The following is a 72,089-nucleotide window of genomic DNA, read 5'->3' on the forward strand; positions in this document are numbered from 1 at the left end:
AGAACAAGATAAAGATTTCTAGTTGATTGGATTTAACTTTACAATCTAGAAATTTAATCTTGGATTAAACAGATGAAAAATGTAATATTTCAAGGCGGCTGCTTTTCTTGTTCTTTGTTCTTCTGTTTGAATGATAAAATGATATGCTGCTTCTCTGCTTCTATTTAAATCAACAAAACCAATAGAATTGACTTGGCATGACAATCCTATAGCTGGCAAGACTTTCGGTAGGACAATTGAATGAACTAGCAAGACAATCTGAATGAACTAGCATGACAATCAGAATGAACTAGCATGACAATCAGAATGAACTAGCAAGACAATCATCCTCCTAGAGTAACTTTCGGTATGACAATGGAAAATGGCCTAGCATGACAATCGGTATGACAATCCTGATTGTCATGCTAGTTCATTTTCAATTGTCTTGCTGATTTAATGCTTGAATTTAATCCAATTAAACTTCTGAAAATTCCTAAAATTAATTCAGAATTAATTAATCAATTAATTCAATTAATAAATAAATAAATTATTCTTTGCAGATATAATTTATTTTCTTAATTAAATTAGATGAATTAATTAATTAATAGAGAATTAATTCTAGTCTTGAGCAGCAACCATTCTTCTGCAAATCTTCTGAAAATCACTGAAAATTATGAATCAATTCCATCACTTCAACGTTGACACTCGATGTACTGTCTGGTTCATGAGTGACTAACTTCCGTGACGTTTCTTCATGTCTTGACTTTGACACTTTGATTTTCTTCAGATTAAATCCTTGTAATTTATTGATACCCTGACGAGATCTCTGTCACTTGATTAAATCCACGATCTTGATTTATATCACTGAGGCATGATCAACTTCTTGAACTTCTTCCAGTGAATTAACTCCTCAAGTCTGTAGATGAACCTTGTCTCTGAATCCTTTGACAGATATTACTTTGCGAGATCTCTCTGACGGTAGATCCACTATTTACTTATTACATTCTTATTTGAGTTGAGTTGAATCCTCGAATATACAAATAGGCTATGACATATGACTTACAATCTCCCCCTATTTGTTTGTTAGACAATAACACACAAATACCTAGAGGATAACTCAACTAACAAATAAGAAAAAGATATAAACATACATGCAAAGTAAATAGCAGAAAAGTTCTGGATGAGATTTAACATTTTCCAGATTCCAAGTAGATGTTCCTCTAGACTGAACATATCTTCAAGTAGTTCCATCTTCATTTGTACAACCACATTTCCTGTTGAGAAGCCCATATCTCTTGCTTCTCCCCCTATGAGAATCAACTGATTAAAGAAGATCACCTTCGTTTTACCACCTCTCCCGTACAATAGGATCCGCAGATAAAAACCAATGGTACTCCCCTAACTGCTTCTTCCCTTACTAGGAAATCACCTTGTGTTTACCACCTCTCCCGTACAATAGGATCCGTAGTTACAAACAACAATGGTGTGGTGTAGTGTACAAGTAGGATCTTTTTCTTACTCCCTGCTATTTCTCCCCCTTAGTTGAGGAATCCTCCAAACTATTACTTAAGCTTCTATCTCCCCCTTAAAGAAGGAATGTATGTCGTCGTCTGAAGGAGTTCTCATATTTCACTTGGTTGGAAAAGAAATAACAAGTAGTTTCTCTTTCTTCCTCACTGTGAGTGTGTGATTCTGTTTAGTGTACCTCACATGTGTTTCACTCTTCTCTCCACTCGTGTTTACACTCATTCTCACAAGTGTATCACTCTTCTCTCATAGCTCCATTATCCAGCTGTACCTGCAAGGAAAATCACCTTAGCCATCCTTAAGGAGGTCACAGGTGGTGCAATGGGAGTTCACAAATCCCCATCCTTGGTAAACTCATCAGATAAATCTGAGTCATAATTTACAAGTTGCTAGTTTCCCTTTTAGGGTTCCAGATTTGAATTCTGGGAAGGTAAACAATGATCCAACGAATTTAGCATAAAGATCAAAGTTCCCTTCTAACGTCTGTGAAGACATTTCCTTGTGACTTATCAGGTAATATCTGAATCATTGTCAACAAGTTGCCGATCTGCACCTATGTCAGATCCACTATCCGCAGATACATCCAGGGGATTTAAGCCTGGGGAGGTAGACACTGACCACTGACATATGGCTTTTGGATCAGTATCCTCTCCTAACACCTGTAAAGGCAATTGGTCCACTAACGAACCTTGAACAATCGAATCTGACCTTAAAATGGTCGAAACTCTTGTTTCCGTCAACTCATCCTTTGTGTGTGTAACCTCTCCTTGTGCATCAAGAATTGATTATTTTTGAAGTGGTGACACTACATCGGATACCTTGGCCGACAGGCAAAATTCAATAGACTCACCCTGTTGAGAGAATGAATCTAGTAACTGTTTTTGTGCCTTTTCAGCCATTACATCTTTTTGAGAAGATGTATGGGGGCTAGCAGTTGTCTCGGTTTAAATACTACTCATCTATGTAGGAGACAGAGCTACTGGGTTGACTACAGAACCTTCCTTATGTGGTGCACTAGGCACTATCTCCCTCACGCTCATTCATACTACTTTTAGTGGTAAAAGAGTGTTGGTTGGTTCTGTTTTTATGTTTGTCTTTACAGTCTGGGATAGATGTTGTGGGTTTTCAACCTCATGACTGTCAATGAAAGAAAGTCATTGGAGACTGAACCTGTAACACAGAATATATGGTAATAGAGAGAAAATGATTTACAATAGTGATTTCAAAAGATTTTACATGACATAAGAAATCACTAATGTAGAAAGAAGTTTGATTTTGTTTTTCAATATGAATGAGTTTTTGATAAAACATTGATCACTTAGGGTAAAGTCTAAGTAATTCTCATTCATGTTAAAAGCTTACAAATATCTGCAACATAATGTTAACAAGATATCATTGACCGATACTTGTCAAGTACTTTAGATACTAATTGTTATGTTGCATAATCAATATACCACTGCACATATAAAACAATATGATTGTGCTTAGTGATAAGATAGTTATAAATATGACGACTCTACTTATTCATATAAAATTGTAACTGCAGTTAGAGTGCCATACCATGTCCTTGACGATTGCTTGAGCAGTATACTAGTTCATACCAACCTGAAGTGAGATTGTGAAGAAGAGATTGCATAGTCCAATAGATCTGCAGCTACAAAGTCCATGAACTGTGGTGCACTGACTTCCTCTTTTAACTCACCAATCAGAAGTACACTTGTACACATCTTACTAGAGTACAATTCCAAGTGTAATGTGCAGCAGGTGCCTGATATGTCGTAATATTCTCAAGTCTCGTCACTGGTGCTATATGTTAAATACTGCTTCCTGATAATAACCTAGCACAATATACAAAATTACAATGATAACATTCCCAGCTTGCAAACAGCCATATCCCTCAGATAAACCTTTGCTGTTATCTCCAAAGGTAACCAGGGGGCCAGCTTTCTCAATCCACATTTGATAGCAGGGCTCTATCTCCGGTCATATGTCTTGATGATCCACTGTCAAGAATCCACACTACCGGTTACACCTGTATACTGCCCTGCACTTCAAATGGATTGGACCTTCTTCGGAACCCAAACTTGGTTGGGCCCGGCATACTTGTAGAACTGTCCTTTGTCAGACAAAACAACATTTTTAATTTTAATGGTCTCAACATTCTCAATGACTGAACATTTGACCTTGTAAACAGCCTTAACAAATTTCTGTTTAAGCTTAGGCACAAATGTCTCCTTTCTAGCCGTAGAAGGACTAGCAGTCTTAGACCTATCATGCTTCTTGTTATTCACATGCTGACGAGGAGTAGTCTTATCATTAGACACATGCTTACCATTAAAATAAGCATACATCATATTAAAAGCACAAGACATACAATTAGCAACACTACATGCTTTATGAGAGTGATTAACAGCAGGCAATTTATGCATGGTAGACATGGCATTATTGTTATCCAACTCATGTGTGTCTGAGTTAGTCTCAGTTGCTTTCACAACTTTGACTGGAACTTTCGACACACTTGACTTGGAAACAATCTTCTCATTAGCATGATCTTCAGCACGTATTTCTTCTTGAATAACAGAAGAGGTCGCATCAAATGGTTCAGCAATTGATGCTTTATAGAGGGGTTCATCAACACCCTTAAGCACATGTGGTACTTCCCTCCCTTTAGCACAGACATGAGGAGGGGAGTTTATGCCTAATTCTCCAATAGCAGCATTGTAATCATAACCTATTCCAGATGTTTGATTAACAGCTTGCTTACTGTAGAACTCTTTAGCCTTCGAACAAGAATTGAAGTAGGCTCTAACCTTAGTCTCAAGACCGGTGATCTTGTCTTTGAGAATAGTTTCGAGTTTTCTATAACAGTCAACTCTATTCTCTAGAAAAGATACCTGTTCTTTTAATTTGTCTTGATTAATGTGCACAAGTCTTAATTCATTGACCTCTTTCTCAAGGTCTGTGATCTGTAAACTTAACAGTTCATTATCACGACGTGCACAATCTAAGTTACCTCTTAGATGATAAACCATTTCAGCATCAGAAAGTTTTACCTCTATTCTTGACGATGAAGCTTTTCCATCAATAGCCATAAGAGCAAGATTTCCTTCATCTTCATCTTCACTGTCAGTATCATCCCAGCTTCTTCCCTTTGCCAGATAAGCCCTTTCAGAGTTCTTTCTTACTTGCTTTGGCTTCCTACATTCTGTGGCAAAGTGTCCCAACTCATTGCAGTTATAGCATCTAATGGTGCTTCGATCAACCATCCCTGTTTTATACCCACCACTGCTGGTGTTAGAGGATGAAGATCCACCTTTCTGGAATTTGTTGTAGTTGGACTTGTACTTAAGCTTGGGATTCCTCCTGAATCTGACATGGGAGAATCTCTTGACAATTTGGGCCATTGATTCATCTTCCAATTGCTCCAGCTCTTCCAAGGAATAAAAATCATCACTTGATTGATTTGTAGTAGGAGGATCATATTCTGCTACTAACTCATTTTCCTCACCCTTGGAAAACTGTACCATTCTTTCTAACTGTTGAGATTGTTGTTGTTGTTGACCTTCAGCTACAAGTGCAGTAGATGTGCTGACCATTCTATCCTTCCCGTAGACTTCCTTCTGTTGAATCTGCTCCAACTCATAGGTTTTTAACACTCCATAGAGCCTGTCCAAAGAAATCTCACTCAGATCTCTAGCTTCTCTAATGGCAGTGATTCTATGTTCAAGATGAGCTGGCAGTGTTAAAAGGAACTTTTTGTTGACCTCCCTGATTGAATAATACTTTCCATTGATGTTCAGGTTGTTGATCAACGCATTGTACCTCTCAAACACTTCAGTAATTCCTTCTCCTGGATTTGATTTGAAATGTTCATATTCAGAGGTTAGGATTTCCAACTTGTTCTCCCTAACTTCCTCTGTGCCTTCATTAATCACCTCAATAGTTTCCCACATGTGTTTGGAATTTTTACAGTTCATCACATGTCTGTTCATCAAGGGATCAAGGGAATCAATTAATATTAATTGAAGGCTGGCATCCAAGGAGGCTTCTTCCTTCTCAGCAGGAGTAAAATCTTCAGGCTCTTTTGGATAGGTTCTAGCTTCAGTAGTCACCACACCATCTATTATTACCTCCGGTTCAATAACCATCGGAGTTTTTATACCCTTCTTTAACAAGTTTGAATATTTGGGATTTGCAACTTGTAAAAATAATAGCATCTTCTTCTTCCACATGATATAATTCTCTTTATCAAATTGTGGAATTTTAACGGTTCCAACTTTATGTGAAGTCATTATGAATTTTTGAATAAATAAAAATTCAAGGAGTTGAAAAATCACAAAAGTCTAGGATCTTGATTTGTTCGTTAATCAGAAGGCTCTGATACCAATTGTTGGGTCCCAATGTGTTTGTAGAAGGGGGGTTGAATACAAACAGTACCAAATAATCGAATTAAATGCGGAATAAAAAATGTGAAACAAAATTCAAGTTAAATAAAAATATTATTAAACTTGAAAGGTGTTACAACAACTGTATCGATTACAAGGAATTAATCTCAAATTAATTATCACAAATTTAGAATAAATTCGACATGAACTTTTTCTATTTTTGCAATAATTAGAATCAAATGCTAAACGCGATTTGAGATTAAGTTCTAGGGATTTTGATCCGCTAGATTGTTACACAAGAACAAGATAAAGATTTCTAGTTGATTGGATTTAACTTTACAATCTAGAAATTTAATCTTGGATTAAACAGATGAAAAATGTAATATTTCAAGGCGGCTGCTTTTCTTGTTCTTTGTTCTTCTGTTTGAATGATAAAATGATATGCTGCTTCTCTGCTTCTATTTAAATCAACAAAACCAATAGAATTGACTTGGCATGACAATCCTATAGCTGGCAAGACTTTCGGTAGGACAATTGAATGAACTAGCAAGACAATCTGAATGAACTAGCATGACAATCAGAATGAACTAGCATGACAATCAGAATGAACTAGCAAGACAATCATCCTCCTAGAGTAACTTTCGGTATGACAATGGAAAATGGCCTAGCATGACAATCGGTATGACAATCCTGATTGTCATGCTAGTTCATTTTCAATTGTCTTGCTGATTTAATGCTTGAATTTAATCCAATTAAACTTCTGAAAATTCCTAAAATTAATTCAGAATTAATTAATCAATTAATTCAATTAATAAATAAATAAATTATTCTTTGCAGATATAATTTATTTTCTTAATTAAATTAGATGAATTAATTAATTAATAGAGAATTAATTCTAGTCTTGAGCAGCAACCATTCTTCTGCAAATCTTCTGAAAATCACTGAAAATTATGAATCAATTCCATCACTTCAACGTTGACACTCGATGTACTGTCTGGTTCATGAGTGACTAACTTCCGTGACGTTTCTTCATGTCTTGACTTTGACACTTTGATTTTCTTCAGATTAAATCCTTGTAATTTATTGATACCCTGACGAGATCTCTGTCACTTGATTAAATCCACGATCTTGATTTATATCACTGAGGCATGATCAACTTCTTGAACTTCTTCCAGTGAATTAACTCCTCAAGTCTGTAGATGAACCTTGTCTCTGAATCCTTTGACAGATATTACTTTGCGAGATCTCTCTGACGGTAGATCCACTATTTACTTATTACATTCTTATTTGAGTTGAGTTGAATCCTCGAATATACAAATAGGCTATGACATATGACTTACATGATCCTCTCTTATAATCCTTTAATTTAAATCCTTTTTATTCTGTTACCTTATACTCAATTCTTTCCGTATCTAGTGGATTTCCGGGAAAAATCAAAGTGTTCGGAATTGGATTCTGACGATCTTTACATACACTTATATGTCATATAGAGTGCCAATAAAATCTCAGAATATCCATAAAAGAACCCCTACCTAGTGTGGCGTGAAAAGTTTTCTCATTCAGCAAAATCTGCAAAATCACTATTCATAAGGGTTTCAAAAATTTCCAAAAATTGGGGTTATTACACCGCCTATAGTTCTGACATCTGCAATTCGTTACAGGGACCAAGGAGAAATAGGACTCTTGAGGAAGAGGAGGTGATTCTACTGATGGGAAATGGAGCAAGAGTTACTGCTGAAGATGTAGAATCCTTTCATTTACTTATGTCTACGGGCAAGACTATTGTTTTAAATAATTGTTATTTTGTTCCCTCGATTGTGAGGAATATTATTCCCATGTTAGACTTGGCTGGATTTTCATTTATTATTGAGAATAATGAATGTTCTATTCTTAGAGATAATATTCTTTATGGACGTGGTACTTTAAATAATGGTCTGTATAAATGTGACATAATTTACTTCAGATTGAACAAACTAATAAAAGAAAAGGGATGATGAAAATCTCACTTCATAGTGGCACTGCAGTCTCCATTTAGTAGACATGGAGAGAGGACTGCAAATTTGCTAGGAATGGTACACACAGATGTATGTGGACCAATGTCTAAGCAAGCCATGGGTGGATTTTCAAACTTCATTACTTTCATAGATGATAGATCTAGATTCGGATATGTGTTTGATGAAACACAAGTCTGAAGCCTTTGAAAAGTTCAAAGAGTATAAGTATGACGTGGAGAAACAAACCAAACAGAGTATTATAATTCTTTGATTAGATCGAGGTGGTGAATACTTTAAGGGAGTGTTTCTAGATTATCTCAAAGTAAATGGTATAGTCTCCCAGTGGACGCCTCCAGATTGGTATCTGAAAGGAGAAATCGAACTTTGTTAGACATAGTTCGGTCCATGATGAGCTATGCAAATCTTCCAGTATTCCTATGGGGTTATGCATTGGTAACCTCAGCATATTTACTGAATAAGGTGCTTTCCAAATCTGTTCCTCAAACTCCGTATGAGATATGGAAAGAAAGGAAACCGAGTCTTAAACACGTTAAGATTTGGGGATGTCCAGCTTATGTCAAGAAAGTTGACCCAGATAAGCTGGAATATCGATCCGTAAAATGTAGTTTTGTGGGATATCCTAAAGAGACTTTAGGGTATTACTTTTACACCGATCATCGGGTGTTTGTCTCCAGACATGCTACCTTCTTGGAAAAGGAGTTTATCCTTGAAGGAAACAGTGGGAGCAAAATTGAACTTGATGAAGTTCAAGAAGCACAAACTACTACGGTTCAAGTGGAAACACCTGTTCTGACTGAACAACCTTTTGTGGAACAGCCCATTCATAGATCAGGAAGAGTGTCTCGCCAACCTGAGAGGTAATCCTTGTCATTGAGAATGACAATGAGTTGTCGATCATTGATGATGACGACCCTGTAACCTATAATGAGGCTATGAGTAGTGTTGACTCAGAGAAATGGCATAGTGCCATAAAATCCGGAATGGAATCTATGTATAAGGTATACAAAAGATAGATTATAGCAAATGGCCAGGTGGAGACCTTTAAGGCCAAGCTTTTGGCAAAAGGATTCAAACAAAGGCAATTGATTGACTTTGATGAAACTTTTTACCTATAGCCCTGTTAAAATCAGTTCGGATTTTGCTTGCGATTGCTGCTTACTACGACTATGAGATCTGGAAAATAGCCAGATGGTTTTCTTTCCAAGAGAAATGAAAACCTAGTGTGTAAGCTGCTGCGAACCATATGTGGTTTAAAGCAAGCTTCTCGAAAGATGGAACATTCGTTTTGATGAGACAATCAAAGAGTTTGATTTTATCAAAAACGAAGATGAACCATGCGTCTACAAAAGGGTTAGTGGGAGCGCGGTAACATTTCTTGTATTGTATTAAATTAGAGTTGACACACATAAAAACATAACAGACCCACTCACAAAGCTACTTTATGAAAGCCACTTTGATCGTCATAAAGACAAGATGGGTATAAGATACCAGAGTGATTGGCTTTAGTACAAGTGGGAGATTGAAATGAATATGTCCTAAGTCCAATCATGTATGAGGATTTAGGAATAACTTTTATGTAATCTGTTTTGATTTCATTGATATTAATAAAAGACTTGTTTTGTTTTTATTACGGGCTTTATCTATTTAAGTGTTTAAATAAGATATACCATAGTTTAGAGTAAAGCTTTTTATGGATTATGATGAGATCATAATAGTGAGACCTAAAAAGATGATAACTCTAAACTTAAATAGTTCCTGGTCATAGGATTACTAACTGGTAATTAATAATCCGCAAAGATCGGTACATACTATGCTTGCTTCATTATGAAGGATGTCTGTTCTCATAGACATTTGTGTGGTGACACTATAGCTAGTATGTAGGTACTTATTATAGAATAAGTTCACTGAACATGACTCGCACAGCTGAACAACTAATGGAGTTCACTCACGTGTCAGCAGTTGTTCTCATAGTGATAGTTGTACAAGTATCCTTAGACTTGAGGTCATCATAGTCATCTTGTGTACACTGAACTATGCTTTGGTTTAGTTCTTAGTCTCCAGGGACAATTATTAGGGCTCTACTGGGTATAGGAATTTGTACACGAAGATAGTGTATGATCAATATAGGATCTACCCCTTCCAGTGAAGGAAGCGAATGTTCAAGGCTGATCCACTTATGCTAGTTCAGGAATCTCTGGCCAGAGTGAATGAAATTAGAAAGGAGTTTCGAATTTGCATAGAACTACGCATAGTAAATGGTAAGCAAGTGATTGAATTAGATAGGCTTGACACGAGATCCATGCCTTGTATTTAATCGGGACATTGTAGGGTAGAAGGAGTTTATTGTACAGTAACTATTCACTGTATAGGTTCTTGGTATTCTAAGCAGTGAATTAATATTATCTGGATAGTCGCGATATGCTGAGAAGTATCCCTTACGATGTAGAATAAATATGATTAATTAATTAATCATATTTAATAAATTAGAGAATTTATATAAATAATGATAAAATAGTTTTATTATTATTTATTTCTACTACCGGCTTAATATTGAACCTACAGGGTCACACCATAAAAAGAGAATGATTTAATGGTGGAGGAATTAATTAATAATGGTTGATAATTATTTATTTATAAAATAAATAATTAATTGGCAAATTTAATAATTGATTAAATGAGATTTAATTGATTATAAATTAATTAAGAAAAGTTCTTAATATTATTAATTAAAGGATTTAATTTTTGGAAATTAAATCAAGAGAGAGAATTATTTCTAAAGTGTTTAGAAAAAGGATTAATAATTAAAAGGTATTTTAATTATTAATGAGAATAATAAATGGGATAATAATAATATTATTTATGGGAAAATTTCAGCTGAAAATTTTGCCTATAAATACACTATTATAGACCCTATTTTCATTCTAACCCCAAAAACCCAAAAAGTTTGGAAAACCCAATTCTCTCCACCTCCTTCCTCCTCCTTAACATCGTTTTCTTGGTGGATACCGGTGGAGTGCTTCACACTTGAGGAGCAACTACTAAGGATCTCCGATCTTTGTCTCCGAATTATTTTAAAGGTTAGATTCGATCCCCTCGTTTTTACCAGGATTTATATGCTTTTATTTGGATTTTATGTGTGTAAAAGTATTTTGCCATGCCCCGCTGCGATTAAAAATCCATCATCTTGTGCCTCCTCACTTCCTTAACCACTCATTCGCCAAGATAACCCTCTTTAATCAGAGCTTTAATTTCATCTTTTAACTGTCGTTATTCATGAGTGTTATGCCTGGACGACTCATGGAATTCACAATACTTCTTTTTTTCCTATCTTTTCCAAGATGGCAAAGCCTATGGATCCTTAAAAATCCCTCATTCTTTTTTACCTCAAACATGTGCCCAATCGAAGTGGCCAAATGGGTATATTCGTGGGTTCTGCTGTCATAACTTGAGGGAGGACTCCATTCCCTTCGTACGGTTGCGACGTTCACGCGATTTGGGATTTGACTATCTCTTCGATATCTAGGGCTCGGGGATCTATCTCCCTTTCTTGATTTACCTCTCCGGCTCACTTGTGAGGTAAGGCGAACTTTTGCCAAAGATTGTTCCACAGCTTTAAGTGATTCCGCTTGGGCTAAGACATATGCCATAGTAGTCGAATCCTTCCCTTGCAAGTGCTTCCAGAAATCTGATCCAACTCTCAATCCTCCTATTAAGAAAATTTTTAAAGCTTCGTCCGAAGCTCCTCTCACACTAGTAGGTTCGGCGTTGAACCTTTTGAAGTAAGATGTCAAATTCTCATTCTCCATTTATTTGACGTTGGCCAAATTTGTAACTGATGGAACATATCTCACAGATGCTTGGAATTTCGTCAAGAATAAATATTTCATTTGATCCCAGGAAGTGATCACTCCAGGCCCAAATTTTTGGAACCATTGCTGAGCGCTTTCTCTAAAAGTCGCAGGCAAGAGTCTATATCTTTCCAAGTCTGGAACTTAATATACATCCATCTCAATGTTAAAATGTCCCAGAAACTCAACAGGATTTGAACTTTCATGGAATCGCAAGTCACTTGTCGTGTTACGATATCCAGCCGGTAGATGAGCCTCTCTTACTGCCACAGAGATTGGCGAAGGAATCTCAGCTGTCACCGTTACCCTTCCTCCTTCCAAGTGACTAAGTAGCCTCTTCAGGTCATCCACATTAAAAGTCCCCATTCTAGGGATGGTTTGCACCTTAGGTTGCGGATCCTGAGGTGGAGGTGGATGTGGTACTACTGGATTCTCACCCGGAGGCGCTGGTTGCTGATTAATATTCTGGCCATCTATCTTCCCTCCTCCCAGTAGTACCGATATCTCTTGATTTTGCCCCTTATTTCCTTCAGAAGTTTCTCCTTGTCCTCGACCACGACCTTGAGGAATCTCACAGTCGTATGTATGAATATCCATTTGACCAATATCTCTCATGGGATTATCTCTTTTAGCTCGCTCATACATATGAACATCCCTATAATCACGATAGTTGGTGCGGCGGTTGCCATCCAAGTATCTACAACAGCCTCTACCCCTTCCTCTCTATTAATACCTTCTCCAATGGTCACTTCCATAATTCTGACCCATACCTACCCATCGATCCAAGGAGAGGAGCTCTCTCATGGTCGCGGTGCCGCTCTCGATTCCCAGTAGGATTCAGGGGCACATGTGTTAAACCACGGGGCGTCACATCTCCTCGGTTGGCATCTTTTTTCCATTATAAAAGTAGCATCCTTATATCAACATCTCCCAAACATATACCCAAACGATCTTTCAGGGTGGCGAAACCTTGTTGTTCATTGGTCGGCAAAGATTCTGCATGGCGTCGTTCCTTCAAAGTTTGTCCAGACCGATGTGGGTGAGTAACCACCCTACTAACAACCCGCGGCACCTCTCGCCCATCAATATCTTCGTCAAAAAGCTCAGAGATCGAGGTTGTATCATTCGAGTAATTTAGCCGCCGTGGGGTAATTGACACATGCTCTCCTCTGGCTTGATCGCGGCCAATAGAAGCATCCCTTTCCATCATGGGGGCCTTTCTAGATACATGAGTAGAATGGTTATGGAGGAGGCCTTTCCTTGTCTTACGTCTTTCCACCGTGCTTAGCCTTGAGTTAAACCCATTCAAGGCATCACCCATATGATACAACTGTTCCAACAGATCAGCGTTGCTAATCAGGACCGAAGGTAACCCCCAAAATTCAGGGTAGGGCGATTTATCGGTGTTGGAACGTTGGGCTAATGGCGGTCATAGCCATGCTCAGAGCCTTCTTCAGTACTTTCTCCATCATAAAAACTTCCATCATGATATTGAGACATCTTTCCTTCTAGATGCATATCTTGATTAGCCCCTCCTTCTAGCGTCAATTTATTGACGGAGGAATTTGGTAGCAATAAAATTCGAGGTTTGTAGCCGAAAACAAGATATGTGACGGTGGTTCTTCTTTGGGAAATATGAAAAGTGTTTGGTGGTAGTGATTATTGGTGGTTGAGATTACTTAGGGTTAGTGGTGGCTCATTTGCGCTCTCAACTTCTGACCCCTTTCAATTTCCCTACGTATCCCTATTTATAGGGAATCAAGACAATGTAGTTCTTGGGGAACAAGAAACCTAATGGGCTTAAATTTCTCATCCCGAGGCCCAGTAGGAAACCTACTGGAAACCGTCTTCTACTATCTTTAAGAATGTTCGCCGATGAGACCTAACCACGAAGGCCCAAGGCTCGTCCACAGCTTCGAGACATCGCGGATAAGGCATCTCTCTGGCCAAGGATAACCCTCTGCTACCAGCTGTTTCTCTAATCTGTGGATGTAGATATAGCCGTGGTTCACCCTAAATATTAAACGCATCTTTGTCCCTCGGATAAGGAGCCCCTACCAGATTAAAGAATAAGTGATCCCAAGCTTTTGGGTGCAAAGTGCAGGATACCCCGAAATCTCCCAACGACGACACCTGTTGACTGTAGAGATAATTCTCCCAAAGCACATACCAAAATTTACCCCACATCCCCAATAAGGACACTCATTGACTACAGGAGGAGGCCTTCCGTCCAAGCATACCCCTGGAGGTCTTTGACCATGAACACCGCCTTTCTGTGGTTGCATTACAGAAAGGAGTTCTTAAAGAGAGTAGCTACAGTAAATTTGTTAGTAATAATAGTATTCTTCCTCCTTGAAGCATCGAAAGAACTCGTCCAAGTAATATGTTAAAGTTTACTCCAAAGCTATTTCCTTTAATGAGGGCGCGCCATAACACTTCCATGTGTTAAGGCCATCTCAAGAAATCTTCATAGAGGGCGCGCCCTATCCGTCCATAGCATAGTGGGCATGCCCTTAAGGTTTAAATCTCCTGTTTATACAATTTCTGAGGTCGCGCCTTAAGGTTTTAAGGCATCTTCGATCCGTTCATCACGAAGGGCGCGCCCTTGATTCTCGGGGAATATGGGCCCGCCCTATCTTTTCATGATCTTAGCATCAATGCCCTAATATCATTCAGTTGACCCATTTTTAACCCGAATATTCTCTATACCAAATTTTGGGCATAACACAAATATTGTAAATTAAAGTCGTGCAATTCAGTACAACTCAACAACACTAACTTCAACACTAAATTCAGTACAAGCTGACTCCACTCAGGAAGTACAACATTAGGATATTGTTTCAAAGGTTCAAAATACCAGTAAGCTATAATTGATTAACTTAATTCGGCCTCCTAGCACTCTCTGCCCTTTAAATCTGCATATTGGTTACTGGGCACCAATGTCATGTCTACATATGCAAATGGTCCTATTAGTCCAATCAATGAAACAAAATAAGTTGTAAGCATTCAAACGATTATAAATATAGAGACAAACATGCTAGGAATGCAACTTATTAACTCCAGTGTTCGTCAAGTCTCTTTCAACTATATAAATCTCAAGGATATATATCTGTGTGCGCAACCGCGTCATGTATATATATAATGTGCATACCTTAAAATCATATTTATTCTCTCAGGTCGGCAAATAAAGCCCTAAATCTACAAAAACAATTGGTCTTCTTCACACATATGTACAAAGGGGAAATCAGAATATTATCCGAGTCATAATACTCCATATCAGAGTCCTCACCTGGATCCCACCAACACTCAGATATGTAACTTTTCCCCCTATTCCGGCAGTTGACCTCCCAAGTGACTTTTACCTTAACTTTGCCTTTTCGCCCCTGCTTTTTTTCTTCGGATGTTCCGATTCTTTCAGCTTCAAAAGCCAAAGTGTCAAAAAATATTTTATTTATAATATACTCATCTCTAAACAAACAGACACAAATATAAAGTTCAGTTAAAGGGGAACAACTACAGAGGTTGTGCACAGAGGAATAGAAATCAGTTTCGGAGATTGTACTTCAACTTCTTGAGTACAAGTCAGGCCTGCGAAAAGGCAAGTAGAAATATGTGGGTTCTTTATGTGGTTTGTGGAAGCGGTAATGACTCCATAGACTTTAGAAACATACATATCAATGTCAAACAAGGAAACTTCAATACCAGCTTGCGCAGCACTAGAGTACAAGCCATATAAAATAACGACCTCTCATTGCCCATCTTTAAAAACTATTATAACCAATTTTCTGCCAACCCAGTCTTCGTCCAGATGAATAGACTTCGGTAAAGGGAAGAATGTCAGGGTTGATCCCCCAATTCACTTCCGATGTGAGAATACATTAACTGGTTTTTGTATGGATAATTCAGAATACAAGATACTAATGTAATCTAAAAGTGTATGCTGATGAATCCTTCTTATCGTGTATATAACCTGGATTGTTAATGTTCTACTCCCATAGTTATCGGCATGTTCCACCAAAGGAGGAATGTGGATGTTGTGGCTGACGAACCATATCTTCATCTATCTTGGGCTGATCCATCTTTGATGTAACAGGACATACACGCTTCGGCCCATAAATGCTTTCAGTCTTTATCGGTCCAAGCTGACTTAATGGGGCTTAAAAGATGGGCTTCCAACATGTCCCTGGGCTTCGGTAAAGGGGACGCATGGTCAAAGCCAAATCCTTTCAGCCCAACGACCGTTTCTCGGATGAACTCATGTCTTTAGGATTCCCAAGGACCTTTGGATAGAGTAGGTGCCGCTTTAATAGTCGCAACCGCCTTAATGATGACACCTGCCATGCCTCGAGATCGTAACTGTCATTCTACCATTGAATCTCAAATGTCTATAATCTCAACCGTTGGTTTCAAATCCAACATTTCTTAGACCAAGCAACTTAAACGTCGCACCCCTGGAACAGTATAAATACTCTTCCTCATTTCCCATTTCATTTTTTTATCTTTCTCCCAAATCAACTCCAAATTTTTAGAGCAAAGAAAACTCTCAGCAACACGGGCAATTCCAAGTCCAAGTCTCCTCAATCGCCACATTCAGCTTTGCACACTTTGAATACAAGTAAGTGAAGCTTTTATTTCGGAGTTTTGTCTTGTGATTTCCCTTGCAAACATATTGATTTTTATGGGCCTTCCCCGCTGGTTTTTGACTTCGGGGGCTTAGCTTTTGATTGACGTTTTTGAGTATTTTAGACTAGAGTTTGGGGGCGATTATGACGTTGTCCATGGCCTCCTTATCCATTTTTCTCTTTTTTTTGTTTTGGAGAATTTATGGGATTTAAAGATGGCATGCGAATATGTTCGCGGTCTTGAACGGTCTTCGGACTATTGAATCCTTTGAACATTCTTCGGGAGCTGATCCATTAACTTCAGTTGATTTTTTCTTTCCTCTTGTTCGGACCGATTCGGCCTGTTGTACTCGGTCCTTTCCTTTTCTTCTTCCCACTTCTTGTATGTTTGGTCCATGTACACAACTAACATTTTCTCATTTTCGGGTGCAGGAATATGAATTGGTCAGACCAAGGTGTCGGGCCTTCTAATATGGCACACATCCCTTCAGGCCCCGCCTATTTAATAACATATTCCAGCTGCAAACAACCCCACACAACTTAAGAAAACCGTCATAGAGACTTTTTACACTAAGTACCATATTCCTAGAGGAGCCTACCACCTTTACATGTCGAAGGAATCAGATATGATATATAACACCCCTTTAGTACCAGCTGCTTCAGGCGATAGTGCTATAGGAATTTTCGAGGCTGCTTTTCGATGCAGCTTTCGGGTCCCTCTGTTGAAGCTCCTTAAGCATCTTTTCAGGGATATGAAAATAGATTTTGGCCTGATGGACCCTGATGGGTTCATCCATATAAATAACTTCCATTTCTGATGCCTTTCGGCAAAGGTTAAACCTTCGACAACCCTATTCTGGTTTTATTATGACTTTTATAGGAACGGGAAGAGTGACAAGTTCTTCACCATTAGTCGAAGAGCTGGTTGTGGCAATTGGTGTGCCACCAATTCTAGAAACAAAAAGAGCCACACGCACTGGTGCTACATCTAGGGCCTTTTATTGGTTGAGTTCGGCGTATGGCGCGATGTCAAGCCTTCGTCTATAATTTTTCCGGTCTTGGGAGCCGAAGAGTCTGCGGATTATCACCAACTCATTAGTGCTAAACTTCCAAAATTAGCTTTGACCCATAGTAGGGACCCTGACTGGTTGTTGGCCCTATGGGGTAATGGTTAAACTTTTTACTTGCTTGATTTTTCTTTTCTTGTAATACTGCTTGTAAATATTCAGATTTACTGATATTCGGTCTGTTTACTGATGCTACCTTATTTTTTATTGACACAGTTGTCCACCCTTCAAGAGGTTCTGAAAAGGAAATGACGAAAGGCCGAGGAGAAGCTATCCCTCTAGCGAGCTGCTGAAGGGGATTCCCGCCCTGATGGCACCGATGCTCGTGCCCCTATTCCCTCTCCTGCTCATTCGCCCACTCCTTCCTTGGAGCTTACACGGCAAAAACAGGCCCGACCCGTCAAATTCGGACGCTGACCCTAGAAAGAGGCTTCGTTCTCAGGGTGGGGATGTCATAGAGACGTACACTCCAAAATGGGGTGTACTTTCTTTCGACTCCATAGCGAGCAGGGCTCCTGTGACCGCAAGAGAGGTTGGGCCGTATCTTTCCAGAGGGCTAATGCTCACAAAAGATCAAGCTGTTTATCCTACCGTCGATCCTTCCGATGCCTGCACCGAGCTCATGGTTCGTCTTTCCCTGGTAATTTTTTGCCTTTACTTTTTTACTACAGTCTCTTTTCTCTATATCATCTATGTCTTAATTTTCTTTATGTACCCTTTCCAGGTTGTTCCTTGGGCCGCTGCTGTGGCCGACAAGGTCTAGGATCGCAAGCCATGATGAAAGGGGTAGTGCAGATGGAGGTCAGAGAGACCTAGCCTGAAAATGAGCTAGGCCGCGTGTAGAAGGCATTGGAGGTGTCGGAGGGGCAAGCTTCGGCTTTATCGATCGATAAAAAGAACAGGGAGAAAGAGCTCTCCAAGCTGAAGCAAAAGGTCGCTCGGAGGGACATCCAACTGAAGGCCTCGAGGAAAATGCTCTGTAAGGAGAAGAAGAAGCTGGAAGTCACCGAGGAGTGGTGCTTCCAAATGGGCTTTGACGAGGCGGCAGTTTGGGCTCATGACAGGGTTGGGATTACAAGCTCCTACTTGATGAAGGTATGGACGACCCTGTCGGCAAGCCCGTTGAAGACGCGACCCTTGTCATTTCCTCCGGTCCTAACGAAGACCTCACAGACTAACTTCTCTTTTCTAATTCTTGTTTTTAAATTTGTGTAAACTTAATGCCTTCGAGCTTGAATTCTTGTGCATTCGGGCTTACATTTCAGTTTCTTTTGGGCTTATTTTATTATGTTTTGTTCACCAAGCATTTTTTAATTTATGTTTTATTTACTTGTTCGGCCTCTACTCTGGGCATTAGTAAATTTTTGGGAAAGTTTACTTCTTCGGTCTACTTTGGGCCTTAGTAATTTTTTTGAAAAGTTTACTTCTTCGGCCGAAATTTGGGCCTTTGTAATTTTTTTTGAAAGTTTACTTCTTCAGCCTCAATTTGGGCCTTGGTAATTTTTTTGAAAAGTTTACATCTTCGGCAGCAATTTGGGCCTTGGAATTTTTTTTGGAAAGTTTACCTCTTCGGCCACTACTCTAGGCCTTAGTAATTTTTTGGAAAAGTTTACTTCTTCGACCTCAATTCGGGTCTTAGTAAATTATTTGGAAAGTTTACTTCGTCGACCTCTACTCTGGGCCTTAGTAATTTTTTTGAAAAGTTCACTTCTTTGGCCGCAATTTGAGCCTTAGTAATTTTTTTGGAAAGCTTACTTATTCCGCCTCAATTTGGGCCTTTGTAATTTTTTTGAAAAGTTTACTTCTTCGGCCACAATTTGGGCCTTAGTAAATTTTTTGGAAAGTTTACTTTTCCGGCCACAACTTGGGCCTTAGTAAATTTTTCTAAAAGTTTACTTCTTCGGCCTCAATTTGGGTCTTGGTAATTTTTTTGGATAGTTTACTTCTTCGGTTGACCCTTGCACCGGAAATCAAGAATGATGTTCTTGAAGAGGATAATTCCAAGAATTTGTGGGAGAAGTTAACGAAGATTTATCACTCAAAGTCTTTGGCAAACAAGTAATTTCTCAAGAAAGATTTGTTCGAGCTCAAGATGGAAGAAGGCGGAGATTTAAGAGATCAAGTGAATCATTTTAATGGTTTAATCAACTAGCTGAATAATTTGGATGAAAAATTAAAGGACGAGGACAAAGCTGTTCTTCTATTGGTGTCTCTACCGAAGTAGTATAATAATGTGATGACTTGTTTATTGATTGGGAAAACGAAGTTAGATTTCGATGAGACTATTGTTGTTCTTCAAGAGGCCGAAAGATTGATGAAACAAGAGTCGAGTGACATATCTGATGAAAGTGCATTCATGGTACATGCGCGTGACACGGAAATGAAGTATGTTAAGAAACATAACTCTAATTTCATGTGTTTTTATTGTGAGGAATCGGGTCATATACAATCTATGTGTCCAAATACAGGAGAAAACTTTAAAGAGTTGAAGAAAAATAGAGGAGGGGATAGTGTTTCACTTGTAGAAGCTAATGAATATATTTTTTTTTGTTCAAGAAGAGAAGAGATCAAAAAAAGAATGTGTGCTTGACCCGGGATGTTCTCATTACATATGTGCTACAAGGGAGTGATTCTCATCTTACAAGAAGTGTGAGGAAAAGATGGTAACTTTACCATACGGTAAAAGGGTAAACTCAATAGATAGTATTAGCATGAAACCGTATTGGGTTGAAGGGGATGATTGGTGGGGTTAAACTTAATAGATAGTATGAGCTTGGTAAAAGAAAACATAATTATATTGGGTAATAATTGTATGGGTAGACCATTATTATCATAATAGGATTAGGTTATTAGTCTTGGTGGTCAAGTTTCTGATGACTATATATACATAATCATGTTATTATTTTGATATTGTTATGCCCAAATATGGACATGGGCTCTAAATAGACCCATTACCAGAATTATTAATAATATTGGGCTTAATAAACAATCTCAAGAATATGGAAGAGCTCTCCTAATTTGTATATGGATCGGGACCATGTACCGTATATTGACCAAGACTTCGCATAATGATACGTGGGAATATATAAAGGAGGATAGTCATGTTCACCTCTTACTAGGAGATGGCATATGTCCACCTCTAAATAGGAGGTGACGCCTGCCCATCTCTTACTAGGAGGTGAGTCATATCTGCCTCTCCAACAGGAAGGGGGAATTTCCACCTCTTACTAAGAGGTGAATCATGCCCTCCTCTTTCAAGAAAGTGAGTCTTGCCCTCCTCTTACTAGGAGGTGAGTCTTATCTGCCTCTCCAGCAGTAAGGGGGTCATGTGCACCTCTCAAAAAGGCTGGAGTCCTGTCCACCTCTCAATCAGGAAGGGAGTCAGGTCCAGCTCTCAACAAGATAGGGATAAAGTCCACCTCTCAACAGGAGGGGAGTCCTCTCCTCATACTACTAAGAGGGGAGTCTTCTCCTCATACTACTAAGAGGGGAGTCCTATTCTCATACTACTAAAAGGGGAGTCCTCTCCTCGTATCTCTAAGAAGGGAGTCCTCTCTTCATATCATGCATGACTCCATATTACTAGGAGGGGTGGCCTATCACCATATCATTATGAGGGGTAGCATGTCCCCATATTAACAGGAGGAGAGTTCTCACCTCATATTTTTAAGAGACTTGAAGAGAAAAGTATGAGTCCACGATTACATGTGAACTGCACAAGGAATATTATTACAACACTTTATGACTACATAACCCTATTGGGGCATATCATGGAAATCTAGCGGGACTATATTACGCTTGGAAGGACCTTTTCGAGGTCAACACTACTTATATATTTTTGGGTCCACATCATATGACCAGACTCTAATGGGTCGCATGTGAGGCCTCTAGGTGTTCTCGTGCCTCACCAACGAGTTATCTTCGCCCAATTCCATGACAGTCTATTACAGCCTAATTGGGCTTGGGCCATGGAATAATATGGGCTTTTTATGAACTATTCAATGGTCAACAAACCTAGGCTTTGATGGACCGGACCAAACCCAAGTCCATCTGGGTAACTTTTCCTTCAAGAACTACGTGTAGCTTGAACCCCTATAAAAGGGTACGTAGGCCTCTTGTTTACGGATGATCAATAGCTTGAAAGAAGAGAGTATAAACACTATTTCTCTGGCATTCTAAGAATCATCTAACAAGATCAGATATAACATCCATCAATTTTCATCCCGTGTTCTTTGCGTTCTTCATGAAAATAGCCTCAAATCAACATAATTTGCTACGTGATTCCGGCAACCTCCGAATTCGTGTTGTTATGAATTTCTCCCAACAATATTTGGCGCTAGAAGGAGGGGCATTTGACATCTACGGGAGAAAGATGTCTCAATTTTATAAAACGGAGCTAACAGCTATCCTAGAGGCGAAGATAAGGGCAACCGGGAGATCACTAGCCTGAGAAGAAGGGGCGCGCGACCCTGAACCTCTTAGGCAAGAGGTCCCCTAGTACTTGAGCATTATCCACTATAATTCAACCTCATCTGAAGTAAGTTGCTCAGTAAGGGGTGGTCATTTATCTAATTAGGTTGTCGACCTTGGGACAACCATCAATATGATATTTCATCAGGGACGGCCGTCTCTCGCATGTCCCTTCTTGAGATGCCTTTCCATTAGATGCCTCTACGTGAGAAGCCCCCTTATGGGATGCCTCTGTGTGGGTGCCTTAATGGGCCTCTCTGCATGAGATGCCTTTATATGAGATGCCCCCTCGTGGGATGCCTCCGCGTGAGCACCTTAGTGGGTCACTTTGCATGGGATGCCTTTACGGAGATGTCTCTACGTGAGATGCCCCCTTATGGGATGCCTCTATGTGAGTGCCTTAACGGGCCTCTCTGCATGAGATTCCCCCTCATGGGATGCCTCTGCGTGAGCACCTTAGCATGTCGCTCTGCATAGGATGCCTTTACGGAGATGCCTCTGTATGAGATGCCCCCTTGTGGGATGACTCTGCGTAAGCGCCTTAGCGGGCCTCTCTGTATGAAATGCCTCTATGTGAGATGCCCCCTCGTGGGATGCCTCTGCGTGAGTGCCTTAGCTGGCCTCTCTGCATGAGATACCTCTTTAAGATATGCCCCCTTATGGGATGCCTCTGCGTGAGCACCTTCGCGGGTCGCTCTGCATGAGATGCTTCTACGAAGATGCCTCTATGTGAGATGCCTCCTCGTGGGATGCCTCTGCGTGAGTTCCTTATCGGGTCAGTCTGCATGAGATGCCTCTACGTGAGATGCCCCCTCGTCGGATGCCTTTTCCTGTGATGCACTTAACATGACGTATCTTCTTCTTTATGGAGTGATGGTCTCTCTTAGCGAGGCCCCCTACTTGGATGACCAACAAGGTCTTTATCGTTTGTTTGTCTCACTCTAGAAGGCCCCTTATTTGTGCTACAAACCCGATCTTCTTCATGGTTTGGTAGCCTTTTAGTGGGCCCCCCTGCTTTGGCAACTATCACGATTTTTATTGGGTGATAACTTTTCTTAGCGAGGCCTATCTACATTTTGTGCTTTTTTCTCTAAATTTTTAACATTTCTTAATTAGGCAGTTTTTACTTGTGTTCTAACATCTGAACTAATTGTAGAACTAGGCCAGCATGCTCATGTAAGGCTGAAAAGTATAGAGTACAGCGGTGCGAGACCCCAAAAGGCCTATCCTACGATCATGATTTTGTTCATAAGTCTATTGAATGCTAACTCAGGTGATAACAGATGAAAAGAGGCCGCCCTAAATAAAAAGGAGAACTAACGCCCCATCCACATACAGTAGAAATTATCTCTACTCTGGACCAAGGGAGTTGTTACTTTTTATATGCTATAAAGTTTAAGAGCGCTTATATATTTTTATAACTGGGTAGCAGTGATGAGTTATGCACTTCAGCTCGCTCTTGCAGAATTCAGGCTCTCCTCATCTTTCTCAATAATTCGAGCTCTCCTCACCAGCAGAAATAAGGCTCACCTCTCTAAAGAAATTCATGGTCTTCTCACCCTAAAGGATTTAGTCTCACCTCTTTAAAGGATTCAAGCTCACCTACTTAAGGGATTCAGGCTCACCTATTCAAGGGATTCGAGCTCACCACTCTAACATGTGTACTAACATTACTTTCCTGGAAGAAGCCCCGACCCTCATCAATGGAAGAATTTAGAAGAAGATTCGGGGAACCCACCACACTTAAACTATTATGAAGACTTGAATTGACTGTTGACGAACTCTTATTGCCCAGGGAAGCGTTGATGCGACATGAGTGTGAAGAGGCTTCCCAAAAATCAAGGCACACCTAGGTCCCCCCCCCCTCTCAAGTAAATTGTGGAGTTAGGGCACTTTGATATGGCATATTAGCCTGAAGGCACTTTGAAGGGTCAAACATTGACCAACTTCATGCTTGAATTCCCGCCTCATTCCAAATATGACTCTAGGGAACTCATAGCGATACTAAGAGGAGTTGAACCCCCCGAGAATGTGCCAAATGTACCCCTGGTGGGCCCTATATATTGATGAGGCTCTTATTAACATCCTCAAGCTAGCTCTGGAGATGAAGGTGGTTGATCTCAATGTCTACAATGACTTTATGTTAGTTACTCCTCATAATTGTTGTGAAAGGCTCATCAAGTTCTTCAATGAAGGTAGGGTGACCCCATCCGAAGGGATCAGAATCAAAAGGCAGATGCATTGACAAAGTTGAGCTCTCAAAGAGAGGCCATACTACTTGAAAAAATATTTTTCATGAAATTTCAAGTGAAGGTTAGCGTGTCTGATGAATTCACCATGGAGATAGCGACCCCCGGGCCTACATCGCTGACCCTCTCCAGGACTATGTCAAAATGGAGCATTTACCTCAAAATAGGATGGAAACATGAACTATCAGATAACAAACGACCTTCTATCTTATTTATGACAAGATTCTACAAGGGAGGCTTCAACACACCGCTACTGAGGTGTGTGGATAGACTAGAAGGAACTTACTTAAAAAAAATTACACGAAGACATTAGTGGAAATCACCCCGGGGTAGCGTTAATGAGGCCTCATGTCCCCGGGATAGCATTGAAGAGATCAATTGAGCCGTGATAATGTTGGACATATGGTGATAACTCAAATAGCACAAAAAGAGCACTACAATATTTTGATTCCTCGTCGCATCTCTAATGATATAACAAGGAATCGGGGGTAGTGGTACTACCAAAACACCTCCTCCAGCATGATATTAAAAATTATAGGGTAAGGCCAACATCTAGTGACACGAGGCCGCAAATTTGGAATCTTGCAATATGAGGCTTCTTGACCCCGCTGACGATCGATGATGGGCCAGTCCGTAAGTCCATACATTATGAATCGATCTCAATGCATGTGCTAAAGACAATCTGTCAGCAAGGAGAATTATTTGAAGAATCAATCAGTTATCTTAAAGCACTTGGAATTTTTTTAAAAAAATTTATGATCTGCACGAGGCAACTCGAGTCTCTCGAGGCTGACACTTATGATGTAGCGCCTTCTTGCATGATCCATGAAGGTAGGGACAACGTCCGCTATGTGAGGTTGATAAGAGCTATACAATAATTTTATAAGGTTCCTAATTGCAACATATATTTTACAAGAAGGTGAGGATATAAATCTCTATTTTCTAATAGCCGATCTTCAACGATGCGAGGCCAACCAACCATCGTATATGAAGTAAGTTTAGAGCCAATATCTTGCGGTACGAGACCGGTATGAAAGAGATAAAAAAATTGTGCTCCTAAAAATCACAAGACCTCTCCAAATCATTCAACTTTTTGGTTTCCTTGCGGAGATCCCTCCTCAAGTCCTTGATGTAAACCTCATTCTCTAGTCTGGAGTTAGAAGTAATCAATATAAAATATTTTTGCGACGTGGAGCTTATGTAAAAAAGATCTCACCCAAAGTTGAGCTCTATGATCACAACGTTATTATCCACAATATCAGTAGACCAAGAATTCACGTGAATCATGCATAACAGCCTTAAATTGGCCTATGTCTGAGCTACTACATTAGAAGAAGGTGACAGAAGGCTAGAGTCCTTGCTCTACTTTGGTAATCAGTTTGAGCAATCATTTGGCGGCGATCCCCCAACAAAGGTTCACTTCTTTGGCTCCTAGCGGTCACTCGGAAAGGCTTCTTGTTTAGATGCATATTCAACGTAGTAACTAGACCTTTCCTATACGTCACTTCAAGGAGGAATAATACTTTCTTGATTCCACATTGCATTCATATTGACAACATAAAATCGGGGGGGGGGTGTAGTTGTTATGTCCAAATATGGACATGGGCTCTAAATAGACCCATTACAAGAATTATTAATAATATTGGGCTTAATAAACAATCTCAAGAATATGGAAGAGCTCTCCTAATTTGTATATGGATCGGGACCATATACCGCATGTTGACCAAGACTTCGCATGATGACACGTGGGAATATATAAAGGAGGATAGTCATGTTCACCTCTTACTAGGAGATGGCACATGTCCACCTCTAACTAGGAGGTGACACCTGCCCATCTCTTACTAGGAGGTGAGTCATGTCTGCCTCTCCAGCAGAAGGGGGCATGTCCACCTCTTACTAGGAGGTGAGTCCTTCCCTCCTCTTACAAGAAAGTGAGTCATGCCCTCCTCTTATTAGGAGGTGAGTATTATCCGCCTCTCCAGCAGTAAGGGGGTCATGTGCACCTCTCAACAAGGCTGGATACATGTCCACCTCTCAATCAGGAAGGGAGTCATGTCCACCTCTCAACAAAATAGGGATCAAGTCCACCTCTCAACAGGAGGGGAGTCCTCTCCTCATACTACTAAGAGGGGAGTCCTATCCTCATACTACTAAGAGGGGAGTTCTCTCCTCATACTACTAAAAGGGGAGTCCTCTTCTTATACTACTAAAAAGGGAGTCCTCTCCTCATATCACTAAGAAGGGAGTCCTCTACTCATATCATGCATGACTTCATATTACTAGGAGGGGTGGCCTACCATCATATCACTATGAGAGGTAGCATGTCCCCATATTAACAGGAGGGGAGTCATCACCTCATATTTTTAAGAGACTTGAAGAGACAAGTGAGAGTCCACGATCACATGTCAACTGCACAAGGAATATTATTACAACACGTTATGACTACATGACCCTATTTGGGCACATCATGGAAATCTAGCGGGACTATATTACACTCGGAAGGACCTCTTCGAGGTCAGCACTACTTACATATTTCTGGGTCCACATCACATGACCAGACTCTAAAGGGTCGCATGTGAGGCCTCTAGGTGTTCTCGTGTCTCACCAACGAGATAGCTTTGCCTAATGCTATGACAGCCTATTACAACCTAATTGGGCTTGGGCCATGGAATAATATGGGCTTTTTACGAACTATCCAACGGTCAACGAACCTGGGCTTTGATGGACCGGACCAAACCCAAGTCCATCTGGGTAACTTATCCTCCAAGAACTACGTATAGCTTGGAGCTCTATAAAAGGGTACGTAGCCCTCTTGTTTACGGATGATCAACAGTTTGAAAGAAGAGAGAATAAACACTATTTCTCGGACATTCTAAGAATCATCGTACAAGATCAGCTATAACATCCATCAATTTTCATCCTGTGTTCTTTGCGTTCTTCATGAAAATAGCCTCAAATCAACATAATTTGCTTCGTGATTCCAGCAACCTCTGAATTCGTGTTGTTATGAATTTCTCCCAACAAAAGATATATGTATGGCTTAAGTATCGTGTGAGTGAATACCGTTTGGTGAGATTGATTGTATTATTGATAATTTTTTGGATTAATAATACAAATTTGGATGTGGGTTTTCAGTGTCATATACCGTGTGTCTGTGTTTTGCATTGTTTATTTGGTTCTCTATTTGTTTGAATACATGTAACACTGACAAGAATAAGGAAAATGCTTGATGTACATAATTGTGTACAAAATTTTATACATAATGACATGTGGTGAGTTTTAATTGGAATAGGACTATGTATTCACATCAACAAGTCCACTTAAAATATCTCACATCAATTGTCATTTCATTATGTACAAATTTTTTGTACACAATTATGTACACCTAACGTTACTCCAAGAATAATAGTTCGCAGAGGAGAGAGCTCAACAAGATACGTTCTCTTAATAACAAAAATAGAAACTAATCTGTGATGAGCTGGCCAACTTGGCTGCCTTTGTGTACAGAGTAGGATAACTAGTATCTGTAACACATCTTCTGGTAAGCAGAGTACATGACTAAATGATTAATGTAGGTTTTGCCCTTCCCGTCTAGTCCACAAATTTGCGAGTCCGATCCTGCAGCCTATTCATAAGACTCGTTATAGGCCACACTGGCAAAGATCCTGTCAACTACGACCTTGCATGTTTGAATGAAGCGACTCTGACTTGCTGATATCTTGTAACTATCTTAAAATTAAAAATCGAGCGTCGCCGATAGAGGGAGGATCCTACATATATCTTTCCACTGTCTTCTAAATTTAAACTAACATTTGTTCTCCAAAAGTTACCTGAATGCTACTACGTTTACTATTTACAGGATTATTTCTGCATAATTACCTTACAAAATTGGAGTTCATAAAGAGGTAGAAGGCGCGAAATTCTAAGGGATATGTATAACTGTGCTGAAGGGAAAATCTGGATCTAATCCTTTTGAAGGACCTGTCGGTGTAGTAGGATTAGCTAAATTTGAGTCTTTTTCAGTTGAGGGAACTGTCGGTTTAGCAGGCGAACCAAAATCTGAACCTATTTCAGTTGAAGGAACCTTCGGTGTGGCAGGAGAATCAAAATTTGAACCGATTGCAGTTAAAGGAACCGTCGGTGCAGCAGGAGAATCAAAACTTGAACCGATTTCAGTTGAAGGATCCGTCGGGGCAGCAGGAGAATCCATATTTGAACTGATTTTAGTTGAAGGATCCGTCGGTGGAGCTGGAGAATCAAAATTTGAGCCCATATCAGTTGAACGAACTGGGGGTGCATCTGCAGCAGGAGAAGCAGAATTATCTTTTTTGGGAGATGTTGATGATCCCTGATCAAGAGACACAGGTGCAGGTGGAGAAGTATCGGTTGGAGTTTGAGGAGGAGGACTTGATGTGAAGTTAGCATTAGCATTGTAAGAATCTCGAATGTTCATGTAAGATGAATCTGCATTTTCTCCATCTAAAAGTGGGGTAGATGCAGTTTGCTGAGGGGGTTCAAACATAAGGCCAGATGCATAAGGAACTTTGGAAGATGACACCCAAGAATCTCCCTCAATGAATTTTGTAGCAGTAAAATGTTGTATCCGATCAGGAGAGAGCTCTGCAATTCCCGGCCATTTCACACGTTTATCTTTGTTTGAACCCGGTCCTCTATTGTTAAATTCGGTATAGAAGAGTGTGTCTAAAGCAAATGTACCATTCCAGGGGAGAAATCCTTCTGGTCGAATTACATCACCTATAAAAGATTCCATGATGACTGTTCTGGAATATTCTTTCCATGGTCTTCCGAGGTAAGACGCGAATTTGTTCTTCACAGGTTGGAGTGAGGAGTCTTCCCTAATGGTGCAGTTTTGAAAGACAATTCCTGTTGGCTGACGTACATTTTTCCTGCCTTGTGCTGTGACAATGCATTGTTGATTATCCATAGGCTTTCGGACTAGAAATGTACAGTTCTGGAAAATAGCAGCTGCGTCACCGAAAACAAAGTCTACTGTGCCTGAAATAACACAATCTCTGTAAAATTGGCGATAAGTGTGTGTGTAAAGAGTATCTTGGTACCCATCCATTTGGCAATTGTAGAATATTGACCTATCAGCTCCAACCCTGAGTGCCACTGCCTGGTGTTTTTGGGGACCTGCAGTGTTCTCAAAGCCAATGTCCTTGGCAATGAAATAATCTCCGCTAACCGCTGCAACAATCATTTGCATGTAGTATATAATTAGGCTAGAGGGCATAAAATTAACCTCCTAATACTGTATCAGGTTATAAGCTGTAGGAGAGTTGTTAACAAGTAAATATAACATGCTTACCTACAGTTGCGGTGTGGTAGGTTGTTGTTCCATCGATGAAGTTTAAACTTCCACTTATCCTTGTCTTGCTTGGACCGTCACCTACAACCATCACATGCGTCATGCTTGAATTGAATTGAACTTGTTCCTTATACACACCTTCCTTGATGTATAGTACAAACGTTTTGTCACTATGTTTAGGAATGTCCCATAAAGCTTCATTTATTGTCCTATATTTTCCTGATCCATCTTGTGCGACCACAAGGTCTGCCTTGACATTTCCCTGATTATCTTCAAGAAGCCTCCTTTTGTTAGAATCTAACCATTCTGGAAATCTTGCCATTGACTTTAGACGACGATTATGAATGGTAGTTGTCAATCCTATTGATGATTCGAATCGTGTGGCAATGTGAGTCATCATGGCAAGGGCATTGGTAGTTAACTCCATGCCAGTTTTCAAAGCCAATCTCATATGCTGGCCAACCAATCCATGTGTATGTACAAATCCATCTAAACAAGTTTCTTGGTATGTCATTGCACCGCTTACCCAAAATAAGAGATCATTAAGAATTCTAGCCAAGGTTCCAATTTCATGATTGATGAACTTGTCGATAGATCTTTGGAGGTCACTTATCGCCATGTCCGTCAGCTCGCTGCATCCTGACAGAGCACCTTTTATAAGAGGTTCTCTATGAAGTAATCCAAGGGATAATGCTCTCTTAGATGCAATTCTTATGTGTGTCATTGCTACCTCAAAACCCGTACGCAACAACTCTCTGGGATCATGATCTTTTCTTAAGATCTTAAACGGAAGGTTAGCAGCACAAGCATCTTTAAAATCAACTGTATGACAAATATCTAGAAGTTTTTTTTGAGATAATGTAATGTGTTTGTCATTTCTACCGACTTTCTTTTGGTTGCCAGTAATGCCCATGGTCACCACCAGCACTATAGCCACCAACACTACAGAAGAGAGGCCTATTATAGCATATCTTTTGTGTGTTTTCTCCATGTTTTTATATCTTTTTAAGGATTTCAATGAATCTGATAACCTATTTTTCACTTTTTTCCTGATATTTTGTTCTTTCTGGTTTAATGTGAAGAAAGAAAAGCTTTGAAGTGTGCCTGAAATGAAGGTTGACCGTACTCTCCTACTTCAATTTGTTGTTTTATAAAGCCTCCACACTATGTGGCTCTAGAAAAAAGATTGTGCGCGAAGATAGCACCTCTGTAAACTCACCATGCACAATCATACATATATCTATACTTTATAGTATACTAGCCTATAACCGTGCGATCCACGGTTTGTTTTTAACATTCGATAGTTTTTAATAATATATTTTATAATATAATTTTTAATAGTTGAAAAATAAATCGAAGAATATAATAAATTATAACAATAAATGTTTTATAATAATTTGAAACTTGACTGAAAATAAATAATATAATATAATATATTGTTTAAGTAAATAATATAAAAGTTTAAATATAATAAACTGTTGACGGGGTTCGAACCCTGAATCTATGAGAGCAGTTTAAATATTAATATAATAATATTTTATTATTGTATCCAATGGTTCTCATTTTTCTGACTTTAGATCTGACGGTTGTAATTTGTCGTACCAGACAACTGTACCGAGTAACTACCAAACAACTGTACCGACCAACTACCAAATAGAGGGTGTTCTGCTTATAATAGTATAGTATAGATATAATAATCGGGATGAGTTATAATTTGGTTGAACATAATTTTGATTATATTAAAAAATAAATAAATAGTGTTATATATTCGCTAAACTATTAAATTATTGAACTACTACACATATAGTGTACTTATCTGTAACGACCGAGAAATTATGCTTGTATAATATCTTAATAAAGATGATTTATGTGTTTTATTATGCTATTAAGTGTGTTGAGCCATAAAACCCTAGCTGTTATGCAGGGACGGAACCAGAAATTCAAAACGGGGTGGGTTTGACGAGTCTTTAGCGAAGTTTTCCTATCATCCATGTCAGCAAATTCATAGATCATCGATTTTATGTTAATTTTTTTTAACAAATTATCTTTCTATATATGTTATCATAAAATTCAAAATAATTTTAGTCAGGGTTTATGTTCATGTTTATAGCTGAGTGTTCTTTTGGTGTCCAATATTTACTTGGGAAATGGGCTTTAATACATAATAGGGCTGTCAAAAGTTAGCAAATATATAAGTACTGTATTTTTAAATCATCCTGGGATGAAGCCCAGGCTAGCCCTTTCATACTTCCGTCCCTGCAGTTATGTGCTACGTGTATTCTGTTTCGGTCAAAATGTGTTCTGGATAATTACCGAGTGTTTTACTATTAGTTAAATATTTTTATATCAAAAGTTGTACGTCCCAAACAGTATTTTAATAGCTGATATTTCATACAAAATCATTGGCCCTATTTTTCCAAGTATGGCATATACCATATCGATATTCTAAACATTTAGACTTTTACAAATTTTCTCGTTTCGCGAAAAACAACTTTTCCGGGCTCCTTCGGGTATTAAAAACCCCACAAAAAACATATTTTTATTTTTATAGGATCATGAAATTATCAAATATCATTTTTCTTGGCATTTTTGTATTATTCACAATTTTTGGAAATTTTTGGCATATATTATGTATTTATTGGATATTTAAAAATTCAAAAATTAATACCCAAAAATTATTAAAATTGGGGCCAAATAATTTTATTAGATGTATAATTAGGGCCTTAATTTTATTTAGGGGTATTATTTGTACTAATATAAATACCTGATTTATCATTAATTAATTATTAAATAATCAGAAAAAAATCAGAAAATTCAAGAAAACCCCCAATTCTCTGAAATTAGGTTTTGGAGTTCTTGGAATCAAACATCAATTTGATCGTGATTCTGTACACCAAATTGATCATGTAAGTACTCGTTGTGAAGCTTGTTGAATCTAGTTTTCATTTCTGTTATCAATATTATCTGTAGATTAGTCGATTTTGAATTTGTGATTTCGGTTCGATTTCGGGTTCTTTAATTCGTTGATTGTTAGATGATTTGGTTGTTATGAGCGTTTAGATCGTTAAATTTCCAATCGAATGGCACCGGGTTCAATCGATTTCGTCTCTGTTTTGAGCTCGCCGGAGAACCGCCGCCGCTGTGTTTGTCGTGATTCTGGCTTTAAAATCGATGGAGGAAGGAGGCGACGTTGTTGTTGTGTTGTTGTGGACTGGAAAGGATGAAGAACGGGACCAAAACCACATGATTTGACCATGTTTTGCTCGCCGGCGAACGCCCACCGTTGCCGAATTCTGGTGGTGACGGTGGTGTTCTTCGTAACCCGGGTTCGACCCGGTTCCATCCCGGAAATTGACCCGGGTTTGATCCAAGAAACCCCTAATTTGTTTTCTGGAATGTGTTTTTGATTTTTTGTAATTTAATTTTATTTTATAAAATCAGAAAATCAAATTTTTGTTAATTAGAAAATCAAATTAATAATTTAATTAAAATTCTGAATTATTTTGTAAATAATTTTCAAAATTATTTTCTTAATTTAGAAATTCAAAAATTTATTTATTTATTTATTTATTTATTTATTATTTGAGTATTAATTATTTAGACTGATTAGTTGTTTGATAATCGACCGGTTTAAGTGAATAACTCATAGTAAATTCAAGTTGCATTCCATTTATTTGTTTACTTATTTCCAAATTACGTACTATTTATTTGTATTGATTAATTATCCATAATTAATCAATTTAACTGAATAATTTGTAATAAATCCTATTTAATTCCAAAAATTAGGGAAAAAATATTTTTAAATATGATAATTCCCAGATAATTATTTAAAATATAATTAGGGTTTAATTAATTGTGAATTGTTGTGAATATGTTGTGAACTTGATGATTTCATTAACAAAACACCTTAGTAGATTTTACTAAGTGAAAAATGTAGCACTCGACGGATAAGGATTGCAATCCCGACGGATGACTCAATATAATCCTGACGGATGATGATTTATTATCCATCGAGTGAGTAGCTTTTGTAACAATAAGTCTGTAGCACATTTCTGCATACACATTGTTTAGATTCTGTAGTAGTACTCAAGTCATGTTGACTTTAACTAAATATGCAGAATAGGTCGATTAATTGTACATATATGATGTCTTGTAATTCTGCATAAATGAAATGAAGTCAAGTGCTAAAAAGCTACCCGACGGATAAACAATAATGCCACTCGACGGATGATCAACAAGGCAACCCGACGGATGATCATGAACCCGACGGATAAAGAATTCAAACATCTATTGACAGTGACAACACAGTCACATGCGTCGAGTGTATGCAAATGGAATGTGGAAGCCTATTTAACTGAGTTTTAGAGAACAAAGAAGCATTGCCATTTTAATGCTATTATGAAGATATTCAAAGATGCTGGAAAAGAGTAATGAAGTAGTATAGTATTAGACTTGATAGTTTTTGTTTTATTATCCTATCTTATTACTTTGTAATCTTGGTGTTATATAAACCAAGAAGTAGCAAATAGAACAACTAACTAAGAAACCAAGAGAGAAACATTTGTAAGCTGTATTCCTAGCATTTCTCTGCATTCTTAGTTGTTAAAATTTGTAAGCAGCTGTGAGCTAATTGCTACACAGAGTTCTCTTGATATAATATATATCTCTGGTGGATACATTCAAATCCACCAGAAAGTTTTTAAAGACTTATGTTTTTAATTACTTGTGTATTGATTCATTCCAAGTTATTATTACGCAGTTTGCCAATCAATTCAAACATTTATATATTATTAAGATAGAACATTTTATATCTTTGTGAAAAATTTCAAGAATTCCATTCAACCCCTCCTTCTATAATACTTGTTGCATTGTTAGGGACTAACATGAATAATTATTATAATTGTTTAATAATTGATTAATTCTTGTTTATTACGTAATAATTAAATTGTTTATCCGATTTAATCAAAACGAAGACCCTTAGACTCGGAAAAATGACCTGATTCCATTAAAAATAGTTATAAATCATAATTTCTTTCGAGAGCGAGTCGGCTTATGATACTTATTCGTTTACAGACCCTATTATTGATAAATACTAGTCCAATAAATCACAGAAAATTAGGAAATGAGCCAGAAGTTGATTATTAATGCGGATATAGATCCGATTTCGATTCTAAAATAATTATAAGCCTAAATTAATTATGTGCCTTTTGTGCTATGTGATTTACGTGATTACTTGAACTCTATTTGTTGAATAATTATATATACGAGTCGGATAAAATCGTATGGGTAGACGATAAAGGTTGTATGGTATCAGTCTGAGATACGCGTACGATTTAAGGTAACTAAACAAGTATCTTTTCTTGATAGATTCGGCACCAGCAAGACGAATCAAGCTGGAGATAGAGAGTTGTGAACTACTCGAAGCGAAGCATATACCAGACAAGTTTTTCCCCTATTCTAAGTTCAGAATAGTGAATTGTTTTCAACTTTCCATGACAACTATACCTTGATAACTCTTGTTCACAAACACTGATACACAATTGTTATTCCTTTATTCCTTTTTCATTTCGATTCCTGATTTCTCCTAATTCATTGAATCCTCTATTCATATTCCAATAATCACATACACACATATACATATACTCTGATATATTCCGATGTTGGGATATATCGAAAGCATACCGATTGTTCCGGATGCGAAGCTATGGATTGGATGGTTACGATGCGGGCCGGGTATGAACCGAACCCTTGATTATTAGGCCATAATGCCTGGGTACCCTATATGTTAGTGGGTCTATGCAGTTGGGTATAGATCCGCGCTATATCCTGACTGATTAGCATGTTATAGTACATATGTTGGTTTTTGTGTCTAGTCTAATTCATTTGGTACTCGCCGATAGTGGCTTTCACTATTCATTACAGAAACAGATGAATGTTCAAACCAACAGATTACCGGTTCATTTAACTTTCTCTCTTTACATAATATATATATATATAAATGTTGCAGGCTTGTTGAGCAATTTTGGCTCACCCATATTATTCTTGTTCACCTTGTTTTTCAGTTAAGTTGAAAATGAAACTCATCCGAACCCGAGTAGTCAAGAAGCGGGACCCTCTGGCACTAAGAGTGTTTATTCCAATTTCAGAAGAGAGTTTTGAGATGCCAGAGCAGGTGTAACAGGATAAGTTGTAGTTGTGGTTTGAATAAAAGAAGTTTAGTTTAAAATTTATATAGATAATTGGTTTGTAATATATAAGGTTTGTAAGACAGGTTATTTGAGATATTGTAATAAAGTTGGTAAGTTGTTCTTGTTTTCACACCTTAACCTTAAAAGATCCTGAGTAGTAGTAATAAGGGGTAAATATATGTTTATATTATTATTGTACAAGTTCGGTAAGATAGTTAGTGATAGTAATACCCCAGATCTATACCCCGAATTTGGAGGGTGTTACATTATCTTACTAAATTACAATCACAACTTATCCTATTATTAAAACAAGAAATAAATAGCGTTATATATCCGTTAAACTACTAAATTATTAAATTACTAGATATAATATATTTATCATACTAAACTATCATGTTATCCTATTATTTTTTTATAAATTTATTATTAATATATAATTTATATAAATATTTTAAAATTATAATATGACAGGATAAATAAAAATTTAAAGTATTAACGAGAACCCGTGCATCGCATGGAATTTAAGGTAGTATATGTACTATACTATAATAACCGGAATGAGGTATAATTTGGTTCAACGGCTATCCTCCAATTTTGGTTATTAAAAAAATAAATAAATAGTGTTATATATTCATTAAACTACTAAATTTTTAATCTACTACACACATATTCTTCTTATCCTACTAAACTACAATCATATCATATATACTATAGGGATGACAACGGGTCGGGTTCAGATCGAGATTGTAAAATCCAAATCCAAATCCAAATATTTTCGGGTTATCCAAATTCAAATCCGTCGGGTATTTTTCGGGTATACAAAATTACGAATAATGTAGTTAAATTTGGTATTATGTATACATGTTAGAGAATGACCATTTTCAGGATCTTATATTATTCTAACAGAAATTTTCTAACAATACATACAAACACTACTAATTATATCTATATGATAGCTAAAATTAAAATATATTAGTTAATAAGTAGTTAAACAGATTATATTGCGGGATGACATTGTGAGTCATATCTAACATATGTTGATAACATAATATTTAGTATTTCATCATAAATTAGTTTTTTTTTTATAAATACATATAAAGTACATCTTACATAATAAAAGCTAATTTTGAAATAAAAAGTCATAATTCACTAAATAAGTATCGACAATCTTAATAATAATCTACAATTACTCAAATAATACAATAACAATATGTAAAGTATATGTATTACATATAATCTATAATACATGTGTCGAGTTTTAATCGGGTTTCGAGTTTGGATTGGATTCGGAGTGGATTTCGGATTTTGGATCGGGTATCGGTTCAGTATAGTTGAAATCCAAATCCAAATCCAAATCCAAATCCAAATCTAAATCCAAAACTTCGGGTTCGGTATATCCAAAATTTCGGGTTTCGGATCGGATATCCGTTGGATGAGATTAATTTGACATCCCTAATATAGTATATTTATCCTACTCAACTATAACCACAGGTTATCCTATAATTTTTATTACAAATTTATAATTATTATATATTTATATAAATATTTTAAAATTATAATATTACGAGATAAATAATTTTTTAAAATATAAATGGGAACATCGTACGGATTTAAGCTATAATTCTGATAATATCCAAACTGGATTTCTGTACAATCAAACATCAAAATCTCAGACAGCAAAAAATCAAACAAAATTATAGTGGATAAGGCTCCGATCGGTTCCCTGATAGAGGATAGTCACGACATATTCTTTCATACTTGTTACTGCGAAAAAGGATACCTACAGATATACAAGATGGCCAGAAATCTCTTCCCGTGCTTAATATTTTAATTTTTTGGGGCCCTAAGCGAAATAATAAATTGGGCCCCCCTAAAAAAATATGACAATAATTTAAAGCGGTTAAATTTTTATTAATAGATATTACAAAAAAAATTGTTAAAATAATTTATAATTCATAATTTAATTCAGAAGTTCCTTTTCGGTTAATAAAATTGCAAGACTAATAAAATGTTCTTGTGATATTGAGGACTTCAATAGATTTTTATCAACTTTAATTTGGAAAATTTTCTTTCCGCTGATACCACGGTCGTTGAAATTGTTAAAAATATTCTATAAGTTATTAAAGTATTTGGATAGCAATCTCCAGAAATAACAAACTCAATATTTTCAGTGGCTGACATTAGTTTATATTGAAAAGTAAATTATAATACTTTCAGTTCAATGTATAGATAATTTAAATTGCGACTTATGTCTATTTAAATTGAAAAAAAACAGTTATCATGGGTAAGAAAATATTGAGACTCTAAGAGAATTAATGGTTATATAGTTTATTTTCTTTTGGGAATTAGGGATAAAGATGATTTTGATTGATGAGAAAAACAGAGAAGGGAAAAGTTGAGCAGAGTAAAATGAGTCAAATACTTATTACAACTCGGTGTGTAATGGATTGAATTACTCTTTAATATATTTCTTATATATCAATTTTTCTTTTTTCTATTTATCAATTTTCTTATCTCTCAGTTTAATTTTTTTTATCATTTTTTTAATTTTTTTCATCTATCGATTTTAATATTATATATGTGAATTTTATTTACAACTATAATTACATAACTTGAAATTTATGGGCCCCTTCTAACTATGGGCCTGGGGCCATTACCCCTCTAAACTACCATCATGACCGGGCCTGAATATAGCTATCTAATATATGACACACTTCAGAAGATTGATCATGGGGTTTCTGAGTGAGAAATAACGGTGAATAAAGAGTCTCTTCAAGAATAGCATTGCTAAACTAGAGTGTGCAATCAAGATCAAAGTTTCTCAACTGAAAGCCATCGATTATGATTCAAAAACAGTACCAAACACACAGTCTTCTTCATAATCTCCTCTGTTCAGGTTGAATTTCCGACCTATTTACATCTAGTACTTGGGAAAATTTAAATAATATCCTCGATTTAAGTTGCATGCTGTGACTCTCAACATGATCGAACCACATTTCGTCAAAATTACTTTTTCTACAATTTTTTTTAACATTCTCCAAGTTTTGGGCATAATTTATCATGTCCAATTGAAATAAAATTGACATTTATTATAGAATATATAAAGCACATCATTTTTATTGTAACTGTGCATAGCACCGGTATACTAATCTACTTACAGAGCCTCCATAACAAGTTCGAGCTCGAGCTGTCCGAATTACAGCCCTATACAGAGGGTTTGAACTATTTACTGAAATTAGCTTATAAGAACACTAAGAAAACAGAGTTAAGGAAAAAGGCAAACAGAAGAAAATTCCTAGGAAGATCCATGACTGCATTCAAGGAAAAATGTGCATTTGATTCAGTTGAACAAGCAGTCGATGCAGGATGATCATCTGCATGAGATGTAGATGAACCTCAAACACATGTATTGCCTTGAAATTTAGCTTGAGTATTATAACAATTTTTATTATTCTGGAAAGGTATATCATCGTTTCCTCCAGCCGGGACTCCTGGGCCTGATGGTTTATTCTTGGGGACAGCGGGAAACATGAGACCAGGTGCATAAGCAATTTTAGTAGGTGGCACCCAAGTATCTCCTTGAATAAAAGCTTTTGGAGTGTAACGTTGAATTTCATCAGCAGTAAGTTCCTTGATTGATTTCCATTGTACACGTTTATCTTTGGCTGCACCGGGGCCTCTATTGTTAAATTCTGAATAAAATGCAGTGTCTATACCAAATGTCCCGTTCCATAGGGTATATCCTTCTGGTCGAATTAGGTCGCCAATAAAAGATTCCATTATGACTGTTCTAGAATTTTCTGCCCATGGTCTTCCAAGGTATACTTCGGTGGTAGCTTTGGTTGGACGCAGCGATGCGTCTTCAACAATAGTGCAGTTTTGTAACACAATTCCCGTTGGCTGACGTACATTTATCCTGCTTTGTGCCATGATAACGCCTGTCTGACCTATTCCAGGACGCCTAACTAGAAAATTGCAGTTTTGGAAAACAGCTGCTGCGTCACCGAAAATAAAGTCTATGGTGCCAGTAATAGTACAATCTCGGTAGAATTGGCGATATGTGTGTGCGTAGAGAGAGTCTTGGTATCCATCTATTTGGCAATTAGAGAAGATGACCTTATCAGCTGTGACTCTGAGTGCCACAGCTTGGCCTTTTGCACTGCCAGCGGTGTTCTCAAATCCGATGTCCTTTGCGATGAAGAAATCCCCTTCAACAGCTGCATTGATCAAGGGCATTCAGTATATCCTAATTAGCTAGGTAACATTTAATATAAGATTAAAGGAAGATTCTGGTAAGTATGTGAGATATACCAACTGTTGAACTAAGGAAGGTGGTTGTTCCATCTTGGACGTTCTGAGCTCCAGTTATTTTAGTCTTGGTTGGACCATCACCTATGACCATCAAATGCGTCATTGCTATGTTGAAGGTAACTTTTTCATTGTATACCCCTGCCTTAATGTATAGCACAAATAGTTTGTCACCATTTAGAGGAATATCCTTCAAAGCTTCATTAATTGTCTTGTACTTGCCCGAACCATCTTGTGCAACAATTACATCTGGCTTAACATTCACAGGAGGACCACCTGCTAGCAGAGCCCTTCTGTTAGAATCTAACCCTTCTGGGAATCTTTCCAATGATTTTAGACGACGACTAGGAGCGATGGTTTTGGAATCATCGTTTGACGGGCTCATGGACCCACCATTCGACGGGCCCGTGGGCCCTCCCGCGGATCCGTCGTTGAATTTTCCAGCAAGTTGAGACGTTGTTCCAAGGGCATTGATAGTAAACTCCATTCCTTTGGACAAGGCCATCCTCATGCGCTCGCGAATTGGCCCACCCGATACTCCATTTGCATGTAAAAAGCCATCTAAACAAGTTTGTTGCAATGTCAAGGAACCGCTCACCCAAGTTAAGAGATCATCAAGAATATCAGACAAAGCATCAATGTCATGATCAAGGAAATGTTGCAGAGATCTCTGGAGGTCGTTAATAGCCTTATCCGCTAGACTGCTGCAAGCCGTGAGCGCATTTTTTGTATACTGATCACCGTTGTCCATTTGGAGGGATATTACTGTCTGTGTAGCGCCTCTCAAGTTATTCATTGCTGACTCGAATCCCAACTTCAAAAAAGCTTTGGGACTATGTTCATTATTATTGAAGAGCTTAAAGGGGAGGTTTTGATTGCAAGTATCTGTAAAATCAACTGCACGGCAAATGTCTTGAAGATCCTTTTTGGACAATGTTATCTGTTTCTTAGTGTTAGAAGTATTTTTCCTTTGGTTACCAATAGCGCCTATGCTCACCATTAACACTACCATGCAAACCGACACTGCAGAAGTGAATCTTATTAAGCTAAATCTCTTGCGTTTCTTCTCCATGTTTTCAATTCAAATCACAGTTTTTTCTCTTCATCTTCTTTTTTTCTCTTTTAATAAATTTATGCATTCAACGTTTCAAGTGTGCCTAAAATACTAACGGCTTGACCGTGCACTCCTCTTTTTTAAGTTGTTGTTAATTTAGGCCTCAACAGTGCGAGAAGATAGCAGAACTATATGCAAACCATATTATATTATGTAATACATACATGTGTAAATAGTCCATAAATAGTCAGAAGGAAACTTATATATTGCCTTAATTTCACATCCACATTCTGTCTCATTGATGAATGTTAACTCACTACTGGACTTTCTATCGTAAAGCTGGATAAATTCTTCAAATATTGCAAACAAATTATAAAAAATACAAATGAAATGATCACCATATGTATCGCCACATTGCCAACATATGTGCCTCTCAACATATGATTGACAAATAATTTCAAAACATACAATCGAACAAATTCGACAACAGAATAATGCGTTTATATTTGATAAAATGCAGGGACATCGAATTTATTCTACAGTAATCCGCCATTGTATGGAACTCCGGTTTTTGGCAGCCAGATATCTCCTCCTAAGAAGTTGGAAACTGTAAAGTTTCCTGCATCAGTCGCATTAATCACATGGTAACCAGGCCATGTAACTCTGTTACTCGTATCTGATCCAGCTCCTCTATTGTTATATTCACCGTAGTACAACGTGTTGAGTGCAAAATCCCCGTCCCAAATGCTCCAGCCAGCCGGATCAATCAAACTATCCAAAAAGGACTCCATAACAACCACTCGTGAGTACTCCTTCCACGGCCTACCTAGATATGTTTTTGTTGTGGCCAAATCTTCTGCTGGTGTAATTGTACAATTTTGTATTGAAGTTCCGGTGTTTTGGTTGATATCTGTTCTACCTTGAGCTGTTATAGGATCAAACTGACCTTGAATTGGAAGACGAGGATAAATGTTGCAATTTTGAACAACAACTGCAGCATTCCCGAGTATGAAATCTATAGTACCATAGATGTCACATTCTCTGTAGAATTGTCTTAAAGAATGGGCGTATAAGGTATCTTGATATCCTTCAAAACTACAACGATAAAAGGCCGATAAGTCAGCACCACTTCTAAGTGCCACAGCTTGAAAGTTTTTAGCTCCTGCTGTGTTCCTGATTGTCATGTTTACTCCAACGAATCCTTCTCCAACCACAACTGCAAATTTAGTAATGACAAACTTATTATTAGCTTTTCGGCACAAAACTTAAACAAATCCGCCTCTTAGAACCGGCCAGGGCGGTCGATTGCAAGTGTACAAATAGATGCATGTATTTTATTAGATAGGACTAAAAAAGTTCAATTTGTACTTTAATGAAACTTAAGCAAATAGCGCTAATTAATATAACTTACTGAATGTTCCGGTATTGAACGTGGACAACCCATCTGAGACACTACGATTCCCAGTAATAATGGTCTGATTAATCCCTGCTCCGATCATCATTAAATATTTCTTGTTTACGGGTATATTAACATACTCTTCGTAAACACCAGCCACAATATTAATCAAGAAATACCCATTGCTACCATCTGTGTTGTCTGGAGCTGCTGCAACTGCATCATTGATTGTCGTAAAATTCCCATTTCCACTAGGATCAACTACAACCTTCTGCGTCACATTCACAGCATTTCCACCTGGATAAAGCCTCAATTTTCCATCATCTTGAGGAACCACAACGTCAGGTTTTTTCCATCCTCTTCTTGTATTATTAACCCAACCATGTTTAAAAATAGCAAGTGACACGCTATATAGCTTACTCCCATTGGACAGTGGAGCTAAAAGTTCATCTTTAGGAATTGAAGTTGATGTAAGGGCGTCAAGCTCTGCAAAGCAAGTCTGTTGGTTGGTTAGCGCTGCACTAAGCAAAGTTTGCATATCAAATGCCTTAAGATCTTGAATAGAATCCGAAAGACGGATAGTCTCAAGAGTTTTAGAAAAGAAATCCAAGTTTAACTTGGCTAGAAGTTGGCAATTTTCAAGAGCAAGAACTGTGTTGTGAGGCAATGTGTCTCGAGACTGAAGATAACGATCGACTAATGAAAGAAAATTACTAGTCAAGGAAATAGAACGCTGAAGAGAGAATCTGCCATGATCGTGTATGTTGTCAGATTCAGGTATGATGGGTTTACAAAATTTAGGAAAAGGAGTGTTGTTGCATGTGGTTTCTACAGAAGCTGTTGTGGAGTTAGTGAATAAACAGAGTACGAGAAATACAGAAAGTAGGGAAACTGAGCAATGCTTTATTTCCATGATAAAGAGCTCCAGTCTTAAGTATAAACTGGTAGCTAGATAGTTTGTGATTAGCCTTAGCATTTTGACTGCTTATATAGCCACTTGTTGGAATTAAAATATAGGCAAGTAGTAGATTAGTCTTTTGTCAAACTTGCATGATAATTCATGGCACCAACTTCTGCTGCTTAAGATATGACAGACATGGGTGCGCTGTTTCCTCTCACAAATTCGTAACATTGGTATATTAGGAGGAAAGAATGTTCATCTACCAACCTATACACCATCATTGGACATTTTTTTAAATATGTTCGATCCTAAATCATAAACGAGTCGAGATGATGTTACGTTTGACTTGATTAAAACTAGACCCAAACTCTGTATTAATAAAACCTATACTCATTGTATACATTTATGAGGAGAGCTAACGATCACATTATATATCTCAAAATTATTTTTTTTACGAATAATTGAAAATTTTAATAAAACATTAAAACGCAGTCGAAATAAATTTCTGAACTATCAAGTGCAATGGCTGTGAAACAAAAAAATAGCCTAAACAAAACTAGTCAAGAATAGAAAAATAGTCAAAAATAGCAAAACAAAACAAAACAAGAATAGTCAAGAATCATAGAAATCATTCTCAGAAAAATTATCGAATCCGTAACAGGATACATAAAAATAGCAAAACAAAACATTAATATCCCATAAAAAATGGTAAAGAATAACAATCTTGATAATAAGGTACTTGACGAGATTTAATCCAAAGAGAAAGAGGCAACAAAGTCATTAAAATATCCAATTCTAGATCTCAAAATGTGTGTTGGACACTGTTAGATATTGAATACAACAAAGAGAGGGGATGAATGTATTTTAGATATTTTTAGCCTTTTCAAACTTCTATGGATGGTGAACAAAGCAGATTAATTTATAGATACATTGTGTTTAACAGAATTAATAAAGCATGCACAACAAGCACAGTAATTTTAAAACTCACTTAACTTTGTATTAAAATTAATCATCTTTTGCTACAAATTTCTAGGTTCTTTGTAAGTAAAGAACTCAGTTTCTATATTGAGAGAGTACAAAAAAATCTAGATCTGTTTGTCACAATTAAAAATAAAGGACCAGTGTTTACTTTATAGATTAGTAAACACAGTTTTACACAGCTTTACACAGCATGCAATAAGATGTACTAAACCCTACTTTAAGTTATCTCTAAAGCTTTTCATTTCTGGCTTACTGAATCTTTGCAAATCGTGTAGGTCTGTGACCTTCCTTTGTCAGTTAATCTTGGCCCTTGATCTTGCACTCTTCAAGCTGCTTTTGTAGACTTTTCAATCTAAGTGATTAGATCGTTTGTTGATTGATAATCTTGAATCTTTAACTTGTCTGAATTCTGTACTTGAGGTTCATATCGAGATCTCTAGTTTGTTGTATAGAGAACTGACATCTCGATAAATATAATGGCTTATCGAGATCTTTTAGTTCTCTATAAGTGTCTTTGACTTGTCGAGGTTTCTGAGTTCTCTATAAGTGAACTTGGCTTGTCGAGGTCTCCAAAACTCTGCATGTAGAAATGACTTGTCGATATCTCTGAGATCTCTATAAGCATTTTGACTTATCGATATCTCTGAGATCTCTAATGAGAAAATTGACTTATCGATATCTCCAATCTTCATATGTTCATTTTGACTTGTTGATATCTCTTAGTTCTCTATATGCAAAATGACTTGTCGATATCTCAGAGATCTCTATATACATTTTGACTTGTAGATATCTCTGAGATATCTAATGAGAAATTGACTTGTCGATATCTCCAATATTTATATCTTTATTTGACTTGTCGATATCACTGGGACTACTCTATAAGCCAATTTGGACTTCTCGATAAGTCATTCTGGAGTTCTCGAATGACTTCTCTATATAACTTAATATGTGACTTGTAGATATATTGACCTAGAACATTTTTCCTAAAACAGATTTATTCAGCTCCAAGCTTCTTCACCTTTTCTTTGAGGCATGATCTTGTTGATCTTCTTCCAAAATTTATTCTTAGGCTTGAGACTGTTTACAGAAAAATATTTCAGTATGATCTTTTGACATTTTTACAAACTCAAGTAATACAATACAAAATACAGATTTAGACTATCATACAACTAAATCTTAGGGTTGTCAATATGACTTAGTCTTATTATAGTACATGCATGTCTTACACAACAATCTCCCCCATTTTGTCAGAAGATTGCTTATCACAAATTCATTCCTGGTAACAAGACCAACCCCAAGTTACAATGAGCAAAAAAAGATTATATAAAATTGACAGAGCACAAATATAACATTTATACACTGATTGACTAAATGAATTTGATATGTATATTTATTACATGAAATTCTCATAGTCTGGCTCCTTTCTAATAAGTTCCTTAAGATTTACTAGCACTTGAAATTCTTATATGATTTCAGTCCATCTTAGAGCTTTCAAAGTTTGAGCCAATCATCCAATGAATAACCATTCAAGTAACCAACTCTGAATCTTAAGAATCTATCAACCTTTTTGTTCAGAAAATATCCATCCTTAGAAATTCTGCTCATCCCCTTTGCCTTGAGCTCATTTGATCTTTGTTCAAACATCGCAATTCCTGCTGCATATTTCCTATCCCTTTCTTCCTTTTCAGCCTTTGCTTGTGCTCTTCTTTCATGTCTTACTTTCAGCCATACACACAACACAGACCGTTATGCTCTTGTACTAGTGTCCTTATCATTTATCAAGCTAATCATTCTCTTGATTTCCGTGGTTGAAAATGTGTCAATTAAATCCCTGCCAAGTAAAGTGTAGGAGCCATCTTGATAATAAATTCTGACTTCCCTCAATGATACAACTCAAATTTGACCATTTCTTCAGATATTTGTTGAAAGTATCCATCATCTGTGATGCACCAGTTTAATGGTAGAAAATCAGTTTGATCAAAGCAATTCCAGATAGCCCTTTCTTCAACTTGCAGCTTCTTTGATTTTATCCCAACAGTTTTGAAATGAGTTTTGATAGGTGGCTTAAATGAAGGTAGTTTTGAGATTTTCTTTAGAGTGGTTTGGCTAAAGGTAATTGGTATTTTAAGTAGAGTGTTTGCATTTTGTTTATACAGAAGTTTAGGCTTAGAGGTCAAGGGTAGTTGAATGTTTGAGCTTGTAGGTTTAGAGGTTTGAGTTTGTTGGATTTGGATTGGTAGGGCATTTTTCTTGGTTCATTCACCATCTTCCTTCTTCTTCTTTCTTCTCTCATCACCCTACTTCTCATCATTTCCCTTCTTCTTAACATCCTTTTTCTTGTCTTCTTCTTTGTCGTCAATTACCTTAGAGGATTGACTTGGATTTGAGGCAGAAGGTTTTTGATCATTTTTTTCCTGCTCATCATCATCCAAGTCATCCTTATTGATTTGTGTTTTGGGCAACTTGGCTTCAGGATTTCTCAGATATCTTCCCAAAATCTTAATCATCTTCTCATCTTCATAAGTCTTGTTCTTCTTAGTCTTCAACTCAGTTTCCAAAGACATTATGAGCTTCTTGTGTGCTATGACACGGTGCCTAGGAACATGAAAGTTTTTGAGTTCTTTGGTGGATGGACAGATGTATGCCACTCCCTTACTTGGCTGGAGATATGCTTTTGGAAAAGCAACTTCTTGAGTTTTTTGTAGTTCCTTCAGCAAGAGAGTGTCTTCATTAATCACTCTGTTGACCTTGTCAATGAATATGTCCAATTCAGATGCCCTTCTTGATTTGAGAAAATCAAGGGACGCCTGCATACATCTATCCACACCCGAGTCATTGATGTTAACCACAATTTTTCTTTTCTGAAAGTTATCCTTGGTTATTAAAATCACCCTTATGAAATTTATAGTCATGTCCAAAGCCCTCTTGTAAGTGATGAAGTTGTTGTTGATAGAAGCCCTGAGAGTCTTTAGCAAATCATTAAATTTCTTGCTCAGACTAGGTCCCTTAGCTGCTTTTATAAGTCTCTCCATTCCAACATCAACTTCTTTGGATTTGCCTTTTTGAATAACTTTGTTTTCAGAAGCTTGAACAGATGCTTGGACAAATGATCTTAATAACCTAGCCTCTATCTCCCCAATAGTCTAGTTAGCAGGCAAGATGTGAGGTAAGGGAATTTCAGGCCTAACAGCTTCTGAAAGTGCATGCAATGGAATTTTGAGTGCACCCATGATAGCTCCCAATGATACTGAATTTTGTATTTGTAGGTGCTTATGGGAGTCCACCAGGGTCTGGATATTAGCCTGTTGACTTTGTATCATAGCTGTGAGTTGTGATACTTGAGTTGTCAATGACTCATTTAATGACTGTAAAGTGGAGACTTGAGATTGGAGAGCTTGAATTTGCAAGTTTGTGGATGTTGACAATGGTTATTGAGATGCTGAAGAGAGAGAAGTGTCAAATGTAGCTTGTACAGCTTCCCTAATTCCTTCCATCAAAAGAGTAGATGGTTCAAATCTAGCCTGATGCAGCTGATCTAGTTTGACCCTGATGTCATTATTACTAGTGATTTGCTGCTGGACAACTTCATGTAAGGCTATAAATGATTCACTCAGATTCTTGATGCTCTTATCCACAAATGACAAATCAAACTTGGCCATTTGGTTTGTAAATCTACAGAATTTTTGCTTGATGTCCAATTGAGAAGGGATGATCTCATCTAGCTTATCCTTGACCATTTTTTTTTGTCTTGATGATCAATCAGAGTTAATTTTAAAGCTTTACCAGTGAGGTGAAAGGCTTTAAGTTGATCTTTATAGACATCTGTAACTGCATCATAAACTTCTTGTGGACTGAGTTTTTGGCATTGCTCCCAATGATGGTGATGTACTCTTCTCTAAATTTGGCGAAAACCTCATCCAACTCAAGATTGAAGTCTTTATCCAACCAGGCATCACAATTACCATCATGTTCAGCTTTATTTATAATCTTTTTTTGTTGTTCTTAAACATCTGTCTGATAGGAAAGTATCATAGCTTGATAATCTTGGTTAGACATATATGATGTAAGAAGCTGTTGAGAACCAATTGAACCACCTGTGACATATGCCACAGTTTGACTCACAGGTTGAACTGTGGTTATGACAGTGTGTTATTCTCTACTTATAGTGGGAACCTTCATTAGAATTGGAGGGGAGTTGACCAGGTTACTGTCATATACCTTGGCCTCAAACCCTTGTACTTCTTTCAAAGAACTGTCACTTGAATGTGATGTACTTGCCTCCCTCATCGCAGGATCATTGGCAATTGAACTCCTAGCTTCAATTATGAGTGCAATTTCAGCTAGGGTTTTGAGGGGAGTTGTTCCTTCAAGAGGAACCTACAATTGAATTAGATGAGGGAGCTTCAAAAGGTGTGCTCTATGTGTCTATGTCATCCTTATTCCTTCGTTCATACACTTGAATGTGTTCACGTGTTGGTGCAGACTCTTTACATGATGCACTAGGGAGAGTGCTCTTTTTAATAAAGACACCTTGTTGAGAGGATGCCCCTAGAGTTTGTTTTATGCCCTTTTTTGCAACTACATCCTTTTGAGAGGATACAGAGGTAGCTTGAGTGGTCAACTCAGTTTGCTTTGCCTTCTTTGGTTTCTTGACCAAGGTTGACTCTAATTTTATTTGATCCTCATCACTCTCATTTATCACAGTCAAAGGTGCCTACTTTCTCTTCTTTTTACTCACTTCACCTTTTTGAGAGGATGAAGTAGTTGGTTTCCTAGCTTCTAATTGTAAAGAAGAAAGGGTCTCAGTTTGGGAAGGCCCCTATTGGTGTTCCTGTATTTGTTATTCCACAGGTACAGGAGCCAATACTATACTAAATGAGATTGTAGACCTCATGTCAGGCATAGGGTAAGAGTAAGTCCTAAATCTCTCCAATATAAATGGAGTGATTCCGAGACTTACATTTACCTTATTCTTTGTATTAAGTGAACCAAATAAAACTTTGGACACTTGCTTACAGTTGCCTATTTATGTTTTATCTATACCATTGAGTAAATAAATGTTTTGAACTTTATGGTTTATAGTAGACATTATAAACCTAGGAAAGAAAATTTCCTTACCTCTTGTAGACAAAGGCATAGTAAGCATTGTGCTTAGTTCCTGCAGAATTAGCATCCCCACAATAAAGTGTCTGTTGTAGGCCATGGAGAATACCAACTTCTGGACCACACTTGAAATGTTATTATACCCTGTCTTTCAACATGTGAAAGCTCTCACAATGGAGCCAAACAGGTTTGACCATTCCTTCCTCAAGTTCTTCTTGTTCAGGCTAGCTAAGTTGATCCTTTCACTATAGTTGATGAATTCCATGAATTCAACTAGCTCATCTTGAGTTGGGACTTCCATCAGCTTGTTAGTAAGAATCCCCAAAGCCATATTTACATCATTTTTAGAAAACTCCACTTGTTGGCCTTGAATAAAGCAATTAACCACCATGGACATAGCTTGGTTCTCATGCACCACTGTTCTTATCACAGCTGTGTTCCAGAATTCCCTAAGAACATCCAATTATAGTACTGGATTTGCAGTTAGAGAACCTGCAAAGTAAGTTTCAGAAAGAAACTTCACAAAGCTCTTGAAACTACCAGGAGCTTGATTTGCATCTGTAAAAGCAAGATAATTGGGGCCCTCCTTTGGGATGAAAGGTGTAGCTGTGTATGATGCCATTTGAAGAGTTTGAATTTGAGTGGGTAAGAAAAATTAGAGAGAAAGAGCTTGAAATAAGAGAAAATGGTTTGGATTTTGAAAAATTAGGTCACTTAGAGATCTCGAAGGAGTAAAGAGGTGTATGTCGAGATGTCTGAGTATTTATAGTAAAAGGTAAATGACTTGTCGGGAACTAAAAGTAAATGTTTGGAATTTGCTTATCGAGAAGTCATATTGAAAGAATAGATACATATCGATATGTCATTTTCCTGACTCTTATCGAGAACTAGAAAATGACTTATTGAGATGTCAACTAAATACCCAGTTTGTCCTGAATGGACTAAATTTCTCCAAATTTTTATTTAAATAAATCAAAATAAAATCTGAAGAATTTATCAAAAGTATTTTACCAAAATAATTTACTAAATTAAATTATCTCAGTTCTGAGTTGTTGATAAGTCTAAAATTTATATTTATAGAGAACTATGTGAATTATCACTTAATGAGATCTCTACAATGACTTATCGAGAAGTCATAATAAAGCTTGTCGAGAAGTTCTTCGAGAAGTCAAAAAAATGACTTATCGAGAAATCACTCGAGAAGTCTCAAAATGACTTGTCGAGAAGTTAGTTAGACTTATCAAGAACTCAGTTTTCTATATACTTTTGTTCTTTTTGATTCTGTCTTGTGCTAATTTCACATATTAAAAATATAAATTAACATTTAGACAATTTTCTCAGAATTGAAAAATTCCAAGCTTAATATCTGAATTTTGAAAAATAAATATACAAAGATTTTTGAAATATTTATAACTCATATTCCAGTTAATTTCCAATTAAATCAAATTAATTTTGATTTATTAGAAATTAATCTGCTGCAAAACATTAGCTGAGTTCTTACCTTTAGGATGAAGAATTTAGCATTCCAATTTCACCTACAAATCTAGTGAAAGTTGCTTCATCCAAAGGTTTAGTAAAAATTTCAGCTAACTATTTTTCTGCTAGAACAAAAATGAGCTCAATGGTACCATTTCCAGCATCCTCTCTAATAAAATGGTACATTACACCAATATTCTTTGTTCTAGAATGATTAACTGGATTAGCCACAATAGATATCGCACTAGTATTATCACACATAATTAGAATTTTGTATAACACTAGGCCATAATCCATTAGCGGATTTCTAATCTAAAGCACTTGGGCACAACAACTTCCAACAACTATATAATCAGCCTCAACTGTGGAAGTTGGCACAAATGGTTGTTTCTTGTTGTACGAGGATACAAGTCTTTGTCCAAGAAACTGACAGCTTCCACTAGTGCTCTTTCTGTCAACCCTGCATCCAGCAAAATCTACATATGTGTATTCAATAGCTTCAAAACCTGTTCCCATAGGATACTAAAATCCCAAGTTTGGAGTCCCCTTTAAGTATCTAAAAATTCTCTTCACAGCCATCAAATGTGATTCTTTTGGATTGGCTTGAAATCTTGCACACATACATGTTGCAAACATAATGCCTGGTCTACTAACAGTCAAATATAACAAAGATCCAATCATTCAACTTGAAATGTCTACATTTTTTCATTTCTTATCTTCATCTAACTTAGTAGCTGTAGACATAAGTGTAGATGCATGTGAACAATCAACCATACCAAATTTCTTCAAGAGATCTTTAACATACTTGGTTTGGCTGATGAAGATTCCATCACTTCTTTTACTGACTTGAAGTCCAAGAAAGTAACTTAACTCTCCCATCATACTCATTTCATATTCACTCTGTATGAGTTTTGAGAATTTTTGACATAGCTTTCCATTAGTAGAGCCAAAAATGATATCACCCACATAGATCTGAAATAGGATCATATCACCACCATGTTGCTTGTAGAAAAGAGTTTTATCAATAGTTGCTCTAGTGAATCCATGTTTAATTAGACCATATAGAGCATTGAGTAGTTTGTACACAAAGTTTGGAAATTCTGGATCTTCAAAGCCAGGTGGTTGTTGCACATAAACTTCTTCTTTTTACTCACCATTAAGGAATGCACTATTTACATCCATTTGATACACCTTAGAATTTGAGTGTGCAGCAAATACAAGAAAGATCCTTATTGCTTCAAGTCTTGTAACTAGAGCAAAAGTTTTATCATAATCAATTCCTTCTTCCCGTGAGTAGCCTTTTTCAACCAACCTTGCTTTGTTTCTAGTAACAATCCCATTTTCATTCATTTTGTTCCTAAACACCCATTTTGTTCCAATTACACTTCTGTTCTTTAGTGCAAGAACCAACTCCCAAACTTTGTTTCTTTCAAACTGATTTAGCTCCTCTTGCATAGCAGATATCCAATCAGGATCAAGTAGAGCTTCCTCAATTTTCTTAGGCTCAACTTGTGAAAGAAAGCATGCATGTAGACATTCATTAGCAATTGTAATTCTAGTCCTCACTCCAGCATTTGGATCACCAATAATTTCTTCTCTTGTGTGACTCCTATCCCATTTCCTGGTGTGAGTTTGTTAACTTGAATTTTCTGCATTTTCTTCATCATTGGCATGACTTGCAAAACTTTCTCCTCTTTCTCCCCCTGAGTTTGTGCTATCAAATTCAGGTGTTTGAAATGAGCTTACATTCTCATGATTTACTTGTTTAATTATCTCTTTATCTATTCTGTTGCTTGTTTTGACTTCAGCTTCATCTTCAAAATCACTATCAATGTTGAGATTTTCAAGATTAAGGGCCTCAGCTTCATTTTCAGCAAGGCATTTCAAGCCTGGACACTTGTCATCATAAAAAATCACATCTGTATTTTCCATAATTTTCTTTTGTTCAAGCACATAGACTTTATAGGAAGTTCTCTCCAATGAATATCTTTCAAAACATAACACTTGCTCTCAAACACACGAAGATGCTTCAGAGTAGGCTTTCTTTTAGATAAGATTGAGTAGGGTGATTTGCCAAGATTCTTGTTAATGAGATATCTATTTTGAGTATAACATGCAATGTTGATAGCTTCTTCCCAAAAACTTGGTGGCAGTTTGGCATCTTGCAGTATTTTTCTAGCAGCATCTACTAGTGTTCTATTTTTTTTCTCAACTACTCCATTTTGCTGAGGTGTTCTAGCAGCTGGGAATTCTTGAACAATGCCCTTGTCTTTGCATAATTCTGTTAAAGTTGCATTTATGAATTATGTGCCATCGTCACTCCTCAATTTTTTCACACTATTCTGATCTTCGGTCTGCTTCTCAATCTTCTTGATGCGTTCAATTATGATATGTGTAGTCTCATCCTTAGAATGCATAAATTCTATCCATGTGTACCTTGAGTAGTCATCCACCATCGCTTCCTTGAAATTGATAAGACATTAACTGGTCCAAATAAGTCCATGTGAATAAGTTGTAAAGGTGCCTTTATGGAATTCACAGTTTTACTCTTGTTACTTGACTTCTTCATTTTACCTTTTTGACAAGCCTCCCAAACTTTATTTTGAGCAAACTCCAGTTTTGGCATATCTCTCACTAACTTCTTTTTCACCAGGGTGTTGATTGCCTTATAATTTAGGTGAGAGAGCTTTTTGTGCCACATATTACTTTTCTCTACAGATGCCTTGGTGTAGAAGCAACAAATTCCTTCCATATCTGTTGAGTGTAAATTTGCAACAAATAGGCTTCCATTTCTTACTCCTTTCAGAGCAACTTCACTGGTCTTTTTGCTAATGATTAAGCATTCTCCTTTGTCAAATGTAACATTGAATCCTCTATCTATGAATTGACTGACACTTAGGAGATTCACTTTCAAACCAGCAACCAGTGATATATATATCTTTAATGACAACATTTCCATAAATTAACTTGCCATATCCAATAGTAAAACCTTAGTTGTTGTCTCCAAAAGTCAGTAATGGGCTGGCCATCTCCTCAAACTGTGATAGCAGGACCTTATCACCTGTCATATGACTTGAGTATCCACTGTCTATGATCCATATGACTTTCTTCATTTTACCCTGCATACAATGAGGATTAAGTATGTTTAGCTACCCAAGCAGTGTTGGGTACTTTCTTTTTGTTAACAGAATTTGCAGAATTAGAATGAGTTGATTGATAAAGAATGGTGTTCATTGATTGATTTGCATGTTCCCTTTTAGCTACATAACCAATATTAACTTTTTTGAGGTCTACTCTCAGCTTGTGGCAACTTGTCATCACTTTCATGTTGCAATGAATGCAATCAAACTTCTCACAGAAAGAATATGGATCTGCAGTCTTTGCACATTATATTTGCATGCTCCCAATCTTGACTCACTAACAGCCTTTTTACAAAGGTGAGTTAGATGATTTGTAGAGGCACATTTCTGACACTATTTCTTAGGAGCATCTGCAACAAATTCAAAGTTATTGCTTTTGTTTATCTCAATATTCCCATTTCTGTTTTTCTTCTTTTTTCCTACATTCTCAGTCTTACCTCCCTGAATGGCTTTTGGGGGGTTTGATCCACCATGGGCTTCTTCTCAGTTTTAGGAGTTGGAGTTGTTTCTGTGCATTTCTTCTCATTGTCCTCATCAATAAGTTTTTGATTTATCACCAACTCCTCTTCACTGAAATTAACTTCACATGTCTTGAACAAAGTATTATTTTTGTTGATGTTCAAGGCATCATAGTCAAGACCAGTAACTATGTTAGCACATGGCCTGTTCTTTTTATGGTACTGACTAACTAACTGAGAAGCATTTCTGAAAGACTTCAACTTCACTTCATTCTTCTCTAGCTTCTCCTTTAACACAGCTTCTATGTCACTAGCAAATTCCAGCTTGTTCTTTAGATAGTCATTTTCCTGCTTGACAGTTTCAAGCTCAACAAGCTGCAGTTCCAAATTTTGCTTCTCAACCTCAAGCTTCTCAGTAGCTTTTGACAGCCTACTAACCTCCTCAGTAGTTGCCACCATGCTAGTATGGATGTGGAACATCTCTATGCTCATCTTTTCAACAGTCTCTTTATATTGACTTGTATTTAAATCAATAATGGTAAGAGTCGGTATCTCTGTTTTTGATGAGGATGACTCTCCTTGCTCCAAGGCCATGAGTGCATAATTTCCAACCTCCTCATCTTCATCATTATCAGAATCATCCCAGCTCTTTCCTTCTGCAATGTAAGTTTTACCCTGTTGCTTCTTCAAGAGAGCTTCATACTTTGTCTTCAACACAAGATATACTTTATCTTTCTTCACCTTTTTAGGCTTCATGCATTCAGTAGAAAAATGACCCAATTCATCACAATTGAAGCACCTTATTTTTGATCTGTCAACAAATACAGTCTTGTAGCCACTTTTGCCACCAGGAGTGTACTGTCCCTTTCCTTTCCAGCTGATGTCCTTGTTAAATGTTTGTCTTTTACTCTCGAAGAACTTTGACTTTTTCACTCTAATATTGAATAATTTCCTAGCTAGGTAAGCCATTGATTGATCTAACTCATCCAGTTCATCCAATATATAGAACTCGTCTTCTTCAAGTTCCAGAATGACTTGGTTCATTGGTTTCTTGTTCTTTTGCTCAATGCTTGAGACAGCTAGAGTCTGGATCTCTAATTCATCATCAGATAAATTGTTATCATTAACAATTGTGCACTTGTTCCATTAATAATATGCCCTTGATCAGCTTTTAAGGATTTTCTTTGAATCATTTTCGGTTCATATGCTTTTAAAATCCTATATAACACCTCAAGTGTCATCCTGATCAAGTCTCTTCCTTGTCTTATGGCTGATATTTTATGTTCAAGATGGTCAGGAATGGTGAGCAAAAATTTCAAGTTAACCTCCTTAGCTTCAGAGTACTTGTCATGAAGCTGCAAGTCATTAATCAGCTTATTGAATCTTTCAAACACATCGGTAACACTCTCATTTGGTTGTGCTATAAAACTCTCATACCGAGACACCAATATTCTTATTTGGTTTGACCTAACTTCCTCTGTTACTTCACACAATATCTCAATCTTCTCCCAGATTCGCTTGGCTGTGTCACAATTGACAATATTGTTGTACATAACATTATCAAGTGACTCTATCAGAATTACTTGTAGCCTAGTGACAAGAGAGACTTTTTCTTTCTCAATGTCTATGTATTTTAAAGGATCTTTTGGATCATAATAAGATGGGATGACCATGTCTCCATCTGTAGACCTTTCAATTCTTTTCATAGGATTGAAAGATCCATTCTTCAGAATCTGGATGTACAAGAGATTGGCCATTCTTAGAAACAACATCATCTTCTTCGTCCATAATATGTAGTTAGTCTTGTCAAAGACTGGTATATTTATACTGCTTATCTTTTGTGTATTCATTCTTCCAAGATCTTTATCTATTTACTTTTAGATTTTTCTATGATATCATTTGTTAGATATTGAATACAACACAAGGGGGGTGAATGTGTTTTAGATATTTTTAGTCTTTTTCAAACTTCTATGGATGGTGAACAAAGCTGATTAATTTCTAGAGATATTGTGTTTAACAGAATTAATAAAGCATGCACAACAAACAAAGTATTTTCAAAACTCACTTAACTTTGTATAAAAATTAAGCATGTCCTGCTACAAATTTATGGGTTCTTTGTAAGTAAAGAACTCAGTTTCTATCTTGAGAGAGTACAAGAAAATCTAGATTTGTTTGTGATAAATAAAAACGAAGGACCGGTGTTTACTTTATAGATTAGTAAATATAATTTTACACAACATGCAATAAGATGTACTAAACCCTACTTTGAGTTATCTCTAAAGCTTTCCATTTCTGGCTTAGTGAATCTTTGCAAATCGTGTAGGTCTGTGACCTTCCTTTTTCAGTTAAACTTGACCCTTGATCTTGCACTCTTCAAGCTGTTTTTGTAGACTTTTCAATCTAAGTGATTAAATCATTTGTTGATTGATAATCTTGATTCTTTAATTTGTCTGCATTCTGTACTGGAGGTTCATATCGAGATCTCTAGTTTGTTGTATAGAGAACTGACATCTCGACACGTATAATAGTTTATCGAGATCTCTTAGTTCTCTATAAGTGTCTTTGACTTGTCGAGATCTCTGAGTTCTCTATAAGTGAACTTGGCTTGTCGAGGTCTCCAAAACTCTGCATGTAGAAATGACTTGTCAATATCTCTGAGATCTCTATAAGCATTGTTAGATATATTTGATAATGTCATAGCTAATATGATTTATGTTTAGTTTTCAGATCTTACTTAACAGGACAAATCAGTACTTAACTGGGAATCAGTACTTATACTGGAAGTCAGGACTTAAGGATATCAGTACTTATATTATCAGGAGATAATCATCAGAAGTTGGATATCAGAACTTAAGTGCTGAAGGACAATCAGATAAGGATAGTAGCTGATTAAAGGAAAGAAGATCGAGATAAACATAAGAAGAGATATGCATGAAGAAGGAGTTCCGTGAAGAATGGAATACTTGGAAGAAAAGATATCTGATTGATATATTTTAGGAAGCAAAATTATATTCCATATCAATTAGCGATTATCTTGTAACTGTGTAATATATAAATATAGACATAGGGTTTACACTATAAGTGTTATCATATTCGAGAAGATTATTCATTGTAACCCTATCAGCTCTCGTGATATTTGTTCATCACTGAGAGGTAACAGTTCCATACTGTAACAGAGTTTATTGTTTCAATATAGTTTATTTTCTGTTACTTAAGATATTAAAGTTCGATTTGATTGTATTTTACACTGTATTCTCCCCCTCTACAGTGTGTGTGACCTAACAAGTGGTATCAGAGCCTATCTGTTAACACACATACAGTTAAAGATCCAAACACAATCATGTCTGACACAGAAAATCCAACTAAGCCTACCAAAACTGAAGAACCTCCAAAGACACAAATCCAAAGTCGGTATGAAACCATCAGAGTTCCCATACCGAGACCATCTGAATATGCCATATGGAAAGTGAGGATGACCATGTTTCTGGAAGCTACAGATCCAGAATATCTTGATAGAATCAAGGAAGGGCCTCACAAACCAACCAAGCTCACTGTTGCAGTTGCAGGTGAGGCAGCAAAGACTGTACCAAAGGAAAAGAGTGATTATACTGCTGAAGATATCACATCAATTGCTAAGGATGCTAAGGTACGACACTTACTGCATAGTGCCATTGATAATGTAATGTCAAACAGGGTAATTAACTGCAAGACTGCTAAGAAGATATGGGATGCTCTGGAAACAAGGTGTCAGGGAACTGATACAATTAAGAAGAACAGGAAGATAATACTCACTCAAGAGTATGAACACTTTGACTCAAAGGCTAATGAATCATTGACTGTTTTATATGATAGATTTGTCAAACTCTTGAATGATCTGTCACTGGTTAATAAGGAGTATGATCTTGAAGATTCAAACCTTAAATTCCTGTTAGCTCTTCCTGAATGTTGGGATTTGAAGGAAACAACAATAAGAGACAATTACAATCTTGATGAAACAACTCTTGATGAAATTTATGGAATGCTCAAGACTCATGAACTTGAGATGGAACAAAGAAGCAAGAGGAGATGAGGAAAGTCAAGGACAGTTGCTCTTAAGGCTGAAGAAGAATCCCCCAAGGCAGCTACCTCAAGGAAAGACAAGGGTAAAGCTCTGTTCACAAAGTCTGAAACTGAGTCATCAAGTTCTGAAAGTGATGATGACTCAGATTCTGAAAGCTTGCCTGAGACTGATGCTGATGAGGAGATGATGAAGCTGTGTGCTCTTATGGTGAAAGGGATCACAAAGATTGCATACAGGAAGTTCAGGAAGGGAAAGAAGTTTTCCAGGAAAGGCATAAGTTCTGATAAGAAGAATTTCAGAAGATCTGAAGGCAGAGGAGGAAAGTCTGATAGAGGAGATTATACCAATGTCAAATGCTATAACTGTGGTGAGAAAGGCCACATATCTCCTGATTGCAAGAAGGTAAAGGGTGACAAAGGCAAGGCTCTTGTCACAAAGCAGAAAAGCTGGATAGACACCTCAGACTCTGAAAGTGAGGAGAACTATGCGTTGATGGCAAATGCTGATAAAGAAAGTGGTGAGAGCAGTTCTGAAGCTGCTGAAACAAAGGTACCTCAGACTACTTATGCTTTTCATACTGATGATATTAATGACTTGAGAAGATATCTTAAAACCATGTTTGTTAGTTATAGAGATCAAACTTTAACATGTGAAAGATTAACTTCTGAAAATCTTGCTTTTAAGAAAAGAAATGATTTCTTAGAAAAAGAGTTAGCTATGTTCCATCAAACTCAGAAGGATAGAGATGATACTTTTTATGTTAGGGATGAAGTGCTAAAAATGAATGAATCTCTAAAAACTGAGTTAGAAAAGGAAAGAGAGATAATCAGGACTTGGACTAACTCTGGCTAAACAACTCAAAATTTGCTAAGTAGTGAAAATTGGAAAGAGGGCTTAGGTTATGGAGAGGATAAGAATGATAAAGGAACTGTAGAAATTAAGCCTGTTGTTAAGCAAAAGCCAAAGTTAAAACCTGTTAAGTTTGTAACTGTAAAGTCTGATAATGATAAATCAGAAGTTAGAGAGGGATTAACTTCTGACAAACTAAAACGGGAAAAGACAGCTGAAGTAAACATAGGCTTAATGACTAAGAAGCAGCTTAAGCATAAGCTGAAAGATGTTAAGAATGTAAACAAGGTAAAATCACCTAGGAAAAATAGGAATGGAAAGGAAGGTGTGAATAAAAGCAATGATTATAAACCTGTTCCTGATGCTCCTAGGAAAACATGTCATAACTGTGGAAGTTCTAACCATCTGGCTTCTTTTTGCAGGAAGAATAAGAACATTAACTCCTTACCTTCAAAATCAGGAGTTAAGAGTCAGTCTGTTAGATATAAACCACAGAATCCTTGTTTTTATTGTGGTAGTTTATGGCATTTCATTTATACTTGTAAGGAATATCATAGCTTGTACTATGATTATTATCAATTAACTTTGAAGAAAGTTTCCATTGTTCCTTCTAGTGTAAATTCTGATTCAAAGTCTGATAGTGTAAGTTCTGATAAGAAAAATGTTAACATAAACTCTGATGCTAAATCCGTTGCAAATGTTAACAAACTTGATAAGGCCTAAGGATCCAAGCAAGTCTGGGTCCTTAAAACTAATCATTAGTGGTCTTTGTGATTGCAGGGCAACAGGAAAAATATTCTAGTTCTGGACAGTGGAAGTTCAGGACATATGACTGGAAATAAAGCCCTGCTATCAGACTTTGTGGAGAAAGTTGGCCCAAGTGTTTCTTATGGAGATGGCAACATTGGAAAAACATTGGGATATGGCAATATCAATCTTTGGAATGTCATCATTAAAGAAGTAGCTCTGGTCTCAGGACTTAAACACAATCTGCTGAGTATAAGTCAAATCTGTGACAGAGGTTATCATGTTGATTTCTTTGAAGAACACTGTGAAGTTGTGAGTAAATCTAAAGGCAAAGTTGTTCTAAAAGGATACAGACGTGGTAACATTTATGAAGCTAAGCTTTCAACAAGTACTGATGGTTCTGCAATCTGTCTGATGAGTAGAGCATCAATTGAAGAAAGCTGGAATTGGCACAAGAAACTCTCTCATTTAAATTTCAACAATATAAATGAGCTGGTCAAGAAAGATCTTGTGAGAGGACTGCCAAAGTCAGTATTTGCTCCTGATGGCCTTTGTGATTCTTGTCAGAAGGCCAAACAAAGAAAATCTTCATTCAAGAGCAAGACTGAATATTTAATTCTTGAGTCTTATCATCTACTACATGTTGATCTATTTGGTCCAGTAAATGTCATGTCTATTGCAAAGAAGAAATATGCATTGGTCATAGTGGATGAGTTCACTAGATACACATGGGTGTATTTCTTGCACACAAAAAGTGAAACTGCATCTATCTTGATTGATCATGTCAAACATCTGGATAAATTGGTCAAAGATTCTGTGAAAACAATAAGGAGTGATAATGGCACTGAGTTCAAGAATTTGATAATGGAAGAGTTCTGCAAAAACCATGGAATTAAGCAGGAATTTTCTGCTCCTGGAACTCCACAACAAAATGGAGTTGTTGAAAGGAAGAATAGAACTCTCATTGAAGCTACACATACAATGCTTGAAGAAGCAAAGCTTCCAACCTATTTCTGGGCTAAAGCTGTGCAGACTGCTTGTTTTACTCAAAATGCAACACTCATTAACAAGCAAGGAAAAACACCATATGAGATGGTGAAGAAAAAGAAGCCAAATCTGAAGTACTTTCATGTATTTGGATGCAAGTATTTTGTTCTCAAGACTCATCCTGAACAGCTATCAAAGTTTGATCTAAAAGCTGATGAAGGAATTTTTGTTGGATATCCACTTTCCACAAAAGCCTTCAGAGTCTATAATTTGAGAACAAAAGTGGTCATGGAATCTATCAATGTCTCTTTTGATGACAAGAAGATTACTGGTCTTGAAGATTTTATTGATCATGATCAGCTGAGATTTGAAAATGAAGACTCAAATTCTGATACTGAAAATCCTGACAGTCTAAGTCCTGATACTATAAACTCTGATGGATTAAACTCTGATATTATTGAAACTATGGTGACTACGCCAAAGGAAGATGCACCTCTGCAGGGGGATCATACTTAAGATTATACCACATTTCAAGAAACATTAGAACATACATGTGGCTCTTCAAATTCTGATTCGTCAAGTTCTGATAAACCAAGTTCTGATATTGCTGAAAATCTAAATTCTGAAGAATCCAACTCAGAGAACATAGTTTCAGGGGGAGCATCAGAAAATGAAAATGAAGACAGCATAGATCATGGGGGAGCATCCAGTTCTAGAGAAAACCTTCCATCTGCAAGGAAGTGGACAAAATCACATACACCTGATTTGATAATTGGAAATCCTGATGCAGGTGTCAGAACTAGAACAGGTAATCCAGTTCAACACTCTATGACAAAGCACATCAGCATCAGGTATCACTTCATCAGGGAACATGTGGATGAAGGTACAGTGGAATTGCACTTTGTTCCAACAGATCAACAACTAGCAGATATCTTCACAAAACCATTGTGTGAAGCCACTTTTACAAGATTGGTAAATGAACTTGGAATGGTTTCAGGTTCTTTCTCTAAATCTGCTTAGTTTTGTTCTGTTATATCAGACTTTATGATCAGTATTTACAGAATTTAATCTCTTTGTGTATTCTGTGCTTAATTGACAAATGTGTTTAAGTACTGACTGTTGTCTGATATATGTTTCTAAACTCTGATACGTGATATGTCTATTTAAGTAACTATTCAATCCTATGAGGATAACTGTGCTAGATGCTGACCTAGTAGTCTTCAATAAACAAATGATCCCATATAAGAAGTAATTATTTTTGTGGAAATCTATTGACACAAGCAAATTCTGATAATTGAGCTTAGTTGAGTTTACTTTGTCTATCTTATTACTAAGTCACAAATTAGAATAATGCTACTCATCTGTTAAGTTCTGATACTAGTAAATCTGCTGAATGCACTAAGTGCTGATAAACCTCACTTATCAAAAGAAAAAGTAAAAGGATCAAAGAATAAAATCAGGTACTCCTTTGAGATCTAGAGTAAAAATGTGGAAGGGACGACCCAAGTGCATTGCTGGTATTAAGTAATATGCATCAGAAAAGCAACTAAAATATTTTCTTGGTGACTTTTCACACTCTATGATTACTGGAAAAATACTCTGATAATAACATAAATTCTGATAAGCAGTCGTGACTCACTTACACTGAGAAGCCATTGGGAAATGGACTTTAAAAAGATGCATAAAATTAGCACAAAATAGTTGAGGTGGACTCAAGCATGAACTCATTCATCAGTAGGTTTCAGGATAATGACAGCTCTTTAACAAAGTTTTAGTTATGCCTTATTTCTAAGATGTACTGAAGTGAATCAGACTTTACTCTTTGTCTGATATTTAGCTTAATGCACACACTAATCACTCTATATGAATGATGAAAATTACTGTGGTGATCTATGTTGTTTTAGATGAACAGTCATTGGGTTTCATTGCACAAATTCTGAGGACAAGTTCTGATTACATATTCTGATGATTAAGTCCTGAAGAATATAAATCAGAATTTGTGTGAGGACTTTCTAAGATAGGCATTCCTTTCTCGAGTTAAGAAATTATGTTCTGATGACTGTTAAGTTCTGATATAAGTCTAAGTTCTGATATTACAGTCTAATTCTTTACTTGACTTATCTGTGGATAAAATTTAATAACAGTCTCGGTTCAAACTAAAATATGTGAAGTGGGAGATTAATAGTCACTATGGTTAGGGTTAGTGATATTCGTACTTGAACAGTCAATTTTTACTTGCTTCTTGTGCACATTAAACCATGTTTTCTCTTTCCAATGAATGTTTTTCTTTTTCCAATTCTGGGGAGACGAGGTAGAATTAATTCTACCTGTCAACATTAAATTTCTTTGCGTCTCCTGGCATTCTCCTGCCTATATAAGCAACCACTTCACATCAGTCTTCCCATCAAATCTTTTCTCATAAACTTACCTTCATACTTTTTCTATCACAAACATCATGGTCAGATACAACATGTTTTTGAACTACGAAACCTTCAATATGGAGCTAAGTTATGGCCATTGGCGGCAGGAATGGCACGTCACTGCCATTCCTGATGAGATATGGGACTCTGTCCCACAGGAGGTACTCACCCACCTCATGTTCTTCTATATGGATTACCATCGCCATCTGGAGTGATTGGAGGAGGAAAGGCTGGAAGCTCTCCGCCAGCAAGAGCGAATCATTCGACTCGCCATTCTGTTTGTCGAGAGTAGGAAGAAAAAATGATTTATTTTCTTCTTCCTGTTTTTCTTCATCATCAGCCTTGCCCTGCTTCTTGAGCTAGGACTAAGGCTGTTGATGTTAGGTTTAGCAGCTTAGGGAAATCTTTTATAAATTCTGATGTACTTTCAATTTCATGAATGTATTCTCTTGATATATTAATGAAATTTATTTTTGTTTCAAGATTTTGTCTCTGAGATATTTTGTAATGCATTGATAAATCCGGATAAATATTCATATTCTGATGACCATATAAATTCTAAGTTCTGATTTTACTTTATCAGTACTTACTCATCTAATTTATTTTGGTCATTTTCACTTGATTTATTTTCAGAATATTAATGTTGCAGTGAAAAATAATTAAATAAGTGGGAACAGTTTCAATTTTGAATTAAAACTGTTTCACCTTGATTAATGGAATAGCTGGGTAAGTGGAACGGTTTTTCCTTGAAAAACTGCAAGTGGGTAAGTAATGATTACTGTTTTCTCGAGCCCAGTAACTATCCGTTATTACTGCATGTCTGACAGGTGTCCAACGGTTACATTTTTTTTAAAAAAAAAAGGAGTATAAGTAAGACAGAGAGAAGATTTTTTAATCTTTTATTTCCCTTCATACTTTTTCTCTACTTGTTTTTACTCTCTTTCTTCTTCTCGCGTTGGTTTTTCATACAGACATTTTCTCAAACACCTAACAGGCTCTCTTAAATCTCAATTTTTCACATGGCACCTAAGGATTTAATCATTGATGGAGCTAAGTTTGTTCCAAATAACTATGCTGCAATTCTTGATCATGCTGAAGCTCCATCTGAATTGCATTTTGTGCAAGATCTTCTTGCACATAGTGAGATTGGGTATGCATTGACCCAGCCTTCAGTCTTTTCGAGCCAACAAGTTCTGACATTTTGGCGGACTGGGCACTTTGATAATGGTGGTACACATGGCACTCCCAGTATTGTTTTCGAAGTGGGTGATTCTTCATATGCAGTCACTCCTGGTACAATAAGCAAGGCTCTACATCTCCCAGAAGGATGTACCTTTTCAATTCCAGATGAATCAGCTCTTCAGGATTTAATGGCCCATTTGGGGTATGAACAGAGTTTGGTAAAGCTTGGGCAGTTGAAATGGGCTCATATCAGAAGAGAATGGAGCTTCTTCTTCGACTGCATCACTAAAGCTTTTGGGAACAAGTGTTCGAATTTTGATGTTATCCCAATTCTGAGTCAGCACATCGGGTATGCTATTATAAACCAAACTCATTTTGATTTTGCAACTGCTATAATTGGTTTTATTGGGGATAGGATGACAGAGGATAGGAATGTTATTTACTTTGCTAGATTCTGTCAACTTATATATACTTTTTGTACTGATGAACCTCAATTAGTCAGTTCCTCAACTTCACCTTTTAAGGTTGCAAAACGTTACTTTAATGACCTGATAAATGCTGACACTAAGAAATCAGTGGTTAGACCTTTACAGATTCCTCAATCTGTAAAACAGATCTTAGTAAATGTTGATCCTGTTACTTATAGATCTGTTTATTCTGATGTCCAACCAACAACAACCTCCCAAACACCACAACAACCATCAGCACCTACCACCCATTCTACTCAACCAACCCTCAGGCAATATATCAAATCCTATCTCTCCACTTCACAGACAGTTCAACCCTCAACCTCAGTACCTACTGTGAAGCCTTCATCTTCCAAGCGAAAGAGGACAAAGACTGTTCCTCAAACACCTCAAAAGAGAAGGAGGATTGCCTTGAGAGATGAATCTGATACTGAGGACTAGGTTCCTTCTTCAGAACCTGTTATTGATGAAGCTGAGAAAGAGACTTCTCAGAAGGATTCTGGAATTGGGGGATCTAGGCTTTTCAAGAGGTTTAGAAGAATGACAGTTCCTGAAACTCCCAAGGAATCCAAATCTACAAAGAGATACAAGAAACAGAGGGCAAATAGGCCAGTTTCAGATGATGAAGAGGAAGCAGTTAAGGAAGGGGATCAGGAATCTCTGATCTCACAAGAAAAGGAATTTGCTAAAGTCACTTCTTCTCCATCAACTCCATCTCAGGAAGCTGTTTCTGAAAAGGCCAACACACCATCTGTATCTCCTGTTGATCCAGGCACAAGTGCTGATATTGATGTTCAAAACTTGGTTGTGCCTGTAGTAATTTTCCTAGAAGCTCCAACAGCAAATAATCTATCAACAACACCTGTTACTGATGCTGTTCAAACTCCAGAGTTATCTACTACACCTTCTCTGCATCTAAATGATGATGATCAGAATATAGGTGAACATCAGGATATGGCTGTTGATCAGACCTTTGAACCAGATCAGCAATTAGAGGATGCTGAAGCCTCCATTGCTACTCACACTGTTGTCTTATCCGAAGATACTGATTTTGTAAGTTCTGATGCTGCAAATGCTGGAGATACTGGTGATGCTGCTCCAAATACAGATGTTGATGCAGCAGGTCCTTCAGGACATGCTCCTCAACAAACTATTCTTAAGTCTGAACTTGTTAAGAAGTTTGTTACCAGAGAAGCACCAGTGCCTTGGAGTGAAACTCCTGCAGGACAGGAGTGGACTAAGGAGTGGAACTCAGTTTCCTGTGTTCCAATTGAAAAGCATCTTGCTGAGCACTTGACTAAAGCTGATGAAATGTTAAATTCTGATGATTTCAAAACCCAGCTTAGAGTCACTGCATTGAGTACTAAACATCTACAAGGTCTTCATTCAACTACTCATGCAGAGCTACACAAGATTCAGGAAGAATTCATCAAACAGGAACAAATTCAAAAGATTGATAAGAAAAAGTTCTTTCAACCTACCTTTGACAGGATTGCTTATATTGAGAAGACTCAAGAGAAACAACAAGCTCAGATTAATGATATTCTGACAAATCAAGCTTCTCAGTAATCTCAACTTACTGAAATCCAAGCCTCAGTGGAATTGCTTGTCTCTCTTCTACTTCCTGCTGATGCCAAAAAGGGGGAGAAAGTAATTAAGTCCAAATGCAAGACTGACAAGACACTGAAAGGGAAGGATAATGAAAAGGATGATCAAGGACGCTCTGGAATGACTATCTATCTGTGTGATAGAAGCCTAGTAGGATACCATCTATTGTTAATTGCTTGTCAAGTACTAAAGGCTGGCCACCTTCTGTACTAGCTATGCAATAGAACAAGTGTTCTTGATCATAGTGATCTCTCAACAAATTCCTTTACTTCTATATGATTGATCAAATTTTGGAAAATAGAAACAGTTGAAAAAGGAGTAGTAAAGTTATGGTGGTATTCGGAATGGAAACACATTCGTGATACTAAGGTTGACGTGGTTATTAAAAGGTTATAGAACGCTAATGAGCAAAAGTATAACCAATATAATATTAGGAACAAAAGGTAGTAGTGATTAAGAACTGGAAAAGTATGGGTATTGAGAAGCAAAAGCTATAATGTTAGAAGCTATGATGAGAGTCTGTGCAATAGACTTGAAAGAATTTGGAATGATCACTTAACACGGATTGAGTTTTCTTACGATAATAAATCGTATGTCAGGTATCGAGATGTCGTCTTATGAGATTTTTGAGGGGAGACAATGTCGATTTCCCTTATGTTAGGATGAAGTTGTAGAGCGCAAGATGCTCGGACCCGCAGTAGTCCAAAGGACCAAGGATATAATAGATCTAATCAGAGGACGGCTGGTAGTAGCCCCAGATGGACATAAGAAGTATGTTGAATTGACACGAAAGGACAAAGAATAGGAAGTAGGGGACCTAGTGTTGTTATAGGTATTCCCTTGGAAAGGAAGGATGAGGTTCGGAAAGAAATGAAAGCTAAGTCCACGAATTGTTGGACCCTTGGATATATTAAGACGTATTGGGAGGATAGCATATGAGCTAGCCCTAACCCCGAACATTTAGCAGGTCGTAACGTGTTTCACGTATCAATGTTAAGGAAGTGTAATTCAGATGCCAGATAAATAGGGGCATATGAGCGCATAGACATGCAACCCGACGTAACCTATATGGAGCAACCAGGAAGGGTTATAGAGTGAAAAGGAACAAGTGCTTAGGAGAAGGATTATCAAACTAGGCAGAGTTTGGTGGCAGGACCACAATATGGGAAAATTTACTCGAGAGTTAGAAAGTGTAATGCTAAGAGGGTACCCCTATTCATTTTCTGTCTGATTCCGGGACGGAATCCTTTTAAGGAGGGGAGACTGTAATAACCCCAATTTTTGGAAAATTTTTGAAACCCTTATGAATAGTGTTTTTGCTGAATAAGAAAACTTTTCATGCCACACTAGGCAGGGGTTCTTTTATGGATATTCTGAGATTTTATTGGCACTCTATATGGTATATAAGTGTATGTAAAGATCGTCAGAATCCAATTCCGAACACTTTGATTTTTCCCGGAAATCCACTAGATACGGAAAGAATTGAGTATAAGGTAACAGGATAACAAGGATTTAAATTAAAGGATTATAAGAGAGTATCATAAAAGAAATATAATATATTAAGAAAGGTTAAGGGAACCTAAGTAATAAGATCCCGGGTATGATCCCTCAAACGATAAACGAGAACGAAAGTTAAGCGAACCGTATAACAGATCAGCGGTCATTAGGCAAACAATTAGGAAGTTAATCAAAGGGATTAGAGAGGATGATGTCACCCAACCAATGAGAAGGGGACAAGGAAGGAAAGATGACATCATAGCATGACACAAGCATGACATAAGGAGGAAGGAGATGTGGATGGTTATTAACCACACAAAATCAAGGTTAAATTGGTAATTAACCAAAAACAAAACAAAACCAAATCAACCAAGCCAAATAATTCATTCTTCATCAAAACAAAAAGAAACCAAGGCACTTCATCTTCTTCATGCTCTCGGCTTCTTTCTTAAAAAATGAAGATCCAAGCTCCACCACTTACTATTTAGCAAGGTATTTATCTAAGCTTCCCCATGGATAGTTACATACTTCCTATAAGTTTAAGCTTCTAATTCCAAGCCAATCTTTTTCTATAAATCATGGAAGAAGATGGTGAATAGTGTTTTTCAAGAACTAAAATTTGTGTTCTTGAAGTTTTGTTTAGATTAAGCTTGGATAAGGACTTTAAGGGTGATTCCAAGCCATTCTCTTGATTCTCCACTCTCCAAGGAAGGTATAAACTACAAACCCTAGCTTTAGTTTTGAGTAATTAGGAATGAATATGTTTGATATAGTATATGTGAAGCATGATGCTTGATTGTTTGAAGTTTGGTTGAGTTTGTAGAGATTAGTTGGTTTTGTGGTATTGTTGGAGTTGTAAATCTTGATAATTAGTTAAAGAACCTAAGTAAAGCTTTTAGTTCATGTGGGGAATAAGTATAAATGGTTAATGTGGATTTGTTGGGGCTGTTATGATGTGGTTTGGATGGATGTTGGTTGTATGATTGATTTGGGGTTGAATTGTGGTTGGTTTTGAATGGTTTAAATTTGGGAAATCACGTAAACATAGCCGTCGTAACGTCCGATTTTCTTTAGACTGTTTTTGTGCATAACATTAGGACCCGAGAACCCCCTGCTAGATTATGACCATTTCCATGTCTAGATAGCTCGTGTTAGGAGCTTCGTTTTGATATGTAGTTCGTTCGATTCCGATGCACGGTTTAGGAGAAACGACCGTTTCAAGTAACGGCGTTTCGCGAACGAAACTTTTCCCCTCGCCTTACTTTGAAACATAGGTTAAAGACCAAAAAGGGTTAATTAATGTATGAAACAATTATGGTAAGAGTGTTAGGCAGTTGGTAAGACACTCGCGAAGGAATCGCTTTAAAACTCGTAATGGTTAATTTATTAAAAATGGTGGAGCCGAGGGTACTCGAGTGACTTAAGAGAATCAGTAAGCGCAAAACGAGCGTTAGAGTCTGAGTTGGTTAGAGTATAGATTTACAAGTGACTTTGGTTTAATTCCAACTTACTTGTTGTTTATAGGTTACCAGACTCGTCCCGAGCCATTCGTAACCCCCAGTCGCTCAGGCAAGTTTTCTACCCGTTATAACTGTTGCTGTGATGTATATATGTATATGCATTATCTTGTGATAGATGCATGTTGGTTAATTAGCAAATGTTGCAATATATTGAAGCATGCTGCTATGGTATATATATATGCATGCCTGTTTCGTATTCTTTCCATATATATCTGTTGATTCAGTTGATAATACCTATGCTAGAGAATAGCGGTAATTTGCATATACCCTTAATATAGGGACCCAAAAGGTGAAAACATTTTCTAAAACCGGGAGTCGAGGATCCCGAGTAGATTTTGTATATATGTATATTTATATATATATACTTATATATATATGGTTATAGTTTTCAAAACTATTAATCGAATAAGGGTTATTCGATAACTTTATATTATTATTGAATATTACTTGGATATTCATTTGAGAATGTATGACTCCTTTATATTATTATTGAATATTACTTGGATATTCATTCGAGGATGTATGACTCCTTTATTTTATGAATATTATTTGTAGTATTCATTCGAGGTATTATGACTCCGCTTATTACTTAATAATATTCTTTATTGTATCAAAGAATAAGGTGTCGATAATCAAACTTATTTTTGATTATTCAAGTAAAGATATTACTTTCGTATAAATATATCTTTGATTATTTGCTATTCATTTTAAGTATAAGTTTTCCAACTTCTACCTCAATTATTCTTTATGGGAATATTATTTAAATAATAATATTCAGATATTTCTTTCATATTGGGACTGATTTATTTTATAAATCAGCATTACTCCAAACATTCTTAAAAATGTTTTCGAGTCTTCAAAATGAATTTAAAAGGTAGAGCGGATCCCAAAACTTGTTTTCAAATTCAAGATCTTCCATTTTAAGGAGACTTGAATACTCGCTCAAAAAAATCTAAGGGATCCGGCTCTGTGGTGTATTTTATATTCGCAACAAGGTTACAGTTTTGGTAAATGAATTGATTACTTACCCAACGTTCGGGAAGTAAGTCCATCTATTGAGTCGGCATAAGCAATATGGGCTCAGTGGGCGCCCATGATAGTGTAAGTGGCTCAGTGGGAGTCCATCAAATGCATAAGTGGCTGAGTGGCAGTCCAGCATAAGGTCCTATTACGACCAGGGTGATGACCAGTGGGGAATTCATCCATCTACTAGTAGAAAATGTTACTTATTGATATCTTTGCCTGATCAGCAAGATATCTGGTTTATGCCAAAATTCTTTTCCTTTCCAAAATTAATTGGATGTTTCAAACTCTGTTCATACTTTACATGACACTGGTTTTCAGGAAATGCATAAAGAAGATGTATATGTGGATATATATATATATATATATATATCAGAACTTAATGAAGTATATCATAACTTCATTTCCTTTAATAATATTTCAAAGATTTAATCTATTCAAATCTTGTCTTGTAGTCTCATCTATGTGATGAACTATTGAAAGCTCATTATAACTTGAACGGTGGTAGTTCAAGTAGTATTCGGAAAAGATATAAGCATATTGGAGTATCTTGTAACTTCATCTTTTAAACTTATATCTAGTTAATAATTGTCTTATGAATGACAAAGATTTTCAGAAAAATGTTGAGACAAGGTTAGATATATGAGATCACCTTGCAATGATATTTTTATACAGTTATAAACTGGAACTTTGTGTATATTATACATGGAAGAGGACTTCCAAGATTTTGAAAAGTATATATGTATATATACTGAATATTTTGCGACTTCATCGCATTAAGATATCAAACTTGGTTCATTTCTTTTGACCAAGACTTTCATGAGTACTAAGAGAAGGCTCATATATTGTTAATCATTATATATATATTATTTTGGTGGGCTTGCTGCTCACCCTTGCTTCCTTCTTTCATCACACAACATCAGATAGACAAGATGAACAGGACCAAGCTCCCAATTCGCGAGCGGATAGGAAGCATTCCGCAGTTTCCTATAGGTGTTGATGTCGCTGTAGCTGAGGTAGGAACTACCAATAGGCTAGGCTTTCAACTTTTGATGTACCAGATTTATGTATATTTATGAATTGTAATAATGGCAAGGAAATGTAAATTTATTCAGAAAACCTTTTAAGGTGTATTGGCAGATAATTGTGGAATAAAATGACTTGTGGTTATTTTTTTGATGTTCATCTCTGAGACTATAACGTGTGGTGTGTGTGTTTATTGTGGGGTCACAG

At 36.9% G+C, this 72,089-nt stretch overlaps 3 protein-coding genes across 3 annotated transcripts; all 3 read right to left on the minus strand.

Moving 5' to 3' along the window:
• Positions 1 to 27,580: 27,580 nt before the first annotated feature.
• LOC141720184 (pectinesterase/pectinesterase inhibitor-like) lies at positions 27,581 to 30,589 on the minus strand. The gene is made up of 2 exons (XM_074522537.1): positions 29,492 to 30,589; positions 27,581 to 29,370 (listed from the first exon to the last, which is right to left on the minus strand). Exons 1-2 carry the CDS (start codon positions 30,480 to 30,482, stop codon positions 28,085 to 28,087), a joined length of 2,277 nt encoding a protein of 758 aa, XP_074378638.1. The 5' UTR covers positions 30,483 to 30,589; the 3' UTR covers positions 27,581 to 28,084.
• Positions 30,590 to 38,742: 8,153 nt separating this feature from the next.
• LOC141720190 (pectinesterase-like) lies at positions 38,743 to 41,080 on the minus strand. Its single transcript, XM_074522542.1, has 2 exons — positions 39,991 to 41,080; positions 38,743 to 39,896 (listed from the first exon to the last, which is right to left on the minus strand). Exons 1-2 carry the CDS (start codon positions 41,057 to 41,059, stop codon positions 39,076 to 39,078), a joined length of 1,890 nt encoding a protein of 629 aa, XP_074378643.1. The 5' UTR covers positions 41,060 to 41,080; the 3' UTR covers positions 38,743 to 39,075.
• A 295-nt stretch (positions 41,081 to 41,375) lies between these two features.
• LOC141720194 (putative pectinesterase/pectinesterase inhibitor 20) lies at positions 41,376 to 43,381 on the minus strand. The gene is made up of 2 exons (XM_074522545.1): positions 42,453 to 43,381; positions 41,376 to 42,257 (listed from the first exon to the last, which is right to left on the minus strand). The coding sequence occupies exons 1-2, from the start codon at positions 43,348 to 43,350 to the stop codon at positions 41,578 to 41,580; spliced, it is 1,578 nt and encodes a 525-aa protein (XP_074378646.1). The 5' UTR covers positions 43,351 to 43,381; the 3' UTR covers positions 41,376 to 41,577.
• Positions 43,382 to 72,089: the final 28,708 nt, after the last annotated feature.

The sequence above is a fragment of the Apium graveolens genome, chromosome 1 (assembly GCF_009905375.1).
Source record: "Apium graveolens cultivar Ventura chromosome 1, ASM990537v1, whole genome shotgun sequence".
NCBI classification, from domain to species: Eukaryota; Viridiplantae; Streptophyta; class Magnoliopsida; order Apiales; family Apiaceae; genus Apium; species Apium graveolens.

What these genes read in the sequence shown, in the direction of transcription:
- LOC141720184 (XM_074522537.1), bottom strand. Translation starts at nt 30,482, where the DNA reads ATGGAGAAAACACACAAAAGATATGCTATAATAGGCCTCTCTTCTGTA. An exon ending in CTACCACACCGCAACTGTAG is followed by an intron (nt 29,371 to 29,491) that starts GTAAGCATGTTA and finishes TGATTGTTGCAG; the next exon opens with CGGTTAGCGGAGATTATTTC.
- LOC141720190 (XM_074522542.1), bottom strand. Translation starts at nt 41,059, where the DNA reads ATGGAGAAGAAACGCAAGAGATTTAGCTTAATAAGATTCACTTCTGCA. An exon ending in CTTCCTTAGTTCAACAGTTG is followed by an intron (nt 39,897 to 39,990) that starts GTATATCTCACA and finishes TGATCAATGCAG; the next exon opens with CTGTTGAAGGGGATTTCTTC.
- LOC141720194 (XM_074522545.1), bottom strand. Translation starts at nt 43,350, where the DNA reads ATGGAAATAAAGCATTGCTCAGTTTCCCTACTTTCTGTATTTCTCGTA. An exon ending in GTTCAATACCGGAACATTCA is followed by an intron (nt 42,258 to 42,452) that starts GTAAGTTATATT and finishes CTAAATTTGCAG; the next exon opens with TTGTGGTTGGAGAAGGATTC.